Source organism: Lactuca saligna, chromosome 8, assembly GCF_052625555.1.
Source record: "Lactuca saligna cultivar CGN05327 chromosome 8, ASM5262555v1, whole genome shotgun sequence".
Taxonomy (NCBI): Eukaryota; Viridiplantae; Streptophyta; class Magnoliopsida; order Asterales; family Asteraceae; genus Lactuca; species Lactuca saligna.
This window is the reverse complement of record NC_136424.1, coordinates 2,346,162-2,418,250: the sequence shown is the minus strand read 5'-3', so window position 1 is coordinate 2,418,250 and position 72,089 is coordinate 2,346,162. Positions and strand designations below refer to the sequence as shown.

At 37.5% G+C, this 72,089-nt stretch overlaps 2 protein-coding genes, 1 long non-coding RNA gene and 1 other non-coding gene across 19 annotated transcripts; 2 read left to right on the top strand and 2 right to left on the bottom strand.

Moving 5' to 3' along the window:
• Positions 1–31,724: 31,724 nt before the first annotated feature.
• HCF109 (high chlorophyll fluorescent 109) lies at positions 31,725–34,213 on the top strand. Its single transcript, XM_078971171.1, has 7 exons — positions 31,725–32,099; positions 32,360–32,419; positions 32,485–32,705; positions 32,805–33,008; positions 33,235–33,450; positions 33,516–33,702; positions 33,773–34,213. The coding sequence occupies exons 1-7, from the start codon at positions 31,868–31,870 to the stop codon at positions 34,063–34,065; spliced, it is 1,413 nt and encodes a 470-aa protein (XP_078827297.1). The 5' UTR covers positions 31,725–31,867; the 3' UTR covers positions 34,066–34,213.
• A 1,040-nt stretch (positions 34,214–35,253) lies between these two features.
• Positions 35,254–42,955, bottom strand: SDG25 (SET domain protein 25). Of its 5 annotated transcripts, none has more exons than XR_013664275.1 (14): positions 42,776–42,955; positions 41,582–42,068; positions 41,362–41,478; positions 40,868–41,296; positions 40,467–40,784; positions 39,443–40,370; positions 39,228–39,347; positions 38,749–39,158; positions 38,538–38,660; positions 38,383–38,463; positions 38,017–38,070; positions 37,751–37,902; positions 36,842–37,659; positions 35,254–35,592 (listed from the first exon to the last, which is right to left on the bottom strand). XR_013664275.1 is itself a non-coding variant. In XM_078970546.1 (13 exons), the coding sequence occupies exons 2-13, from the start codon at positions 42,059–42,061 to the stop codon at positions 37,638–37,640; spliced, it is 3,234 nt and encodes a 1,077-aa protein (XP_078826672.1). In that variant the 5' UTR covers positions 42,062–42,068; positions 42,776–42,955; the 3' UTR covers positions 35,959–37,637. The 5 variants fall into 5 exon arrangements, 3 of the variants coding, with proteins under 3 accessions (XP_078826672.1, XP_078826673.1, XP_078826674.1); XR_013664276.1 differs by lacking the exon at positions 35,254–35,592 and having other exon boundaries at positions 35,959–36,911; positions 37,530–37,659; XM_078970546.1 differs by lacking the exon at positions 35,254–35,592 and having other exon boundaries at positions 35,959–37,659.
• Positions 42,956–43,281: 326 nt separating this feature from the next.
• Positions 43,282–48,432, top strand: LOC145008241 (uncharacterized). 12 transcript variants are annotated; one of them, XR_013663319.1, is made up of 8 exons: positions 43,282–43,833; positions 43,976–44,203; positions 44,296–44,471; positions 44,559–44,631; positions 44,724–45,168; positions 45,671–45,802; positions 47,190–47,306; positions 48,193–48,432. It is a non-coding gene; the product is annotated as an uncharacterized LOC145008241 (long non-coding RNA). The 12 variants fall into 12 exon arrangements; XR_013663315.1 differs by having other exon boundaries at positions 43,283–43,603; positions 43,682–44,203; XR_013663324.1 differs by having other exon boundaries at positions 43,283–44,203; positions 44,724–44,933; positions 45,059–45,168.
• A 23,543-nt stretch (positions 48,433–71,975) lies between these two features.
• Positions 71,976–72,082, bottom strand: LOC145013576 (small nucleolar RNA R71). Its single transcript, XR_013665126.1, has one exon. It is a non-coding gene; the product is annotated as a small nucleolar RNA R71 (small nucleolar RNA).
• Between the last annotated feature and the right edge of the window lie 7 nt (positions 72,083–72,089).

Sequence of the window (72,089 nt, the reverse complement as noted above, 5' to 3'; positions counted from 1 at the left end):
AATAAACTTTAAATTTGCAAGATGCGGGGGAACATTCAAGCGTATGAAAATTATTAATCGGGCGAGTTCACGAGCTTTGGAGGATTTGGAGAGGTCAAATTGGGATTTAAATGAAGAAAAACTTGAAGAAAATGGGCTAGGAGGTGATTGGATTCGATCTGGGCTAGTGGGATATGCTTTAGAGGCCCAAAATCTCAAAGAAGCCCATGTCAGGCACCACCCGCGCAACCCACCCGCGCAGCAGCACGCGGGTCGCGCAAGGCCCTGCAGGGGTAGTTTCGGAAATTCTTCTTTTGAGCTATTTGAGGAAGGTTGGTGCCCATCTTTTGCATACTCTTGAACATCCGATTTTTGGAGATTCTCTCTGGAGTTTTGAAGACTTTTGAAGGCCAAGAACCCTTGAAGAACATCATATTTTTACCTCTTGATTCTTGCTTAATGTTTGGTACAATTTTCTCTAACTTTGTTTCTTTGTGTTTAGCCATGCTTGGCTAAACTAATCTTGGTTGACTTTTGGTTAATCCTTCGAACTTTTGTTGAATGTTGAAGAATCCATGAACATGTTCTTGAATCTTTATGGAAATGTTTTGTGTTTTAACATCTTATCATTATTTGTATGTTTTAGTTCATGAGTTTAAATGTGTTTGTGGTGATTAGTTGGCTAATTTCTTGATTAAGTAAAGGATCCTCAAATTAGCAAGCAACAAATGATTTTTGTGTTGTTTTTGCTTCACACAATCATAAAAACATTTCCTCCAACATGGTGGTGAAAGCATTTGACCCCTCTTGGATTTGGTGACTTTTTGGTTCTTAATGCTAGTTGACTTTCACTAATTACACGCTATTTGGAATTAGTGACTTTGACTAAGGAAATTGTTATGAGCTTCTCTAGCCATTTCAACAATTAAGAAAAGTCTAGGTAATCTCAAGCTCATTGGATTACTATAGCCAAATTGAGGATTTAAAACAAGTATTGCACCATTGAATTCTAATGATATGTTCATCAAAAGTCAAAGTGAGAAAACTTTAAGTCAACCATCTTTCCCTTATTGATTTTACATCAAATTCTTGTTTTTGTTGCAATTGTCTATTTAAATCATAGTTAATTCTAGTTTGTTTCAAGTATTTCAAAACATCAAAAACCCCCATTTTTAATTTATTGTCATATTCCAAGTATTTTACAAAGAGATTTTTCATAGAGTTATCAAATTGAACCAGTCTCCGTGGATTCGATCCCTTTACCACTATACACTATTTTAGTGTGTAATATTTAGGGTTATTATTTGTGTTGGCCTCGACAACCACCAAATTTTTGGTGCCGTTGCCGGGGATTGGTTTATTTTTAATCAATTTGTTTCTCTATGCCCAGATCTCAGCGTACAGGTGACTTGATTTACAATCCAGAAATCGAAAAAGAAGCAAGGCGTTTGGCGAAGGAGAAGCGAATTGAACGTGGTCAAACTTCTAATCCTCACGGGGATCCGGAGGTCGAAACCGCTTCATTAAGCGACATAGAACCCGATTCTAGTCCCGACCTTCGCCAAGAAATTCTCGAAACACCACCCCTACAACAAAATCCACCCATTATTGAACCAATTGAAATGGCGGACGGAGGAGAAGTTCCCGAAAGAACTTTGAGGCAAATGATGGAGACCGATGTTACACAAACTCCAACCGGTATCAATTACCCGGTTTTGGAAAGAGGCTCGGAGTTGAAGTCAAGTTTAGTCCATCACCTACCGACTTTCCATGGATTGGAGAATGAAGATCCTCATAAGCATTTGAAGATGTTCCACATTATTTGCACTAGCATGAAACCACAAGGGTCAATCGATGACCAAATCAAGCTAAGGGCATTCCCCTTTTCATTGGACGATAGAGCAAAAGATTGGTTATTCTATCTTCCACCGGGGTCGATCAACTCATGGACCGACATGGCAAGAGCTTTCCTCGACAAGTTTTATCCCGCCTCAAGAGTCTCAAGTCTTCAAAATGAGATTTGTGGAATCTGCCAAGGTCAAAATGAGACTTTCCATGATTATTGGGAGAGGTTCAACAACTTGTGCTATAGTTGCCCACAACACCAAATTCCGGAACAACTCCTCATTCAACACTTCTATGAGGGATTGTTGCCAATGGAGAGAAGACTAGTTGATGCCTCAAGTGGTGGAGATGTCTTTAGTAAAACCCCACAACAAACAAGACAACTTTTCAACACCATAGCCGCAAATTCACAACATTTTGGCCCTTGCCAAGACATGAAGAGAGACACACAACATAAAGTTAATGAAGTGGGAACATCGAATCTTGAGTCTCAAATAAAAGATCTAACATCCGTCGTCCAAAAGCTAGCCATGGGACAAACTCCACAAGTGATGGTTTGTGGAATATGCGCAACCATGGGACATCCTACGGATATGTGTCCCATCCTTCAAGAAGATGCGGAGCATGTGAATGCCACGGGAGAATTCCAAAACTACCACAACAAACCATCCGGGTACCAAAATGCATATAATTCAAGTTGGAAGCCAAATCCCAACGGAAGCTACAACCCAAGACCATTGCCTCACAATGCATTGGTTAGACCGTCTTATCCACCACCACAACCTCAATACCAACATCAACAACCACACTATCAATCCAGACCCCACCCTCCACATCATCATCAACAATCTCCTCAATCTCAACCAAGTAGCTCCGGAATGTCTCTTGAAGACATTGTCAAATCTCTAGCCACTAGTACCCAACAATTCCAAAAAGAGACAAGGACTAGTATCTCCAACCTTGAAGCACAAATGGGAGATATAGTTACATCTATAAGCAAGTTGGAATCTCGTGGTAAACTCCCTTCTCAAACCGAAAAGAACCCAAATGTCAATGTGGTGACCTTGAGAAGTGGCAAGCAAGCCGGAGAAAGTAGTTCAAAGAAGAAGTCAAGGGAAGAAGAAGAAGAAATAGAGATCATTCCCATTGAAGAACCTACAGTCAAGAACGATGCACCAACCGGAGTTCCAAAGAAGTCCATCCCTCTAGTAACACCAATAGCCACTCGACCACCGTTCCCCTCTCGACTTGCAACTTCAAAGAAGAATATGGAGGAGAAAGAGATTTTGGACACCTTCCGAAAGGTGGAAGTAAACATCCCTCTACTTGATGCAATCAAGCAAATCCCGAGATATGCAAAGTTCTTGAAAGAACTTTGTACCAATAAGAGGAAGTTGAAGGGAAATGAGAAAATTTTGATGAATGAAAACGCATCCGCGGTTTTAAAAAGGAAACTTCCACCCAAATGCAAAGATCCCGGAATGTTCACGGTTCCTTGCAAGATTGGAGATGTCACTTTTAGTAGTGCTATGCTTGATCTTGGTGCTTCTATCAATGTCATGCCCTATTCAGTGTATGAATCATTAAATGTCGGACCCTTAAGTGAAACCGGTGTCATAATCTCTCTTGCGGATAAATCAAGTGTCTTTCCTAGAGGTGTTTTAGAAGATGTCCTAGTGCAAGTGAACCAATTAGTCTTCCCGGCGGATTTCTATGTGATTGATCTAGATGAGCAAGTGTCTTCCAAATCGTCTCTAATCTTGCTTGGGAGACCGTTTTTGAAGACGGCTAGGACAAAAATCGATGTGTATGCGGGAAGCTTGACAATGGAGTTTGATGGTGAAACAATAAGTTTTAATATTTATGATGCCATGAGATATGCTAGTGATGTTTCATCTTTGTACTTTGTTGATGTTGTTGAGCCAATTACTCAAGAATTGTTTGAGTTATCTAACGGTGATATGTTGGAGATGATCTTAAGCAAAGGATTCGATTGTGGGAAGCTAGCCGAGCAATTAAAGCTTTATTCTTTGGATCCGGAAGTTGAGAAGTTGGTAAATAAAATGGAAATGAAAAAAATCCACAAGATTAGATGTCAAGCAAATTGAATTGTCCCCAACTCATACAAAATTGTCTCCATCCCTTGTTCAACCACCCGAATTGGAATTAAAGGTCTTACCTCAACACTTGAAGTATGCCTACTTGGGAAAGAATGAAACTCTTCCGGTTATCATCTCAACTCATTTAACCGAATTTGAAGAAGAGCAACTCCTCAAAGTGTTGAAGGAGCATAAAGAAGCCATGGGTTGGACGATTGCGGATATCAAGGGTTTGAGCCCCTCCACTTGTATGCACAAGATCTTAATGGAGGATGAATGCAAGCCAAGTAGAGACGCGCAAAGAAGGCTAAATCCACCAATGATGGAAGTCGTGAAGAAAGAGATATTAAAGCTTCTTGATGCGGGGATGATCTATCCAATCTCGGATAGCAAGTGGGTGAGGCCAGTGCAAGTCGTTCCAAAGAAGACGGGAATCACGGTGGTCGAGAACAACAAAGGTATGATGGTCCCCACCCGTGTGCAAAACGGGTGGAGAGTATGTATTGACTACCGCAAACTCAATGCGAGCACACGAAAAGATCATTTCCCATTGCCTTTCATTGACCAAATGTTAGAAAGGTTGGCCGGGAAATCCCATTATTGTTGTCTAGACGGGTACTCTGGTTTTCACCAAATCCCGGTGGCACCGGAAGACCAAGAAATGACAACATTTACATGCCCATTTGGTACTTTTGCATACCGGAGAATGCCATTTGGATTGTGTAACGCCCCGGCCACTTTCCAACGTTGTATGGTTAATATCTTTTCGGATTATGTTGAAAACATAATTGAGGTTTTTATGGATGATTTCACGGTACATGGCAACTCTTTTCAAGAATGTTTGACTAATCTCACAAAATTTTTAAAAAGATGCATTGAAACAAACTTGGTTTTGAATTTTGAGAAATGTCATTTCATGGTGAGTCAAGGTCTCATTTTGGGTCACATTGTGTCTAAAAAAGGAATTGAGGTAGATAAGGCCAAAATTGATGTTATTCAAAGCTTACCTTACCCGACCTGTGTTCGGGAAGTTCGTTCTTTGTTGGGCCATGCAGGTTTCTACCGAAGGTTCATCAAGGATTTTTCAAAGATAACAAGACCAATGTGCCAACTCTTGCAAAAGGAGGTCGATTTCGAGTTCAATGAGGCGTGCAAAGAAGCTTTTGACAAGCTCAAAGAGTTGCTTACATCCGCTCCCATCATGCAAGCACCAAATTGGGATCTCCCTTTTGAGATCATGTGTGATGCAAGCAACTATGCGATTGGCGCCGTTTTGGGTCAAAAGAATGGGAGGGCCTCCCATGTGATTTGTTATGCATCAAGGACACTAGACAATGCCCAAAGCAACTACTCTACCACGGAAAAGGAGCTATTGGCCATAGTGTTCGCCTTGGAGAAATTTAGACAATACCTACTTGGTACCAAGGTCATAGTGTATTCAGATCACGCAGCTCTTAAGTACTTGATGACGAAGAAAGATGCAAAGCCGAGACTCATCCGGTGGATCCTACTGTTACAAGAATTTGACTTGGAAATCCGGGACAAGAGCGGATGCGAGAACCTCGTTGCCGATCATCTAAGTCGGATCACTTCAAATGAAACTCCTCTCCCATTGCGGGACGAGTTTCCGGATGAGCATCTCTTTTCCCTTACCCAATCTATTCCTTGGTATGCCGATATCGTTAAATTTTTGGTCACAAAAAGGTATCCCGACACATTCACGCGTGCTCAGAAAGACAAGTTGAAAAGTGATGCAAAATACTATGTGTGGGATGAACCTTATTTGTGGAAACATTGTCCCGATCAAATCATTAGGCGATGTGTGCCCCAACAAGAGCACCAATCCATTTTGCAATTCTGTCATGAATTTGCTTGTGGGGGACACTTCGGACCTAGCCGGACTTTGAGAAAAGTCCTTGAATGTGGATTATTTTGGCCAACCATGTCACGCGATTGTTATATGTTTTGCAAAAGTTGTGAGCGGTGCCAAAGGACGGGAAACATTTCGCAAAAGAACCAAATGCCCCAAAATCCAATCCTTGTTTGTGAAATTTTTGACGTATGGGGGATTGATTTTATGGGCCCATTTCCCGTGTCATTTGGCAACGTTTATATTTTACTCGCGGTTGACTATGTTTCTAAATGGGTTAAAGCCAAAGCCACAAGATCGGACGATGCCAAAACGGTTATCGAGTTTTTAAAGTCTAATGTTTTTGCGAGATTTGGTGTGCCTAGGGCTTTGATTAGTGATAGAGGGACGCACTTTTGCAACAAAATGATGGAGGCTCTATTGAAGAAGTATCACGTGACTCATCGTGTCTCCACTGCCTATCACCCTCAAACGAATGGGCAAGCGGAGGTCTCAAATCGTGAAGTGAAGTCTATTCTAGAGAAAACGGTGAATCCGACAAAGAAGGATTGGAGTTTGAGACTTGACGATGCCTTATGGGCATATCGGACCGCTAATAAGACCCCGATTGGAATGTCGCCCTTCAGATTAGTTTTCGGAAAATCTTGTCATCTTCCCGTCGAGTTAGAGCACCGAGCATTTTGGGCGGTCAAGAAATGCAACTTCGACATTGACGAGGCTGGAAGGCATAGGAAACTTCAACTCCAAGAGCTAGAAGAATTGAGAAACGAATCCTATGAAAACGCAAGGATTTATAAGGAGAAAACGAAGCTCTTCCATGACAAGTCCATCACCCGGAAGAATTTTGAACCGGGACATAGGGTCTTACTTTACCATTCACGGTTGAAGTTATTCCCGGGCAAATTAAGATCAAGGTGGATTGGCCCATTTGTTGTAATAAAGACTTTTGACCATGGAGCGGTGGAATTCCAAAGTGAAGAAACGGGACATATTTTCAAAGTTAACGGGCACCGATTAAAGCCGTTCTATGAAAGTTTTAATGCAAGTGTTATTGAAGTCATCCACTTGGATGTCCCGGAGTGTTGAACCAAGCTAGAAGGACGTCTCGCCTAAGACGTTAAAGAGAGGCATTTTTGGAAAAGCTTTATGCTTTCGTGTTTCTACATCCGAATAAAGAAGTTTTGAAAATGTTTTGATGTGTCTTTTGAAGTCATTTTTGAAGAAACCAAGAGTTCCTAGGTGTTTGGGGCATTTGGGATCAAGAACTAGTGAAGAAACAGAAGAAAACAGAGAAAAATCGATTTCCGGGAGCAGAGATCTGCGCGACCCGCGCACGGGTGCGCGGCTGGTATGCGCGGCCGGTCTTCAACTTGCAACAAAAACCAGGGACCAAACTGCATGATCTGCGCGACCCGCGCGCCCCCTCTGCGCGACCCGCGTGCTGCCTTGACGATCATCCCATAATTTGTTGACCAGCTTTGACTTTTGTTGACCAGGTGGTTTAATGAGTTGACCAACATTGACCGGGTGTTGACCACACTTGAATATGGATTGAAAACCTCCAGCAACTCTCCTTCTTCATTTCATTCTCTCAAAACCCTCTCATTCTCTCTCAAACTCTTAAGAACACATACACCCACTTTTCACAAAAAATTGATTTCCCGGAGTTCCACCGGTCGGAATACGACGAGACCACCACCATTCTTCACCATTTTCCGTGCTCTACAAACCCCACCTGAAGTTTACTCTGATCCATCGCCGGGTCTAGGGGCGCCACCACCACCCAACTCGCCGCTTTCCGGCCATTTTCCGGCCAACTCCTACCACCTCTCGCAATTCCGACACCACCAAAGTGTTTCTTTTTCAGGGATCTTTACATCTAACCAAACAAAACCTCAAAATCTCACCAAAAAATTTCCCATAATTTTTGAGCCACCACGAGCCGCCGCCGGATTTTTCACACAAATCAAGTTGAAAATACCCCTTCAATGAACAAGTCTTGCGTTTAGGCACCCACGAATAACCAAAGATTAGGGTGCACGGTAGCGGATTCCGGGCTCAAGTTCAATTTTGGGATAATACGGGTATTCTCTTTCCTTGGTTTTTATTACATTGCATTGTTTCAATTCGATAATTGCATCCAATTATGCTTTGGAAATTGCCTAAGATCGTTAGTTGTTGCCCGGTTTATTTGGAAACATTGATTTGAGAAAGGTTGAGATTGGTTAATTTGCTTGGGAATTTGTTCAAAAATTGTTTAAACTTTGGTTGGGATTTTCTCATTTTGTCTCGTATTGCTGCCGAATTTTTGTTGGGATTATCAAATTAACCGAGTGGTGTTGTTGAAATCATTTTACATTGTCAAAAGTTGGGTGTCATTATTTCTTGGATTTTTTTTGTGTTCAGTCTAAAGATAGTTGCATTAATTTGAGAGTGGTGAGGTGAGGGATTACGTTGGTGAAGTTGTTTTTGATATTGTAGATTTCGAAAATGGGCAAAACCACGGCTCGGACACGCACCCATGGATCATCGATCGATCCTAACCCGCAAAAGGATGTCGCCGGTCCATCACGCAAAGCAGCCGGTAAACGAAAAAAAAAGAGGAGAAGAGGGAAGTGATCCTTCCCTTACAAATGCTGAGATCAAAACCTATCGCTCCAATCTTCGGGGTCGCGCAATCCGGCCGACAAAATTCTACCATAAAAAGTCCATGAAAAAGCTTGGGGTGCATGATGGTGTATACCATTTGTTCATAAAACTCGGTTGGCGTGGTTTTCTTCGACTTTATGACAGAACTTACGAGGAACCCACAATGTAATTTCTTAGCACATATGCACGAGATGATGACACGGAAGTCCTCACATTCCAGTTGAAAGGGGAGCATCATAGACTCACATACGAAGAGCTTGATTCTATCATGGGTATAGACGATCCATTCCGCATCAGCCCCCAAAATCAAGAGTACCAAGATTTTCTGCGTTGCCCTGATGCAAACTTTTGGATGCAAATTTCCGGTCTCCCAACCTTCAACCCAAGCCGACAGCGAGCCAAGCACGTCGTTCACCCCTGTTGGCGAATTGCTCACCGAGTCCTTACGGCGAGTATCTTCGAGCGTCTCGAGCCCGGTCAAATCAACAGATGTGAGCTATTTTTCCTCCGAAGCATGAGGCTTGCACTCTCCCTTAGTTTTTCAGGCTTCTTTTTAGACAAATGTGACTCCATACGCCAACGTTCCTCAGGGGAAATTTTCATCGGGGGACTTATCACGATCATAGGTCGAGCCGTCGGTCTAGACTTCCCGGATCCCGAGTACATACCTGTCGACACCCCACCGAACTTCCTGCTAGATTGTGACACTCTCATCCGGATGGAGATGTTGCTCGATCGGGGAACCCGCACGTACAGTTGGTTAGACTCGGACAAAGCCCCGGTTTACATCCTACCAAGTTGGATCGGTTCTTCATTCGATGCAGGCGACCCCGACACTTGGCTTCCTCCAGACCAGTTAACCCAAACAGGTGTATTCCCAGAATTCGGTGATGATGAGGGTGACGACGCAGAGGAACAAGAGGAAGAAGATGACGAAGAGGACGACGAGATGCCCGAAGCTGAGGACCATTTTGACGAGCCCTCGATGCAGCAGCCGATGTTTCAGCATGATCAGTTCCAAGCCCCTCCACAACATTTTGACCAGCCGCATTAGCAGAAGGGACACGAAGTCCCACCATATTTCCCCCCCCCCCCCCACGTTCTTTGACCAATTTGCCACAATGTTCTCCACGGTGCAGCGTATCGACGCCCAAACGCAAGAGAATTCGAGAGCCATCCTAGATGTGGCAAGCCGTGTTGATCGATTGGAGCAGTCCTCCTCTCACACTTCCCGCCAGCTCCAGGATATGTGGGACTACCACCATCGCCACGGGCATTTCCCGCCGCCCGACCCCCCGATTTAGGTCCTTTCTGCCCTTTCCTTAAGCATTGAGGACAATGCTTGTTCTTAAGCTTGGGGTGGGGCATTTCCTTTTTTTTTCTTACTCTTTTTCATGCATTTTTAGTTAGGTTGCATAACATATTAGTTTAAGTTAATTTGCATTCATTTTTTTTATTTTATTAAATTTTAAAAAGATTTTATTTTCTTCTTTTCTACTTTTTATTTTTGCATAACATTTAGCTTAAGACATTAGCATTCATGCATTTTTGTTGTCTGTTTATTCTCACCTCTCTTGGATGCCATGGAACAGGTTCATAGTTATTGTATCATTATTGGTCCAGGATCTTGTTGCTATCTCACCCATCGAACCGGGACCACTAGCTGCAGTTTGGGATTTCATACTTGGGATCAGATGCTGGTAGCTTAAAGGGGTAAGTGATCATGGACAGGTAGTTTTCATGAAGAATTATGCATACAATACTAACAACTGTAGGATATACTATAGCAATGGGTGTTCTTAGCCTTGCGGTCACTACCGCGGAGAGGATCACACTTGATCATGTTTGAACTGTTAGGATGAAGCATTGGTGCTTGTCCCCGAGTAGAATCCATATCCGGTCTCTTTACATCACCATATCTTTTTGCGATTTTCTTAGAATTTAGAGAGTCTTTTAGTCCACATTTGGACATTTTCATTATCTTTGAAAAATCACAAGTTTGAAAAGGAGCTTACATTACATCTTTATGCTCCACACATGGTCATTTTCACACTTAGGCCATTCGGATTATATCATTACCCTTTCGGTTCCACCTACACACCTCTGGGAACCAAATTTTGAGTCAAAGGGTTTTCTCATAAAAAAAAATAATAAAAAAAAAAAAAACAAAAACAAAATGAAGCATGCAAATTTTCAGTTGCAACTATCTTAGATAGGTGGCCGGTTCAATTATTGAACAAATTTCCCAACATCTTGGTCACCCGGCGTTTGATATTCATTTATTTAGGTATGTTTTATTGTATATAGATCGAGTTGTTTTTCGCAAATTGGTGATGTTAGGGAGACTGTCGAGTCGGATACTACAGGAGGTTTGGGCCAACACTAAGTGAACTGATTCCTACAACGGTGCCCGAGCGATTAAACCTAGTTACACATGAGAGAAACCGGCAGATGTGAGATCAGAGTGTGCACTTAAAGAAGAGCTCCACCCGAGCCCATCCAGTTGCTTTCTCCCTACTACAGATGTTCTTCATTGTATACATGTTCCATTGAGGCTGCGACTGCTCATCCCTCCTTACTCACCTAAAGGAGTTGTCCTGGCTGTGGTTTATGGTTCCATTGTCATCGGATGAAAAAGTTGTGAGATAGCAGCGAAATCAATTCTGACCATGTTGACTAACGTCGGACAGGTTCCATGGTTCTATCCATTCTTTTTATTTCTAGGGTAGTTCATCCCAAGTTCATTTAGTCTTGTCTTACTTGAGGACAAGTAAGGTTTAAGCTTGGGGTGATTTGATAGCTTCATTTTATTTACTTCTTTTTATAGTTTATTTTAGCATATTTCATTCATAATTTAGATAATTTCCATGCATATTTCCCTTTTTGTTATTTTATGACTATTTCGGGTACTCTCGAATCTTGTGAGCATAATTGCAGGTTTTCGAGTCTAGCGGAGCGGGAGTGTTCGGGACGTATAGGAGGCGATGAGATTTGGTAGACAAAAATGACGTTGGGCTTGATGGGTAGTGGAGATGATGCATGGAGTGATCTTGATGATTATTTGAAGACTTGGAGAGAAATAAACTTTAAATTTGCAAGATGCGGGGGAACATTCAAGCGTATGAAAATTATTAATCGGGCGAGTTCACGAGCTTTGGAGGATTTGGAGAGGTCAAATTGGGCTTTAAATGAAGAAAAACTTGAAGAAAATGGGCTAGGAGGTGATTGGATTCGATCTGGGCTAGTGGGATATGCTTTAGAGGCCCAAAATCTCAAAGAAGCCCATGTCAGGCACCACCCGCGCAACCCACCCGCGCAGCAGCACGCGGGTCGCGCAAGGCCCTGCAGGGGTAGTTTCGGAAATTCTTCTTTTGAGCTATTTGAGGAAGGTTGGTGCCCATCTTTTGCATACTCTTGAACATCCGATTTTTGGAGATTCTCTCTGGAGTTTTGAAGACTTTTGAAGGCCAAGAACCCTTGAAGAACATCATATTTTTACCTCTTGATTCTTGCTTAATGTTTGGTACAATTTTCTCTAACTTTGTTTCTTTGTGTTTAGCCATGCTTGGCTAAACTAATCTTGGTTGACTTTTGGTTAATCCTTCGAACTTTTGTTGAATGTTGAAGAATCCATGAACATGTTCTTGAATCTTTATGGAAATGTTTTGTGTTTTAACATCTTATCATTATTTGTATGTTTTAGTTCATGAGTTTAAATGTGTTTGTGGTGATTAGTTGGCTAATTTCTTGATTAAGTAAAGGATCCTCAAATTAGCAAGCAACAAATGATTTTTGTGTTGTTTTTGCTTCACACAATCATAAAAACATTTCCTCCAACATGGTGGTGAAAGCATTTGACCCCTCTTGGATTTGGTGACTTTTTGGTTCTTAATGCTAGTTGACTTTCACTAATTACACGCTATTTGGAATTAGTGACTTTGACTAAGGAAATTGTTATGAGCTTCTCTAGCCATTTCAACAATTAAGAAAAGTCTAGGTAATCTCAAGCTCCTTGGATTACTATAGCCAAATTGAGGATTTAAAACAAGTATTGCACCATTGAATTCTAATGATATGTTCATCAAAAGTCAAAGTGAGAAAACTTTAAGTCAACCATCTTTCCCTTATTGATTTTACATCAAATTCTTGTTTTTGTTGCAATTGTCTATTTAAATCATAGTTAATTCTAGTTTGTTTCAAGTATTTCAAAACATCAAAAACCCCCATTTTTAATTTATTGTCATATTCCAAGTATTTTACAAAGAGATTTTTCATAGAGTTATCAAATTGAACCAGTCTCCGTGGATTCGATCCCTTTACCACTATACACTATTTTAGTGTGTAATATTTAGGGTTATTATTTGTGTTGGCCTCGACAACCACCAAGAACCAAGTTCGATGTAGCACCGACTTAAGCCGGAAGAATTAATCAAAGCGATCAGTAAAAGTATCTCGACGGTTGCTAAAAATTGTACCTTTCTAGATGTGACTAGAACATGAAGGAAGGTATAGACTGTTCTGGAATTTGACTCTAAGAGACCTGAGTCTGAGCATTGCAACATACGATGAGAGGTCATTAGAATATGACACATCGGTCCATTGTATTAATAAAAGAACTTATCTTAAGTTTGTATCTAGTGAGGATCGAGATTGTGACTTGAAGGTCATAATTTGGAGTCTAACGTGAAATAGAGAGCGTATGCAAGATCGAGCACCGCCTGCAGTCAAGGAGTCTAAGAGTTAGATACTCGTTCGAAGAAACATCGAAGTTATGACTTAGGATGAATAGATAACAAATGGAGTCATCATGTGAGCCCTTTTTCGTTAATGATTACGGGACGTAATCATCCTAAGGGGGAGATAATTGTAACGCCCGTAGATCCGGGCTAGTCAATTTAGAGGCAATAGGGGTCAAAAATGACTTTTCGACAAAAGATTATTTAGAATAAATAGTCTTAAACAAGTTTTAGAATATGTCACAAGGTTTCCGTACATATAAAGAACGCCGAAATCCGAGTTATAACGAAGAAGTTATGGCCCGTCGAAGTTTCGCGACGGAGCCGGCACGGCACCGGGAAGCGTAAATAGTGAATTTACGATAGAGCGAGATTTATCCTTAGCAATCTAAACGAAAGTCGTTTAATATGTTAAACTAAGAGCGTCGATAAAAAGAACGCCCAAATCTGACTTCGTATGAGGAAGTTATGATTTTTCTAAGATTCGGCTTAGTAGTGTACAGCCCGAAACTCGAATTTTAGTTCGAGCGGTCTTTGGCTTATGCAACCTAAATGAGAGTTGAAGATCTAATTAATAGGAACTCAACGGTAAAAATACAGACGAAAACGGAGTCTGTATGAAGGAGTTATGAACTCTTCGCAGTCATTTAACAGTCTAAACGCCTCCTACTGTTAAATTTGAGATCGGTTGAGAATTAGCCGACGGAGTCTAAACAAAAGTTGTAGATCTTGATTTTACCTACGCGTGGATATAAAGAACGTCGAAAATGGAGCTCGTATGCGAAAGTTATGATTTTTCTAAGTTTGAGGACTGATACGCGATAGGGGTGACGTGGCACCACCAGAATTGGACACGTGGCACCACCAGAAGGCCACCACATGGACCAACTCGACGAGTCATGACTCAGACTCGATGAGTCCATCAGATTCCTCCCCTATAAATAGAGGTGTCGAGTTCCCTCATTCTTCACACCTTCCTAAACTATTCTTTCTCTCTCTAGACTCTCTCTCTAGCCCCCTAACCCCCCCTAAAAGCCTAGGTAAACCCCCTAGCACCCGAAGGAAGCCCCGAGGCTCCCGGAGTCCCGAGAAAAAAGGGTCTTTCAGCTCGGAAACGCTGCTCCAGCGAAGCCCGGTTTTGCGAAAAACCCGCTGTAAGTGAGCTATGCCTACGCTATCTTTAGTATAGCTTATGTTTTAATATAGTAACATTATTAGGAACTTATAATGAGTATTTGGGCTATTATTATGAGTTATATTGCGTGTTATTTAACGCTTATATAATAATAATAGTCATACTATTAATTAGTCACGGTTATCGTTAGACTAAACCCTAGTGGTATTGGTACTAGGTTTTATCGAAGAAATATCGTTTTGAGAGTATCGAAGCGTTGTCTGAGTGCTGAGTCACCACCTATTCAAGTGAGTGCATAGTCCCTTTCATCTTACACATAGATATGAAGTATTTTAATATAAATTACGTGTTGTGTATGCATATTGTCTGAATACTTGTTGTCTATGTTGGGTGAAAGATTTTTATACATGTTTTAAATGATTTAAACTGTATATGTATTTTATATCTACAAAATGTGTTGGGTAAAACATGGGTAGATGAAATAGTTGTTTTGTGATAACACGATGTTGTCAGTGATCCAGTCATCTAGTGGAGTATAGATGGAGACCATGGGCGATACTAGATGGTTCGATGGAACGCTAGTAAGCTCGTAACCTGTAGGTGTTTTTGAACTAGGTGCTCATTAGGTATTTTGAACTGAGTGTGTTCACTACGTATCTTTGAACTGAGTGTGTTCACTAGGTATTTTGAACTAAGTGTGTTCACTAGTTACTTTTGAACTAAGTGTTTACCAGATGTTTCGGACTACGTGTTCACCAGATATATTCTATAAGCCTTGGTAATGATGGACTTCGTGTCGATTCCTTAGGATGATCCTTAGGAATAAATAAACGGGGAATAGCTGATTCTTAGGGTAGATGCTTAAGACTAAAGAAGATAATGGGGATGGGTAATTGGGTTGATTGTTTGATTGTTTAAACATAATAATTATATTATTGTGGGTTGAAAACCCTATGTACTCACCAGGTTTCCCAACCTGACCCACTCAGTTTATTTATATCACAGGTGTTGATATGAAGTCACTTTACACTGAGAGATTTAAAGGGATGTAGATCACTAGTGTAAATAAATGTAAGTTCTGTTTATGCTTATGTTTCTGTATTAACAATGACATCCCAAACATTTTGAAATGAATAAAATACGTTTCTTCGAAAATGTTATAATAATGTATTTATCGTATTTTTCTGGGAACAAATTCCGCAACATTTTTATTAAAAGAAGTACTCTGATTTTTATAAAGCATAAACAAAATCGGTCTTTTCTGGCTGTAAAAATGGGGATGTCACAAAGGCCCTCATTGTTGACCAAACCCTAAAAGTCAACGGTCAAACTTTGACCCGACTCGTCGAGTGCACATAGGCAACTCGGCGAGTCTACACGTGTCCACTAACTCCCTAGTCTCGTTTGGCATGTCGAGTCCCTCCCCTTGCTCGACAAGTCACACCTGGCATGAATCGCGGGGCTACCCCGACTCAACTCGCCGAGTCCCAAGATCAACTCAGCGAGTTCCGCCTTGAACTCCAGTCCTCTAATCCCTCTCTGACTCACTGAGTTATTCCCCCAACTCGGTGGGTCTACTCACTGAGTGATTTACGGGAAACCCTAACCCTACTCGCCGAGTCTGCCCTTGGACTCGGCGAGTTCATGCCATGCACAAACTCAATTGACCTCCTGAGGTCAGATCTGTTCCTTTGGTCCATAGATCTGACCTTCCCAAGCCTGATAAACACGTAAAGCTCGAATCTTGACACTCATGGGACGTCTAGAAGGTTTCACTTGGTGATTTAGCCCCAAAAATAACATCCTAAGCTCAACACCTCTATAGCTCAACATAAAGCAAGTTGAGATAAGTTCTTTAGACCACTATGGGTCCAGATCCGAAATCTCAAAGTGAATAAAGGCCATGTTCTCACAATTTCCTCCATTAAAGGACATGAAAACTCTACATGTATGGATTCCTTCAACACAACAGATAAAGGGGCGATATATTACCTCAAAGATGATGTCTTTAGCTCGAAATCCACAGATGCACCACCTCCTTTGTCTCCTCTAAGCTGGAAACACCTCCTTCTTGCAAGAATCAACCACAAAGATCAAGAAATGGCTCCTTTCCTCTCACAATCACTCTAGCTCTTTTAGGGTTTCTCTCTAGGGTTTGGTAGCCGCAAATGACGACCCTAAGGGCCTTTAAATAGGTCCCAAACCCTGGAAATTAGGGTTTCATTAAACAGCGTGGACTCGCCGAGTCCAGTCATGAACCTGGATGAGAATCTGCGACCCTACTCGGCGAGTCTAAGCACCAACTCGCCGCATCCCTCCACAAACTCCAAAATAAACGAATAAAATAATATACCTGGGAATCCGGATGTTACATAGAAAGGCCAAAACAACATCCTATAAGCTTGCATTAGGTCTCCTATGGCATAAATCTTGCACCTTTATTCCATAACAACCCTCAATGGTTCTAGATCTGAAGACATAATCCTTTGGGACGTCCATTCCTCACATGCTAGGGTTCTTGGACCAAAAACCCCAAAAAATGACAAAGAAGAGATCTATCAAAGTAAAGGTCAAGATAAGAACTTGATTAGCTGGAAAATGATGAGGATGAGATGAGATTTCTGGATCTACAACACCCCCTTGAATCCTCCAACTCCTTCTTCTTCTTCAAAGCTTCAAGAACACTTAAGAACAAGAAGAAGGAGTTGTTGAAACTTGTATAATGTAACGCCTGTGTTTCCAGGCTTGCCATTTTTAGCAATGTAATGGTCTAGGTTAACCTTTGTAACCCGTTTTGAAATAATAAGATTGTATTATTTGAGTATTATGTGTTTTGTGCTTAATTGCTTAATTATGTGGTTTGGTTAATTAAGAATTAAAATAAGCGTCAAAACTTAGGTGTAAAATAAACTTGATATCTTTAGATAATGTTGTAGTAGTTGAAACAAGGTTTCCGAAGATATAAAGAATGCCGAAATCCGAGTTATAACGAGGAAGTTATGACCTGTCGAAGTTTCGCGACAGAACCGGCAACGCTGAATAACGTAAAAAGTGAAATTTACGTTAAAGCGATATTTAGCCTTAGTGATCTAAACGAGAATCGAAGATCTCGTTGTTAGTATCAAAGCGATAAAAAGTTAGGCGAGAACAGACGTCAAACGAAGAAGTTATGAATTTATAACGAAAATTTCTGTCCCGGCCTATTAAAAATAAATAATAAAAATAAAGTCAAAATTAGCCGACGGAGTCTAAACGAAAGTTGTAGAGCGTAGTCTCACCTTTCCGTGGATATAAAGAACGTCGAAAACGGAGTTCGTATGAAGAAGATATGAATTTCCGAAGTTTATTAATTAATTTGTATTTATTTTTAATTGAAAATTCGGAAGCATTATCCGAAGACGAGTCACAGCTCTGATCCGAGGTACGCGCTGCGTACTCGAGTACGCCCCGCGTACAGCCAAAGTGTCGACACTTCGGATGACGCATGCAGTGACGCATTTCGGAGCCTATACGCCCCGCGTACAGGCGTACGCCCCGCGTACGAGAGGCTTCCAGCCTCCTATAAATAGGATGCGAGGGTTCCGGGTTTATTTGCTAATTTCCTCTCGTTTTTGTGCCGAAGCTCTGCGGTTTTACCCCCGAAGCCATCCCGAAGCCCCGGTAATATTCCCGAGTCCCGAAGCGAGTCCCGAGATCCCGAAGATCCCGAGAAGTGCGGTTTCCGAGCCGAAGCTCTGCCCGCGAGAAGTTCGATTTTCGTAGAGATCTTCCAGATCTGCGGAGGATTATTACTTTTGCGAGTCGTAGTGCTGTCCGATCATCTTCTGATCAAGTGAGTGTATACTACCTTTCATAAACGCAATAATAATACAAGTATGGTTCGAGGGTATTAAGTTTATTGTCGTTTATACGTGTGAATGCGTTGTTACTTTCTCATAACGTATAACTATGAAGTATTTTATACGAGATACGTGTTATGTGTATATTTTGTTGTTATGTGTGTGAATGTATATTCACTTTCTTCTATCTTACAGATATGATTATTTCTATATGAAATACGTGTTATGTGCGTGTGCCTCATCTGTTATATGGAAAATGTTTTGATCAAGCATGCTATACAGGTTTTGAAAATATGTATAAAATGTACGTTTTTATCTACTAATATGTTGGGTAGAACATGGGTAGATAGTTGGTGTGTAATAAACAGATGAGAGGCCTCGTTGTTGTTTGATCCAATCATCTAGCGGAATTTAGATGACGACCACGGACTTTTCTAGATAGTCATGTGGAACGCTAGCAGGTTCATAACCTGTAGGTGTTAATGAACTTGGGTGTTCATTCGCTGTATTCCATCCCCCTCATGGTTGCCTTATTTGACTTATATTGCTGAGGAAACCCGCAGCATGTGTTGTCACCCCGATGAAAATATTCTTAGATTAGGTCCCTTGTGTTAGTTATTTTAGGGACGTAAAGTGAGAATAACGGGAATGGGTAACTGGGTTATTGTTGGTTGATAATAATTAATTTAATTATTTATTGTGGGTTGAAAACCCTATATGCTCACCAGGCTCCCAAGCCTGACCCACTCATTGTATTTGTATTACAGGAAGTGGCGCAAGGGCGTAAGATGGATGAACCATCAAGTTGTTTTGTTTACAAGTCTGCATATTTTATATTTGTTATATGACTTGTAATGTATTCGTTTATGCTTATTGGTCTGTATCGGAACATGACACCCCGAGTTTTGATTATAATGAAAATACATTTCTTTTATGAAATGCTTCGGTAAACATTGTTTTATCATGTTTTGTTTTTGGGAACAAATTCCGCAACTCTTTCAAGTCAAAAGGATTTACTCTGAAAATATTTAAAAGCATAAATGAAAATCGGTCTTTTCTGGCCGAGATTTTGGGGATGTCACAGTTGGTATCAGAGCATTAGTTTAAGCGAACTAGGAATTTGTAGGATTTCTAGACTTAAACTTAGAATGCTAAGTGGAATTTTGAGATGTGTGTCTGTTATGTTTTAGACACAAGCACTAGTTTATTTTAGGAAAGTTGCCTAAAATGCTTTACGTGCTAAATGTTGTATGTTGCCATATATGATATTATTTGTTCGGAACTATGGTCTGTTGCCGACCGGATCTAGAAACTTTATGTGTGTAGGATTCTAAGTGTACGTCTACGATATTAGAACTAGCATGTAAACGTTTTGGAGTGATAAGGATGATTTGAATATCTATCTTGAATAAGGATCTAATTTCACCTTATTCAGTGTGTAGATCAAAATGGTGAGAACAAGAAGTGGAGTTGGAAATGCTGATGAAAACAGGAATCAACCACCAGTGATTGAACAAAGACCTGTTGTAGCAGCAGCACCTGAGCCAATAACCATGGCTGGTGTGCAATTGATGATTCAGACGATGTTGGATCGTCAGATGGAGGAAACTAGACGGTTGCTTCAACAAAATCGTGAAGAACTGTCGATTCGTGTGGAAGAGCCTAAATTAAATTAAGGGCACTCGGAAGGTGGAAACTTCAGTGGATCAGTTGGTCAAGCCAACCCACCGATAGTTAGACAAGACAATCGTGATGGAAAGAATGATGGAATGGGATGCAAGTACAAGGACTTTCTAACTTGTAAACCATCGACCTTCAATGGAAAGGAGGATCCGATTGGGGTTATGGATTGGATCTCCGAAATGGAGCTAGCCTTCATGACGTGTGGCTGCAGAGATAAGTTGCAAACTATCTATGCCGTGAGTCAATTCCGAGGTGGAGCCGTTCGTTGGTGGAACACTCTAGGGAAAACTTTGAGCCCAAATGAGCCACTGCAATTGTCATGGGCAGAGTTATTGGTGCAGTTTAAGCGCAAGTTCTGCTCGGCTCAAAATCTGTTGGAGTTGGAGAACAAGTTCCTAACATTGACTAAAGGCAGTATGTCAGTTGATGAATACACCAATAACTTCACCGATAAGATGGAGTTTGCCTTGCGTATCATTCCAGACGAGCTGACGAAGGTGGATCGGTATGCGAAGGGACTTCCATGGGAGTACGAGGTGCCAGTACGTCAGGCACTTACTCTAGAGGCAGCTATCTGGGCTGCCAAGTCTGTTGAGAACATGATCAAGGGGAGAACCACCAACAAGGTTGAGGTTGGTGAGAAGAGGAAGTTTGAGGGAACATCTGGTTCCGGTAAGAAAAGTAAATTTTCGAAATCTGATTCGAAAAGGTTTGGTGGGGGAAAAGGAGGAGAAGCGAAGTGGTGTGAAAAGTGTAAGAAAAAGCACTTTGGGAAATGTAGCGAGGATGTAACTTGCTACAAGTGTGGAAAGGTTGGACATTTTTCCAATGAATGTCCGAACAACAAAAGGATGTGTTTTGGCTGTAATGAAGAGGGGCACATTTTGAAAGACTGTCCGAAGAAAAAGGAGGCAGCTAAGCCCAACATTCTACCAAAGCCGAAGGCGAGAGCATTCCAGATGACACTGGAAGCTGCTAAGGATGAAGCTGATGTCGCTTCAGGTACCTTTCTCGTTAACAATTTGTCTGCCCAAATTTTATTTGATTCTGGAGCCAACTACTCCTTTATATCGCATGAATTTGGTAGAAAACTAGCTTTGCCTGTTGATAGAATAGATAATGCTTTATTAGTCGAAGTTGCTAGTGGCAAGTTTGTACCTGTTAGCCATCGTATGAAAAACATCTTAATCGACTTGAATGGGAATAAGTTCCGCGAAGAATTATTGCCCATTGAACTTAATGGTTTCGACATCGTCTTGGGAATGGATTGGCTCAGCGCCAATGATGCCGAAATTTTATGCAAGAAGAAGATAGTTAAAGTAAACCCGCCTGGAAAAGATTCATTTATGGTGTATGGGGACAAACGCCGAGTGAATTCTGGAATCATTTCTCTAATGAAAGCCAGAAAGTGTTTGACCAAGGGATGTACATCATATTTAGCATTCGTGATTGATGCTAAGAAGGAAAAGAAGGTGATGCAGAGTATTCCTGTGGTGTGTGATTATCCGGAAGTATTTCCCGAAGATCTTCCTGGATTACCACCTGATAGACAAGTAGAGTTCAGAATAGACTTGTTACCAGGAACCACGCCAATAGCAAAAGCACCTTATCGATTAGCACCGACGGAGATGAAGGAGCTAATGATGCAACTTCAGGAATTGTTGGACAAAGGTTTCATTAGACCTAGTTCATCGCCCTGGGGAGCTCCGGTGTTATTCGTGAAGAAGAAAGATGGAAGTATGAGAATGTTCATTGATTACAGAGAGCTGAACAAGGCAACAATAAAGAATAGATATCCGTTGCCAAGGATTGATGACCTATTTGATCAGTTGCAAGGTTCGAGCTATTTCTCGAAGATCGATCTTAGGTCAGGATATCATCAGCTGAAAGTAAGAGAGCAGGATATAGAGAGGACCGCATTCAGAACTAGATATGGACACTACGAGTTCTTGGTTATGTCGTTTGGACTAACCAATGCTCCGGCAGCATTCATGGATTTAATGAATAAGGTTTGTAATCCGTTCCTTGATAAATCCGTGATAGTGTTCATAGACGACATTCTGATTTACTCAAAAAGCCAGGAGGAGCATGGCAGACACTTGCGAGAAGTGTTAGAAGTTTTGAAGAAGGAGAAGTTGTATGCTAAGTTCTCCAAATGTGATTTTTGGATTCGTGAAGTCCAATTCTTGGGTCACGTGGTCAACCAAGAAGGGATAATGGTTGATCCAGCAAAGATTGAAGCTGTAATGAAGTGGGAACAACCGAAAAGTCCCACGGAGATCCGAAGCTTTTTAGGATTAGCCGAATATTACCGAAGGTTTATCCAAGGTTTTTCTTCGATCGCTAGTCCGTTGACAGCTTTGACCCACAAAGGAGCTATTTATGCTTGGAGTGAGAAGCATAAAGAAGCATTCGAGAAGCTAAAGAAGAAGTTATGCGAGGCACCGATACTTTCTCTACCCGATGGAGTCGAAGACTTCGCCGTTTATAGCGATGCGTCTGGGGTTGGATTGGGTTGTGTTTTGACCCAAAGAGAAAAGGTGATAGCATATGCATCTCGACAACTGAAGGAGCATGAAAAGAATTACCCGACTCATGATTTGGAGTTGGCAGCGGTAGTTTTCGCTCTGAAGATATGGAGGCATTACCTCTATGGCACTAAGTGCAAACTTTTCACTGATCATAAGAGTCTCCAATATCTCTTTAATCAGAAGGAATTGAATATGAGGCAACGACGCTGGCTGGAATTACTTAAGGACTACGACTGTGAGATACTTTACCATCCCGGTAAAGCTAATGTTGTTGCTGATGCTCTCAGTCGGAAAGTCAATCTTGAAAGGAAAAGGCCAAGAGCGTTGAGAATTGAAGTTGTCTCGACCATTGTGGAAAGTATAAAGAAAGCTCAAGAGGAAGCTTCTGAGAAAAATGACCGAAAGGAGGAACGTTTGGGTAAAACGTTGGTGTTTGGTACTAACGGTCATGGACTGAAGGTATTCCAAGATCGTATTTGGGTACCTAAGTTAGGAGGAATTAGAGATCTTCTGATGGAAGAAGCTCACAAGACCATGTATTCGATTCATCCCGGTAGCACTAAAATGTATAGGGACCTGAAACCCTTCTACTGGTGGCCGACGATGAAGCTTGATGTTGCAAAGTATGTGGCCGAGTGTGTGACTTGTGCGAGAGTCAAGACACAACATCAGAAACCGTATGGGAGTTTAGAACCTTTACCTGTGCCTATGGGTAAGTGGGAATACATTGCTATGGATTTTGTCACTAAACTACCCAGAACAAAAAATGGTCACGACATGATTTGGGTGGTCGTTGATCGATTCACTAAGAGTGCGCATTTCATAGCAGCCAGGGAGAAATGGTCTATGGAAAAGCTTGCGAATTCTTATGTGAAGGAAATTGTGAGGCTTCACGGCGTTCCGTTAACAATTGTGTCGGATCGTGATAGTCGTTTCACCTCAAGGTTTTGGAAAAGTCTACAAGAGGAAATGGGTACCAAGTTATGTTTAAGTACAGCTTACCATCCGCAGACTGATGGTCAGAGTGAAAGAACAATACAAACACTTGAATATATGCTGAGAGCATGTACCTTGGAATTCCTAGGTAATTGGGATGAACATTTACCTTTGGTAGAATTTTCCTATAATAATAGTTTTCACTCGAGCATTAAGATGGCACCTTACCAAGCCTTGTATGGACAAAAGTGTCGTACGCCGTCTTGTTGGCTTGAGGTTGGGGAAAAGCAGTTTATGGGACCGGAGATGGTTCATCAAACTGCTGAAAAGTTGAAAATAATTAGGGAAAGAATGTTAGCAGCTCAAGATCGTCAAAGGAGCTATGCCGACAAAAAGCGAAGACCGATGACTTTTGAAGTTGGGGATTCGGTTTTGCTTAAAGTCTCGCCGTGGAAGGGACTTATAAGATTTGGAAAAAGGGGAAAGTTGAGTCCAAGGTTTATTGGACCGTTTAAAGTTCTTCAGAGGATTGGGAACCAAGCTTACAAGCTCGAATTACCCGAAGAACTGAATGGAATTCACAACACTTTTCATGTGTGTTATTTGAGGAAGTTCACGGCAGAAGTTCCCGATATAATTCCAATTTCCGAATTGAGAATTGATGAGAACAAAAGGTTGATTGAAGAACCAGAGGCAATCGTTGACCGAAAGACTAAGAAGTTGCGACACAAGATGGTCGAGTTAGTGCTTGTCCGATGGAAACACACGAATGGGCTGAATCTCACCTGGGAGACGGAGAGTGACATGAGGAGTCGCTATCCGCATTTGTTTGTTGATGTGTGATTCCGAGGACGTAATCATTCTAAGGTGGAGAGAATTGTAACGCCTGTGTTTCCAGGCTTGCCATTTTTAGCAATATAATGGTCTAGGTTAACCTTTGTAACCCGTTTTGAAATAATAAGATTGTATTATTTGAGTATTATGTGTTTTGTGCTTAATTGCTTAATTATGTGGTTTCGTTAATTAAGAATTAAAATAAGCGTCAAAACTTAAGTGTAAAATAAACTTGATATCTTTAGATAATGTTGTAGTAGTTGAAACAAGGTTTCCGAAGATATAAAGAATGCCGAAATCCGAGTTATAACGAGGAAGTTATGACCTGTCGAAGTTTCGCGACAGAACCGGCAACGCTGAATAACGTAAAAAGTAAAATTTACGTTAAAGCGATATTTAGCCTTAGTGATCTAAACTAGAATCGAAGATCTCGTTGTTAGTATCAAAGCGATAAAAAGTTAGGCGAGAACGGACGTCAAACGAAGAAGTTATGAATTTATAACGAAAATTTCTGTCCCGGCCTATTAAAAATAAATAATAAAAATAAAGTCAAAATTAGCCGACGGAGTCTAAACGAAAGTTGTAGAGCGTAGTCTCACCTTTCCGTGGATATAAAGAACGTCGAAAACGGAGTTCGTATGAAGAAGATATGAATTTCCGAAGTTTATTAATTAATTTGTATTTATTTTTAATTGAAAATTCGGAAGCATTATCCGAAGACGAGTCACAGCTCTGATCCGAGGTACGCGCTGCGTACTCGAGTACGCCCCGCGTACAGCCAAAGTGTCGACACTTCGGATGACGCATGCAGTGACGCATTTCGGAGCCTATACGCCCCGCGTACAGGCGTACGCCCCGCGTACGAGAGGCTTCCAGCCTCCTATAAATAGGATGCGAGGGTTCCGGGTTTATTTGCTAATTTCCTCTCGTTTTTGTGCCAAAGCTCTGCGGTTTTACCCCCGAAGCCCCGGTAATATTCCCGAGTCCCGAAGCGAGTCCCGAGATCCCGAAGATCCCGAGAAGTGCGGTTTCCGAGCCGAAGCTCTGCCCGCGAGAAGTTCGATTTTCGTAGAGATCTTCCAGATCTGCGGAGGATTATTACTTTTGCGAGTCGTAGTGCTGTCCGATCATCTTCTGATCAAGTGAGTGTATACTACCTTTCATAAACGCAATAATAATACAAGTATGGTTCGAGGGTATTAAGTTTATTGTCGTTTATACGTGTGAATGCGTTGTTACTTTCTCATAACGTATAACTATGAAGTATTTTATACGAGATACGTGTTATGTGTATATTTTGTTGTTATGTGTGTGAATGTATATTCACTTTCTTCTATCTTACAGATATGATTATTTCTATATGAAATACGTGTTATGTGCGTGTGCCTCATCTGTTATATGGAAAATGTTTTGATCAAGCATGCTATACAGGTTTTGAAAATATGTATAAAATGTACGTTTTTATCTACTAATATGTTGGGTAGAACATGGGTAGATAGTTGGTGTGTAATAAACAGATGAGAGGCCTCGTTGTTGTTTGATCCAATCATCTAGCGGAATTTAGATGACGACCACGGACTTTTCTAGATAGTCATGTGGAACGCTAGCAGGTTCATAACCTGTAGGTGTTAATGAACTTGGGTGTTCATTCGCTGTATTCCATCCCCCTCATGGTTGCCTTATTTGACTTATATTGCTGAGGAAACCCGCAGCATGTGTTGTCACCCCGATGAAAATATTCTTAGATTAGGTCCCTTGTGTTAGTTATTTTAGGGACGTAAAGTGAGAATAACGGGAATGGGTAACTGGGTTATTGTTGGTTGATAATAATTAATTTAATTATTTATTGTGGGTTGAAAACCCTATATGCTCACCAGGCTCCCAAGTCTGACCCACTCAGTTTTATTTGTATTACAGGAAGTGGCGCAAGGGCGTAAGATGGATGAACCATCAAGTTGTTTTGTTTACAAGTCTGCATATGTTTATATTTGTTATATGACTTGTAATGTATTCGTTTATGCTTATTGGTCTGTATCGGAACATGACACCCCGAGTTTTGATTATAATGAAAATACATTTCTTTTATGAAATGCTTCGGTAAACATTGTTTTATCATGTTTTGTTTTTGGGAACAAATTCCGCAACTCTTTCAAATCAAAAGGATTTACTCTGAAAATATTTAAAAGCATAAATGAAAATCGGTCTTTTCTGGCCGAGATTTTGGGGATGTCACATATAAAATCGTTCATCCAACATAAATAGAAAGTATACAGATAATATGCACACATAACGCGTAGTTTATATAAAATACTTCATATCTATGTGTAAGATGAAAGGGACCATGCACTCACTTGAAAAGGTGGTAATTCCGAACTCAAACAGCTCTTCGCTTCTTAAAAATAATTTCCTTCGACGAAACCTAGTATTATTACCACTAGAGTTTAGTCTATTATTCTTCGAGACTAATTAATAGTCTAGCTATTATTACTATTATATAAGCGTTAAACAATACTTATATAACCCATAATAATAACTCAAGTACTTATTATTAGTTCCTAATAACGTTATTATAATTAAATAAAAGCTATGTTAAAAATAACGTAGGCGTAGGTCACTTACAACGGGTTTTATAAAAAAACGGGCTTTGCTTGGAGCAGTGTTGCCGAGCCAAAAAGCTCTTCTTCTCGGAGCCGTCGAGCACTCCGGGGATTCCGCCTCGTGCTAGGGAGGTTCCCTAGGCTTTTCGGGGGGTTTCGGGGCTAGAGAGAGATTCTAGAGAGAGAGTAAAGAGAAGAAAGAATAGGAAATGTGTGAAGAAAATGAGGGTGGGAGAGGTTCTATTTATAGGGTGAAATGTGGCAGAACTTGGTGCCACATGTCACCATCTGGTGGCAAGACTTCGAGAGAAAGCAATGGTCAAGATTGTGCCACATCACCCATTTCCGCACAACACACTTTCGACTTCTAAAATCCGTAACTTTCATATACGAGCTCCGTTTTTGACGTTCCTTATATCCACGCGTAGGTAAAAATAAGATCTACAACTTTCATTTTGACTCCATCGGCTAAATCTCGACCAATCTTAAATTTAACACTACGAAAAGATTATACTGTTAAATGTCCGCGTAAAATTCATAACTTCTACATACAGACTCTATTTCCGTCTGTCTTTTTACCGTTGAGTTCCTATTAATGAGATCTTCAATTCACATTTAGGTCATGTAGGCCAAAAACCACTCGATCTAAAATTCGAGTTTCGTGATGTGTTCTAGTAAGCCAAATCTTAGAAAATTCATAACTTCCTCATACGAAGTTAGATTTGGGCGTTCTTTTTTTGTATGTTCTTGGTTTAACATATACTAAAACTTTTGTTAATATTTCTAAGGCTAAAAAGTCTTCCATCATAAATTCACTCTTTACGTCTCCCGGTATCGTGTCGGTTTTGCCGTAAAACTTCGACGGACCGTAACTTCGTTGTTATAACTCGGATTTCGGCGTTCTTTATGTGTACGGAACCCTTGAAACGTATTCTACAACTTTGTGAAGATTATTTATTCCAAATAATCTCTTGTCGAAAACTCGTTTTCGACCCCTATTATCTCTAAATTGACTAGTCCGGATCTACGGATGTTACAATTATCTCCCCCTTAGGATGATGACGTCCCGGAATCATCAACGAAACAGGGCTCACATGATGACTCCATACGTTATCTCTTCATCCTAAGTAATAACCATAATTTTGATGTTTCTTAGAACGAGTATCTAACTCTAAGACTTTTTGATGGCACGCAGTGCTCGATCTTGCACTTGCTCCCTATCTCACGTTAGACTCCAAATTATAGCCTTCAAGTCACAATCTCAATCCTTATTGGAGACTGTTTCTTCTTCTTAACAAACTTAAGATAATTTATTTTATTACTACAATGGACTGATGTGTGATATTCTGATGACTTATCATCGTATGTTCCCACGCTTAGACTCAGGTCTCATAGAGTCTTCCAGAACAGACTATACATTTCTTCATGTTCTAATCACATCTTAAAAGGTAGCATTCCTAGCTACAAGTAACTATCGCGATACCTCTACCGATCGCTTTGATTATCTTTTATTTCAATCTTCTGGCTTAAGTCAGACGCTACATCAAACTTGGTTCTCTGAACCACATAACATACTTATCGTAGTCGGACTCAATTCGATATGACCACTAGGGTCGGAATAACAATCATCCTCTTAGTCATTACCGAAACGATGGTAACAACATATTTGAATAAAACGGTACCAATTACTAGCTTATTGGTAACCTTGTGACTTTCCCTGATCCAAGCATGAGTCCTGTGCTTCCGGTAGTATAGGTCTCTACTACCTTTGACACCTACTCATACTCGTCCCAAGTATTGTCTCGCAGTTTTCCAAGTCATCATACAAGAAAATCACATAACAACTTAACACCCCAGATAACAAAACAAAGGTTTTATATTATTCCTTGAAATGATTACATAGGTTTTCAAGTTCACCCTAAACTATGCCTCTAATAGGCTACACCATATGATACTATCCACACGGCTACTATGTAACTCGATCTTTGGATATGAAGTCCTCATCCTTGATTCCTCAAATTGTTTGCAGGTACTTCAGCTAGCAAGGGGAAGGGCTCATGTTGATGGCATGGCACACACCACAGTTTTAGCTTGGGAGTTAGACTTTGATATTTTGACACGATCATGACATCAGATTTGATTTGATACATATATTATGACATTTTGAGATACACGACTTATGGTTTTGTTATATGACATTTGGATATTATGGTTTTAGTAATGTTTTCAAATGAAATTTTTGGCTTGTATTTTTGGGTTGTTACAACTGCAATGTCCCTAGAAGAGTGACCGTTCTAATGTTCTTACATAATTCAAAAAAGAAGGTTAAAAGTGAAAAAACAAATCTTTGTTATGGAAATGAAGGCTAAATGTCTTTTTTGTTAACTAAAGGGGCTTATCGGTAGATAACATGCTATGTGGCTCAAAGAATGCCTGAATGGTCTCTTGATTCTTGTCTATTGTGCAGAATTCACGGTTTGATATAACCCATTAACATGTCCACCTTGTTTAGCTTGAGCGTAACTTTGTTTATAAGTTGAATTGTTTCGAGCTTTTGCGATGTTCCTTGAATGTACCGTTCCTCGAATGTACCCCTTGATGTGTATCTATTCCTTGAATGTACCCCTTGATGTGTATCTATTCAGTCATTGTTATTGTATTTAATATAGTGGCAAGTGATATACTTTATATTACAGGTAGTGGACTCAGAGCATAGTTGGATGATGATGAGGGATTTTTGGATTATAGGCCAGTAGTTGTAAATAACTGTTGTAAGGCTTATAATGTAATTTTTATGCTTTTGGTCTGTATCGGAACATGACAACCCGAGGTTTTGTTATATAATGAAAATACATTTCTTTAAGAAATGCATTGATAAATTTTTATTATATTTTGTTTTAGGAACAAATTCCGCAACACCTTTTGGAAGATTACTCTGATTTTATTTTAAAAGAATAAACTAAATCGGTCTTTTCTGGCTGAGAAATTTGGGGATGTCACAGTAATGGAGTTTTACACTTAAGGAGAGGTTCATACTTGTTAAAGATGAAAGCTTTATGGACGTAGAGACCAAGGAGAGTTTAGATCTGTAGTTACAACTTCAGATCTTAACTCATACCCAAGAATAGCTTCTTAATATGCTAGAAAAGCCCTAATCTTTAACCAAATGAGATCTAGAGGGAAATGAGGTCAAGGTAACGACTTGATACCTTCCAAAAGATGCTAACTGAGATAGATATCAGAACTTGCTCTCCAAGCTCTTCTCACTAAGATCCACCTTCCAAAGCTTAAAACACACAAGGATGGAGCACACACATGGATTAGTGTTTGATGGACTCTCAAGAGGTTGTAAGGGGGCTAGAGGAGGCTAATGATCCTTTAAATAGGGTGCAAAACCCCGGAAATTAGGGTTTCATCCTCCAGCTCCTACTTGCCGAGTCCTATCTTGGACTCGGCAAGTAGGTTACTTAAACACGTGGCCCAATTTGCTTCTACTCAACGAGTTAGGGCATCTAACTTATCGAGTAGACCTTGCAATTATGAAAGTTAAAACCATAAAATTATCACCTGAGAGTCGGGGCGTTGCAATGCAATAGAAATATAAGATATAAACATAAATATTTTATTTAAAACTGGTAACCTTTTTTATGAAATATTAACTAATAATACAATCAAATAATTATGTTCCTATAAGAAAATTATTCGCCAAAAGAGTTATTCATCGTCGTCGTTTTGCGCGGACACACATCTAATATATATATATATATATATATATATATATATATATATATATATATATATATATATATATATATTCATTTGAGATAATGCTAGACCGTGAGACGCAATCTAAAAATAATTTTAAAATTGAAAATAAAAGGAAAATTCTAAAAATTCTTTTTTAATTATTATTTTCGTCATTTTATTTAACTAATAATAATAATAAATAATAAATAAATAAAAATTACCGTTTTTGATATATGAAATACTCTAATACAATATTACACTGTAAATATTCTAATGCGATTTTTAAAATGTTAAAATATTTTAGTATTCTATTAGATTTGTTAGATATGTAAAATATTTTAATATTCTAATAGAATATTCTAATATTCTACTAGATTTTCATAGATATTTCAAATAATTTGTTTTTTATTATTTATTATTATTTTTTTTATTTTGTGGATAAAAAATGACGAAAATATTTTTTTAAATCGAATTTTTTTTAATTATTTTGTATTTTAAAAACTTTTTTTATCTAAAAAATGAATGGCTAGAATTGCGTCTACCCGTCTCATAAAATATAATGGTCTTATATGAAACTAACATATTATATATATATATATATATATATATATATATATATATATATATATATATATATATATATATATATATATATATATATATATAATATGTTAGGTTCATATAAAACCGTTATATATAATTTTCCATGACATTTAAGTAAATTTGAATGGCTTGTGCAACATTTAGGGAGTATGTTGTTAAGTCATAAACACTTTTCAACTTATAGCTTATAACTTATTAGATAATAAGTTTGGGGTGATTTACTTATAGATTTCGACTTATTTTTGATATGACATTTTGATAAACTATTTCTATCCCATCATACTTTTTAGGTTATTAATGGTTTGAAAGAGTTAATAAACTAAAAAGAAGTTTAAATAATCCTAACCAAATACCACATATAATATTGCCTTCCATGACCTTTAAAAAAATTGAAATGACTCATGCAACTCAAACCATAGAAACAACACTAATACTAAAATCCGAAAACTTATGTTCAAAATTTTTACTCATAACGTCGAAATCGAAGATTATGTAGAAAAAATGTATTTGTTGTTAGAAAAGCATGTTTGAACCTCCGAAATGAGTTCGAAACTGACAAATTTCAAAGATAATGGTTGTTTTTGTATTTTTCTCATTACGATGATTATTGTTATATACAAAAATTGTTATTTCTGTGATTATCCCATACTTTTATGTGTTATGACGATTTGCCAAGGTTTTAATCGATACTTGAAGGTTGTTTCTTGATCCGCCCAAAACTAAACCTCTGCGTTGCATTATCCCGTTCATCTCTCTCTCTCTCTCTCTCTCTCTCTCTCTCTCCATGGAAAGTGTTGTTCATAGCTTCGTATCACCTCCTGACCACAGGCTACAATCACAAAACTTCTCAGCGATGAGAAGTTCATCGATGTCACCATCACCCATTGCACATAGAAGCATACCGTCCTCTCGTTGCCGCGCAGAGAAGCCCATCGTAGCTGCTGTTTTCCCTTATTCACATTCAGTCTTCCCTTTGTCTACACCCCTCTCACTACCTTCTTCTTGTCATCCGAAAGGTAACATAATTATGTTTTTGTACTGAAACGTCTCATAGGGAATTGTATTTTTGCAAATTGCAATTACAATCTGGTAATGGCTTCCACACGAAGATTCTTCTTCTATGAGATTGAACCTTTAATTTTAATTTGGGGATCATTTAGTTCGTTATTGGAACTCCCTCATTTCTTCAAATTCACGTCTATCTGGTTTAGTCGTCCCTAAGTTTTCATGATTGCTAATTGTGTTTCTATTTGTTTGGCATTTGGAATTAGTTCAGTTTTATTCGCAACACCAGATGCAGGAGTGAGCAGTGAAACAGGTGTATGGGCGATGCAAGGTAATGATACAGTGTATTATTATTCCTACTTGCATTAGCCATTGGTTTATAATATTTTGCGACAGATTTCTATAGTTTGAGGAAGGATGTCGAGGCAACCTCCAAACGTGTTGAAGAAATTAGGGCTTCTGCTGGTTTAGAGCAACTGGGAGAAGAAGTTGCTAAATTGGAAAAAGCAACAGGAAGTGATTCTTTTTGGGATGATCGTAGCTCAGCTCAACAAACACTTATGGCACTCACGGATATCAAAGACAAGATGAATCTCCTCAAGGAGTTCCAAGACCAGGTTCGATCTTTTTATTTCCGAATTCCAATCAAGCATCATGTTGAAAAGAAAAAAAAAAAATTTAAAACTGACATGGTACATTCTACATTGATATGTTAGATTGATGATGCAGAAACTATAGTTAACCTTACAGAAGAGATGGAGTCGACTGATACTGCACTTCTTGAAGAGGCTGCTTTGATCGTGAAAGAACTGAATAAAGCATTAGATAAATTTGAGCTGAGTCAGCTTCTTTCTGGGCCCTACGATAAGGAAGGTGCTGTTATCAATATAACAGCTGGTGCTGGTGGTACGGATGCACAGGTAATGCAACACTAACACACCTCTGGATCTAGATCAACTTAAAACCATAGTGAAAGTTGTCTTAGAATCTTATGGCTTAGGTTATGAGGCCATTGGTACTTTGAATTGTTTTTTGTTTATAGTTTGAAGGATTTACTGAAAATTGGTTTGTATAGGAATGAGATTGTTATAGATAGGTACGGTAAGAGTCTTTTAAAGTAGAATAAGATGATTGAGTTGAGTGCAGGATTGGGCGGATATGCTTCTAAGGATGTATGTAAGGTGGGGAGAGAGGCAAGGATACAAAACAAGAGTGGTGGAGAAGTCAATGGGGGAAGAAGCCGGGATCAAATCAGCGACAATAGAGGTGGAAGGTCGATATGCGTTTGGATATCTTTCAGGAGAAAAAGGAACACATCGAATCGTTAGGCAGTCTCCTTTTAATTCAAAAGGTCTTCGTCAGGTACTTTAAGGTTCATTACTTGTATCCATGACACTATTACTAAAATAGCCTTTGTCTGGATCCAGACAAGTTTTTCTGGTGTAGAAGTGATGCCACTTCTTCCGGAAGATTCTTTAAACGTGGAAATCCCGGAAGAAGATCTGCAGATTGGGTTCTCAAGAGCAGGGGGGAGTGGCGGTCAGAATGTCAATAAAGTTGAAACCGCGGTCAGGATCACGCATATTCCCACGGGGGTAACCGTCCGCTGCACGGGTGGGTATACTGATTGATTGATTGATATCTATTTATAAATAAATTAATAAATAAATAAATTTGTTTTTAGAGGAGAGGTCACAGCTTGCGAACAAGATCAAAGCATTGAGCCGTTTGAAGGCAAAGCTGCTGGTGATTGCGGTGGAGCAACGGGCAAGTGAGATAAAGCAGATAAGGGGAGACGCGGTGAAGGCGGATTGGGGGCAGCAGATAAGGAACTATGTGTTCCACCCGTACAAGCTGGTCAAAGATGTGAGGACTGGGTATGAGACCACTGATATTGTCTCTGTAATGGATGGTGAGCTGGATCCTTTTATTAAAGCCTACCTTAGATACAAATACACCGAGTCCATGTCCAATTAGTTAATTACCAAAGGAAATATGTTTTGTTTCCTTCTTCTTCTTCTTTATGTATATGAGTATATGTTGTACTTCTTCAGCGGCCATGCTACTGCTACTTTAACTGTAAGGTACCGACATTCATTAACTCTTGTAATCAACTCATTTTAGATAGGATGGCTTCATCAACTAACAAAATGGCTGCTCGCTTCTTGGTTTTCCAATCCAATGCTCAATAAAATCATCAAAAAGTTTCAATTTATTTATGAAAGAGCTTATTTTGGTTATGTAGATTTGGAAATAGATAAATCTACTAGAACAAAAAAAAAAAACAACGGGGTTCAATTTGTTTCAAAAGTTATATAATAATGTACCGTTTTATTAATGCATGCAGAATGCACTGCATTAATAACTCGTACTCGTTTTATTAAATAATGGCTACTGATTATTGTTATGGTTTTGGTTATCATATTGGATGCATTAGACATCAGAGGTGGCAACTCTTGACTAGATATAAACAAGTTTAACTCGTACTCGTTTTGGATGATAATGTATGTAGTATGTACCATGCCATGCATGAGTAGGGAGGGTGTTTCTAGTTTTATTCCGATAAAAAACAAGATGTTTCATGGAACATAGCTACTACTATTTATATAGTTTAATCCAAATGCTACTAAGGCTGCTTGGTATGGAACCTTTTTTTATGCATGATAAATGGATGGGGTTCAACGGTGAACCCAAAACCTAGTGATTGTATTGTGGAGTGGAGCTTTGCACTAGCCCTTCATAATATATATATATATATATATATATATATATATATATATATATATATATATATATATATATATATATATATATATATATATATATATTTCCACTAGTGAACATTACCCCCAAGGCTAGTAAAATTGGTGTGGAGTGAATATCTTGATGTGGTATGCTCTTCACCACCTTTTCACGAATGCAACTGGTGCAAATATCGGATAGCCAAATCCTAAGTTGTATATACCTTCCCACCCCACCCACCCAGAAAAAGTCAACATCCACAATAAATGCAATCCATATTGGAACTTAAACTTACATATTATTATCAAAAAAAAAAAAAGTTTTATGTAGGAACTAGGAAGGGATACAAGAAGCAACTAATACTATAGTACACACATTACTCATCCCTCTTTGAGTTGAGATAATTTCATATAACCATCCATCTTAGTCGATTTGTTTGAGATGGTTAAATCTTCTTTACCATCACGCACAATCAATCCATAAATAGGTTTTGAAGGTAAAGTGGAACAACATAATAATATACTAGTTATGAAAATTCACTTTTACAAAACAGAGTACATCTCTTTTCTATCACCTCATGCTATTGCTAGTTTTTGTGTTTAAACTTGGGCATTACCTTCAAACAGCTTGTTTTGTTTCCCCCTTCCCCATGTTTGTCGTGTGGGACACGGGCACCCTTTTCTCAACCACAACTCCACAAGACAAGTAATCGTTCATGTTTTTCAACAATCAGCCATATGGCCCAACACTCACAATTTTAAACTGTTTATATATTAATATTATTATGATTCATTCATTCATTCATTCATAAATAGTTAAATACTAGTCTACCAACCAGACAGAAAGACACCCTTGTGCTCACATCACATCACAACATTCAAATATCAGATAGCAAGACATAATTTGACCATCAACCCAATACCACCATACCCGTCATGTCTAAAGATGGACTCGAAGGTTAGGTAGCCTTGACTTTTCCTTCAAGCTTGCAACCATTTATATTTATTTATGTGCAAACTCTCACCTCCTTTCTTTAGAAGCTATCGCCCACATAACTTTTAAGTTTAAAATGATCTTCATTTCGGATTCGAATATTTTCCATAATTCATAGGTCAAAAAACGGATAGATGGATCTTATCAGTTTGTTGTTCCATTTGCTAAAAACAAACTACAACATTGATATAAATAATTTGCTATATATGCAAAAAAAAAAAAAAACAACCGACCTGTCGGACTTGAACCGACAGCCAAAAGGATTACAAGAATGAGAACATATTCAGATTTTACTCATCAAAGTTATCCTTCTACTCTTCCATTTGAGCTAAGGTCGGATCGGATCCATTAGGTTTGGTTACTTTTAAGCATATATACAAATACAAAATTTTCAAAATCAGTCTCTAATAATACCAAGGCAAGGAAGCTTATTCACTCCACTAATTCTTCCCATTTGTTTTGTTTTGTTTTTGTATTGCCATTCCGTAAGTAATCATCGTTTTGTTTTGTTTTGTTGTTTGGATGAGAAAATAAATACACAAATTAATAACCATTCCTTATCTTCTTGTAAGGACCGAGTTAGTAGAGTCATAGATTCCACTCACGTTTCTTTAGCCAATTCAAATTCAAAAGAAATAATATATACTTGGGCCCATCCCATCCCACACGTGGCTTGAACTTGTATTGATCAATGTCGTTAGTTAGTTAGTTAGTTGACATGCTCAACAATATGCACCCATCGTCTACTCTATAGCATGTCATATGGGACAAATATTTGTCGTCCTCATCATATAAAATTTCCCAAAAAAGCTCATCACGTCTCATTAAGCCATGTCTTGTAAGCATAACAAAATCAAAATTGATCCTTCGTGTGGTTGCGTTTTAATCTTTACACTCACATGGTTGTTTTTATCATTTTTTTTTTTTTTTGTGAAGAAGAGATGGGTAACCCTCGGGAAGCATAATATACTAGGAGAGGATGGAAAAAAAATGTTGCAAGAGAAATGAGTAATCATACCAGACGGTTGGTTGGTTGGTTGGTTACTTTGCCCCCGAAGGTTGAAATGAAACCAATTTTACGTGTCCGCCTAAAAAAATTCAAGCAAACAAAAAGAAAAAACTAGGAATTACAATCACATCAAACAACAACTTGCTCACGCTGGTAAATAAAAAACATCACTACTTTATTTGCACTTCTGCTTTCACCAAAAACTATTCAAGAAAAGAACGTTCTCAGATTTATTTGGGATACACTAATTTTTTAGTAAAGACAAAAAGATGGTGAAATAACGAAGGAATTTTATATTGTTTTCTTTAATAATCATTTTGGGGCTTTGATAAGCTGGCATGTGATGGAAATGAACTTAATCATGAACAACATATGAAAGCCCACTTGAATGAAAAAGGTTGTCCGATTAGAAATAAACTCAATGGTAGCTTTTTAGTTTGAGAATATTATAGCGATTTCTTTGTTTTATTCTCATCCTACCACAAAATTTATCTAGTTATATACATGTCATCCACTCCCAAAAAAACAAGCATACAAAAAACAAAGAGTTGAATCATCTAAAGAGATTATATTTCGTATCAACTGTGATGTGATGAGTCATTTTTTGAGGCATGTCTGTACAAAATGGTATTAGAGTGTAAATATATAAACACAAAATTAATTGACCAAAGAATTTGACTTGACTGACTATATTTACAGAAATTAAGAAGAGAAACTCATCTGCAACCGAGACATATATGCACATGAATCGGTTGTCCATCTTCTACTTCTAACAAAAAAAGAATTATCACCGGCTTGTAAATTGTCAGTTCATTGATCCACGGCATCTACATTCACAGATAAATAAATGAAATTTTTTTTATACATAAATTATAAGGTAGGTACATTATAATTCACTTTAAAAACTTAATTGATTACCTTCTAGAGCCACAGTTGCAGGGGATCTTTTTCTCTTCCAATGGGAACTTATAATTGTATGTAATTTCTTCTCCTGTCACTATGGCCCTTTTTGCATAAATAAATATCTTTTTCTGACCATCCACACTTATAACTTTAGTATAACAATTAGGCTGCAGCAATTCAAAAAAGAAAAAACATATATATATATATATATATCTTAAACGTGCATGCAATTATATAGTACATATGTAGTAGATTAATAATACAAAAACCATGTTACTTACCTCACATGAATGGTTTATAAACCTAGCAATTCCCCCACGCTTTGTTGCATCAACCTATACACAAATTGTAAATTAACTACTAAGGTATACATACAATAAGATTAAACTAGATAAACAGAGTGGAGCAAACTTTTGGTCCCCAAGTATAGCTGATTTTTGCAATTTTGGTCCTTATGCTAGAGGTTTTTGCAACGTTTTTGGTTTGGTACCAGTTCCAAGTCAACTGACTATGGTTTTGGGAACAAAATTGCATAAATCAGCAGTCATTTTACTTGGAACGAGGACAATAACAATACAAGAACCTCAAATAAGGACCAAAATTGCAAATATCAGCTATGCTCATGGACCAAAAATGTAATATCTTACCACATAACCATCATCCAATCTGAAAAGATAACTACTACCAATTCCCATCCTCTCATAATGTTGTTCCCGGATATCAGAAATCTGAAAAAAGAAGAAATGGAATTATAAGGTAAGGTAAGAACCGAATTGAAAAAGATATTTAATGGCAAGCTTACTCGAGAACGAATTAATTCTCCGACATATTCAATAACAAAATCTTCTGCTTCAATTGGCTCAAGTGCAACAAGACCCCAATCATGTATCTTACTTCTTTGAAAACGTAACCGCTTTTTCCTTGCCTGAAAAAAAAAATCAAAAAATCACAACATAAACTTTTTATGGTGATATAAGCTTGAAAAGGAATTGTGATTTGTATCCTCTAATTACATTTAGCTGATTAGCTTTTATCAGGTCAGCACCATCTGCAGCAGCAAGAAGGCTTCTCATTTTCACCCTGTTTGTTCTGGCAGATAAACCTTTCACATTTGATAAATGTGCCTCTGAAGGGGTATTTTTGTAAATTCCTCGAACACACGCCCTTTCAGAAGCAGTTGCATGTAATGACCATTTATGCCATTGCCAGCCGTCGATTGAAGTACGTGCACATCCAAAAGATAAGGGATACGTTTTGGATTTTTTCAACTTTTTATTTTGAATCTTCTGTATAGCAATTGGATCAGCATCTGCTGCTGCTTTCTTGGAAGCGGTACCACTGATGGATAATTTGGGAACTTTCACAGAGCATTGTTCTGCCACGTCATCCAAGCTCTTCCTCTTTAGTTTACGGAGTTTAAGTGCTGTAAAACACAACACAGGATCAACAAAACAATGTAGCCAGATTAAAACAAGCATACACTTACACTTACATTTTGCAACATTTTTGGACAAACTACCAGCCTTTTGAGCATTATAAGCATTCGCAGTGAAATATGGAACATTCTGTTTCTGTGTGTTGAATTTTACACCATGGACACTTGTGCCATTATCTAGGGAAATAGAATAGAATAATTGATCTTAGTGTATATAATAACAATAGTGATCCTAAACACTGCAAATGACCAGATCAAATCAAACCAAGTACCTTGACTTACAGTAGAAACCTTCAAAGACTTATGAAATGACATACTGCTATTATATGGTGATTGAACTCCATGAAAGTTGGGATCGTGATATTGTTTAGTAGCAGCAGATAGATCCTCGACCAATCGTTCGGCTCTCAATTGCCCGGATAAAGATGCAAACTTTCTTTTCGTTGACTTTCTTGACCGGGAATAAGTATAATTTGCATTGGCAATAGATGGTTCAGAAGGTCTTGAGCTTTGACCATTCCTTGACTGCTCTATGTATTTGTCATATGCAGAAACAGACTCCTTCCTTCTATTGTTTGTCAATTGCACCGGCTTATTATGTTTATTAATACCATAATTCACCGAATTATTATGTTTATTAGTAGCATAATGATAATCCACCGACACCGGTTTTTTATGTTTATTAATAGCATAATTCACCGACACCGATTTATTATGTTTATTAATAGCATAACTCAAAGATATGGATAACCATTCCCTGAGAACAATATCATGCAGCTTCTGTCTACATGCTGCCATGATAACATAAACCTCCATCTTAGGTATAGATTCCATTGCCCTTGAAGGGCGAAATGTGCATGCTTCCGGAACAATGCTTCTAGAATTCTCCTCAACAATATCTTCATGTGAATATAATTTCTTGAAAGCATTTGCAAACCAACTGGATGAAGGCATTCCAGATGCTAACTTAACCTCCTTCATTTGAGCTTTTCTTTTTTTCCTCACTTCCTTATCCACAATCTTTTCAATATACTGATGCAAAGACATCCTTGCAGATAAATGGAGATCATTTTCTAAACCTTCCGTCATATGTTCCAAGTCATAACAACTTTCATCTTCCTTTATACAATCAGCTTTAGAAACAACTTCTTCAAAACCAGGGGGATATTCATTCCTAGAAGATGAAGACTCTTGTTCTTCCTGCAATTTTATACATATTTTAATACATGACTTGAATGGAACAAAACAGAAAAGAAACACTTTTTTTAAGAAAAGAGTGAGAGGGAGAGAACTTACATCTTCTACAGGTAAAATCTCAGTCAACTCGTGACATTCATCAAGTGAAATCTGATGTTCAACAAGTTCATTGGACCCCAGTTTTTCCTTCCTCCAGACAGATACTCGATCTTCTACTGTATCATACAGAACTGCATCCCAGATGGCTCTCATGCAGGAATCAAAGAGCTTTTTGCAAAAATCAGAGTGCACCCCACAAAAATCTTCTAAAATTCTAGAGTTCTTGCATCCAAGAGGCTCATCATGATTTGAAGGGGATGTTTGTGTGTTAACACTAAGAGATGCTGCCCCCTCACTCTCAGAGTAGTCCCCCACTTCCTGTTTTGTATCATATTGTTCAGATAAAACTTAGAACCAAACATATCATGCAACACTAAAACAAGGTTGATAGCAAAAATTACCATTATGCCATCGCGTAAGCAGGTTTTGACTGTCTGCCTGGACTCTTCATCCTTATGATGAACAGTAAGTCCTTCACCACCACAATAGCCCTCCAACTCCTGGTTTTCAGCAGATACTTGTTTACTGGGAGCAAAATCCATAGTTTTGACTATCTGACTGGACACTTCATGCTTAAGAGGCCTCTCAGATTTCTTTGCAGTCACATACTCCACAATTATGTTGCTTATTATTTCATCCAAAACAATCTTTCTTGTTGCTTTCATTATTCCAGAATGTAACTGGGAGCAGACCTCCTCAGAGATATCAGAAACAAAATCCGTTAAAGAGCCCTTGTATTTAGAATGATCCATTTCACGTCCAGCAGTTACCCATGAGCTGACAATAGATTGCAAACTACAGGGCTTAACTTTACTCTCAGAATGATGTACCTACAGAATGTCAACATCAAAATTAGATTACAACAAGCTTTGCAATCTAGTTATGCATATCTTACCATCACTGAACCACGGAGATATCCATAATGATGCCAAGAATAAAGCTCCATAAGAGAATGGGGACCATGTTTCTTTCCCTGATCATCTTCAAAAACCCAGCATGATTCTTCACCTGTCTGAAGTCTCACAACACCACATAACAGATGAGTTAGTTAATTCATTAGAATCAATAAGAGATGTTTGGAGAATCAAAGCTTTAGAATCATTTTTTAGTAATACCAGTGATGGATGCGATAAAGTCAAGTTAGCTGCTTCAGATATCTGCATCTGCTGGGTGGATGTGGAATTAACTGCATCTTTATGGGCCTCTTCTCTCTTACCATCTGTGCTGATGTTCCCATGATACTTATCAGAATTCTGATTGATACTTGATGCAGAAGCATTTAAATAAACAAAGCCTGTGGCAACATGATCAGGAAATTGCCGAAAGTACTTCAAGGGCACAGGATTGGCTAAATTCCCATGCAAGATGGGATACACAGGAAGATCCTCTGGCAAGAAGCTAGTGGATAGACCATCATAGAGCTGTTCTTGTATATAGGGACCACAATATTGTCCTTGTTCATTGATGTACATCCATCCACTCACATATGCAGGCTGGGCATACCCAACATGACTTTTGTCGGTGGCATCGTGAAGGTGGAGAGCATTTTCTTTAGTGCCACTTGCCTGGCAGTTTGTGTCCATTGAAGACAGCATATATCACCTTGTGTCACAGATGGAAGAATATCATAACTGTTAGAATTCAAGAGCTCATACAGACGTGCATAATACTATGAAGCAATAGTGTCTTGAGACGTTTAACTCTTTCTAGAAGAGTATTTACACCCAGCAAATTGCATTACATCTGGGGTGGGTGATACTGAGAGTATGTTATAGTTAAGTTAAAACACAGTCAATAAGTTACATTGACAACCACAAACAAAATACAGGAAACGCTTCCCTCCAGAAATTAAATATTACACTGCAACATTTTTATCACTAAGGAAGCAAAGGCTATTAATCTCCGACATCAGTGATATGGTTCAAATGAATTTTCTTACCCTCCAACGACTCGGATAAGTACAGAGCTTTACTTGAAAACCGACGCAAGATACCAACAAAAATGAAGCAAGGCTTACTTTTAATTTCTCTGTAATAAATAAAAGACTGGAGGAACTTTCAACTCATTCATAGCTACAAATTTTTGAATCACGTATGATAAAGTTACACGTCTCCAAGAAAACCAACCTAACCCTAATTTAGTTCTACAATAAAATCCAAAGAACTGACATTGCAAACATCTAGCTGTTATTGTCAATACTTGAAACCGTAAGAAAACCTTTTCGATTACAAAAACCTGCCATTCGATTACGAAACTTCTGTGCAATCATAAAAGAAGCTACGATTAGTTAATTGACTACAAACAGCTACCTCCTTCAATAGATCAGCCTCGTCCAAAAGATTCTATTGCTAGAATCGGCAAAAGCTTTCACAATCTTCACGGATCCAGCGAGGATGTCGATTGGGGTTAAGGCCGAAGAGACACGGAATAGATGAGAGAAGCATGTAATGTATTGTGGATTTTAGAATTTGCGATGATTGCGAAAAAAAAAAAGTATTGGGTTTTTTATTCAAGCCCAGTAAACAAAACCTACCGCCCAAGTATTTGATGAATTTAACTATTTAAGAGTATGTTACATAAATGGTCCTTATACTATAGTGAAAATTACAATTCAATTCCATTTTATTTTTTTAAATAATTAGGGTTGCTTATTTCACAAACGTTATGTTATTTATTAAATTGTTTATTAATTTATCTAGTGTTAAAATATATTATACTATATATTAAAGTTCTCCATCCTTAGCTACAGTACCTGACCAGGGTACTGTAGCTTGGGTTACTTACTTCCACCCTGGTTAGTATTCGGCCCTTGTATGTTAAAGGTATCCCGATCCTTCCACCGTCTTCCTTTTATCTCCCACCGCTTCTTCATCTCCATCCTTCCACAAGGTTTCTCTTAGCAAATCCTCTATTCCCACACCGATGAGGAGCACGAACGCAACAGATCAGGGAGGTGGGGAGGATGGTTCGATGGTGCCAAATTTGTTGAGTAGCTCTGGAAAGCTCCTCCACCGTCATCATCTACTGGCCTTCGTACTGTTATTTCCGTTTTCCCTTTAATTGATCTTCTTGCCCTAAGTAAACCCTCACCATCTTCATTGGTGGTTGTCGCTTACAGTGATGGTTAACCGACATCTGTATCCTCCACCAATTTTTGTCTTCCCGATTATTCCACTCTTTTTCTACTTCATCTCCCTTCACTCTTACTGATCCAGACAAACCTACAATTGGTGTCTCACACCCCTTTTTTTCCAATCGGAGCTATTCGTGAGAAAAATCCAAGCTGAAGGTAAACCGAAATTGTCCCGGCGATTACACCTTCATCGACTTCGTTGCTATCGACGCCTCACTCATTCTACATCTACAGGTGATATCTCTCTGCATTCCTGCTCTCTCCCACGTAATCTACTTCTTTCCTTCTTACTTTGATTTTCATATTTTTGCTGCTGTCGGTGGTGTTGGCTACCACCGTCGACTACTTCTCTCTCTCATACCACAACAACACACAGAGACCATAAATCGAACCTACAGGGGTTTTTCTATTCGATTAGGGTTCATTCGGAATAAGAAAGAGGAATCGAGACATTGAGGGTGAGGCGTTCATTGTTTTCTTCCTTTGCTTCGCAACACCCATACGATCTTGGTGCTGATAACCGTTGAAGCCATCACCACTGTTTGCTCGGTAAGATTTCCCATCCCTCCTGCAGCATGGATTCATTGAAGCTTAATTTTGATAGGTATGTCTCAAATTTTTGCAAATTCAGTTGTTTGGGCGAGTGATTTCAACCTCAAATCGAAGCTATAAGATTAGGGATTTTTTTTGTTGCAGCTTCATCTAAACTCATAATCCTACCATAAAGGTTTGAGTTTTTTGGAACTGACATTTGTGATTCCTGTCATATGGTTGGTCACAGTAATAGCATAAATCGAAGCTATAAATTTGGGTTAATCCTCACACAAAGTTCGATCTGTTGTGTGTGTTTTTAGCACCTCTCTCTCGCAAAGGTACTTCTTTCTGTCCCTGTTAAAATCAGTGCACCTCACATTTTTTTTTAATTAGTTAGGGATTTGGTTGTCATTTACATTAAGCAGGATAGACAAAAATTTGATCCTAATATTCAGATGTAGACACCTCACGCCTTCTTCAAAGCCGATATATGGTCAAGTAAGTATTTCTTGAAATAAATTTATGTTTAATTTAATTTACTATATCATTTTCTTAATTTCAAGATTTTTTCTTTTTTCCATCAAAGATAGCTATGTTTTGGTGAAGTTCATTAAGCTAATTAAGCAAGCTGGAGTCTATGCTTATCTGAGAATTGGTTTGTCATTCTAAAACTTCAACTATGATTCTAATGCACCCAAAGGTCGCTTTTCGTTACATTCTTTGACTCTGTCTTCCCTACCACCGCCATTGATTGGTCGACGTTTGGGAGCAACACAAGTGATGAACTGAACCTTTATGTTGTAGGTGTTTCCTTCTACCCATCATGCTTTATGTTGTTCTTCCTTCACTAATTTCTATTTACCTGATATTGAGCGACTTTTGAAAGACTCATCACAGCTTCAGGTTTAATATTATCCACTCTCAGTTCCTCTTCTGTTGTTGGTGGCCCCATTTCCATTACTCCTGAGTTGGGTTTTGCCATGTAACACTGTACCGTCCTGTGCCCACCAACCGTTTGATGAAATTCATGTTATTGTACGTCTTCCCTTTTCACCTTATCTTAGTTTTGTTATAACGAGTCTTCAATTAAATCTTTGTTAGATGTTTCAATTTCATCATATTCCAACTGTTAGACGCATATTTGTGATGGATTAGTTTAAAAGTTTAATTTATCTGAACAAAGAACTAAACTTTTGCTTCATCATGCCGGAATTTATATATACATGATGCTTTAATGGTGTTTGTGGTGTGTGAAAAATTGCATAATTTTATAATTTCCTCATTTTAACCATGGTAGACAGACAGGTTAGATCACACCTTAAAGGGGATCCATTCTTTGTACATATAAGTGATTTTTTGGGGCTCATATATTGGGAATAGATGTGCTAGAAGCAAACACAGTAACTCTGATTCTGGATTCTTGGGTTAATCAACAGATGACTCACATTTAACAGAAGTTTTTTTTTTCCAGTATCATCATTATCATATATAATTTTGTTTGAATATATTCTAACGGAAGGCCTATTTTATGGTTTAGATGGTCAGAAATATATGGCAAGAGGAACCAATGAGACCAATTTTGCAAGCAGCCACAATTGCAAATGGGAAGCCTCATTCCATTCCTTCCAATTCCAAATAGGAAAGAGCAATCACAATGAGACCTCAAATTGTATGGGTTTTCTGTTAATATGTTTTTATTAGGAAAATTACATATTCTCTTACTTTAATTTGTTTGTATTGGCTTTAAGCATGCTAAAAGTTTAGCCAAGACATAATCTAATAATGGTGTGACTTAATTGCAAAGAATTTTACACATTTTTGGATTTAAAAAGATTGGAAAGTGTTCATATATTTGGCCATGGCTGGAGCAGAGCTATCTGAAGTATGAACATGGTGATCTCCATTCATTCTCAAGTTCCTTTTTCTTATTTTATGATTCTTTTCTCCATGATGTTTACTTCAAATATCAAAATGAAGGTTGAATTATGGAATCTCAATGCTACAGAATTGTTTGCAACATTACTACATTCATAAAATGTGTTTGTTTTTTGGAATAGCTGTTCCCTGTTAACCAGAAAAAAAACCACCACAAATTGTGAAATTGTTGTTTGCAAACAAAAGCAAACTCATCAGTTTTTTCGGTTATTTTACTTTTGAAAAGGGTAAAAAAGTAATTTATTATTCCTGTTTATATTACTTTTTAACAAAATGAATGCTTAAAACAAAATTCATTATTTATACTAAAGAGTGTTATAGCCAATGCCCAATTTGAATCAGACATCAAGTGGTGAAGGAAATTGAGGAGTCTTACAGCCATTTAGTATTTTGTTTCGTTCCCTCCATGACATAGATACATATACGATTGGTTCCCTCATGGGAATAGTGATGGTCTTTTAGGCATTTTCAGAGCTGTGACACAGTGTTTACCTGGACCTATAAGTATGTTTTTGCTTTCTTCTCTTATTGTTAAAAGTTGCACATAACTTGATCTAAATAAAGTGTTGTATGGATAAATAGTATTTGAAATGGAAAGAGGAAAGAAACGAAGTCAAATTTGTAAAAAAAGTCAATCTTTTCTTGACTTTCTCAATTCAGTCGTTAGTTCAACATGCTAAATCAAAATTTTATTTTTTCAAATAGTATATTATAATTATATTAGTACAACCTTAATCATTTTTTATTTCTCTTCCTTTCTGATTTTTTTCATACATAAGAACTTAGGCTTCTACTTTTTCAATTCGAAGGGCGTATATGTCTACATATTTTACAATTTTCTCATTGTATCCGAAATATAAGATTTGATGAGCAAAAACACTAGATAATGATTAACCTTTTGGTAATTAATCCAATCTTTATCGTTTTCTTATTAATTTGGAGGTTGAAATTTGAAGAATTACATGGTCTACAGGCATTTGCAAATGCCTGTTACTTTTTTATTCTTTTTTGTTTTTTACTTTAGGGATCTGTATTATAATTAAATAAAAATACCCTTTTTATTACCAACAAATGGAAATGAAGTCATTTTATATCAATTATGGAAATGAAGTTGTATGTAGGTGTAATGCGGTAAGGAGGATAAAATTGGCATTGCTAAGGTGTCTTCAATTACCGGTGGAATGGACTTTCACTTTGTCACCTTTGGAGGATTCAAGGTGCAAGAGTTATATATAGGGGTAAGATGGTCATTTTAAGTGGATTTAATATTTTTTTGTTAATGGTGGCAGTGAGATGGACCTAAAACATTAAAAAAGTTGAAATGATGACCAAATTTGCAAAAAAGTTTTTAATAGACTTAATCCAAAAATACATGATATGGACATAAACTGTAACTTATTTATTTATTTATTTTAATTTGTTTCTCATTAAGCATCATTGTACTTTGAAAGCATGTTTCTACATTTAAACACAGGGACCAAATTTGTATTCTACTTGTATTATTTTTTTTTTTATTAATACCAATTGGTTTTTAACTTATGCAACTTCTGTAGAGGGATTTTGAAGTTATTGGCAAGGAAAATGTTATACTATTGTAGGGACTGAAGAGGAAATGTTGAAATGGTACAAAATAATGAAATTAAAATTTTAAAAAAGTGTTTTTAGAACTCATAGAGTACTTTGAAAAGGTAATCCCATTAAACCATTGTACTTTATTTGTAATTATAGCATTGTACTTTGAAAATATACTTCAATCATGGTTTTAAGGCCACACACAACCACTTACGCACAGCCACACACATCACACAACGTGTGTGCTGTTTTATGTATATGGTTGTGTGTGTATGATTGAAGAAAATGCCTTGAATATTTTTTTTTTTGTCTATTTCTACTTATTTTAAACAAGCATCTACGAAGACGCGGAAGATTTGTGTAAGGCGTCTATTGGTTAAAAAAATTATTGTAGATAACTCCACCCTATTTTAATATATATATATATATATATATATATATATATATATATATAATGTTTTTTCTTGAAAATATTTCTCTTTTAATCACAAATGATATGCATGTGTTGTGTTACCAAAAAACAAGATTAATATTTCTCGAGGTTAAATGCAGGGTGAAGGAAATTCCAACATACAAAAAAACTCAAAGCTCCTTGGGCCAAATGGTCAATCACTGGAAAAACCTCAAAACCCGAGTGATATTTTGATGAACCAATTAGAGGTTCTTTTATTGGGAATTCATGTTAAGGTGAATGATATGTCACCACAGATCCATATATTGTTTTTATCATTATGTGTTTCAACTCAATGCTTATTGCCTCCTCTATTGGTTTACTTATTTTGAATGTATCACCCCTTTATTTGTACAATAACAAACATTTATATTTTGATGATTATGTTGAATTTTATGTGAAATTTGTTGTTTTTTGCTGGTTGCAATGATGGATCAGTAGACATTTAGTTGTTTTTCTTTTGCTTATATTAGTTTGGATATCGGTAGAAGAATAACATGTGTTTCATGGTTTTAATGTTTGGCCCCGAAGTGACTTAACAAACAATCAATTACAACGATGCACTAAATGCCAAATATAAACATGTTTTGCAATTTTCCCCGACCCGTAGCGAAGCGAGGGCATTCCTTCTAGTTTATAATAAAACTGTTTGGATTGGTTTATCTGCTATTATAATTTAATAAGATGATAAATTAGTTTTTAGTGTTTGCAAACACTTTTTATACAACTAAAATGATCAAAAATGACATCTTAAATATATTAATTTATTTTTTATATAATGTGTATCCTTCATCATTTATAAAAAGAAATTATGTAGGGGACCAAAATGTAATTTTAATGTGTGTAAATTCCCAAAAATTCATAACTAAAGTTTTCATTTTTAGATTAGATAAAAACCACCCATCATTCATTGTTTATAGAAAACCATAATGTGAAAATCAAAGTATAACAACAATCATCCAGAGATACATCAGAGTCAACATGCAAAAATCATGGGTTCATGCGATACGATCAACCCTAGCTCTTCCCTTTGGAACCGGAAGTAACTGGAACATATTAAACAAAAATCGTAAGCACAAAGCTTAGTGAGTTTCTCAAAATACATCATATCATACATATCATGCATACATATATATATTAGGCCCCGCTTGGTACATTCATCAGGCTCCGCTCGGCATACATACATACATAGACAACACATGTAAGAGTCATAAAGACAACTAGCATACTATAACATAATCTAATGGGTCGACATTGGTGCTTTCGACCCGTGAGTACTGTGAAAAGACTCACATCAATCTGCTAAAAATATAACAAAACATATCACAAGTCCAACTGTTGACTCTATAAGTCACCTTACATTAACCAAGGACCTAATCTTAAACTACTTATCAAAATACCCAAAATACCCCTATGTCACACTTGGTCCAAGTCAACGGTCCACATCAGCTGGACAGGTCACCACGTCGTGGCCTCATATTGCCACGTCGTGGGCACTTCACGACAAAATAGTCAGGTTTTACCCAGTCGCCACGTTGTTGCATCCAAACATCACGTCGTGGTAACTGGGTTCCAACAGCTTAACATATCTAGCCCTTAATTTGTTAAGCCCTTTCCTTCCAACCTTCCAGAATCATTACTAAGGTTTAAAATATTCCAAAGATCATTGCTTTTTCAAACATGCATGTCCAAAACAAGTGTAGCTCCCAACTTAGGTCAAAATGAAGCAATACTACTAAAAATCTCAAGCATGGAACTCAAAATGGCATTAAACTCCATATCGGAAACATATGATAGCAATGGGACCTTAATAGTCCATAAATTTGACAACTTTATGGACTCCATGCATTCCACTCAGTCCAATATGAAGAGATAAGAGCAAAAAACTAGATCTAGCATGCTTGAAAGAGAAATGTAGAAGCTTGACAACTTACAAAGGTCCAACAACAACATAAGATTATGGAAAGAATCTTGTTTGCTCCAAACAATCCACCAATGGAATCTTCTTCTTCGAGAATGAGCTAAAAACCACCCACAAAGGCCCAAATGAGCTCAAAATCTTCAAAGGAGATTAGGGTTACGAACTCAAAGGTTTAAGGGTGATGGAGGTTTAGGGTGGGCAACCCTAAACTCCCTATTTCCTTTAAATACCTGAGAAACTAGGGTTTAACATTCAGCCACTTGCCACGTCATGGCGGCTCTTTAAAGTCCCACGGCGTGGTCAACCATACACAAGAATTATTTATAATTCGTAAGTAGAATGTGATTTACAAATATCAACAATTCATATATACCATGGTGACGATTATACATTATTAAATGGACCATAAAAGTATTAAAATAAAATTTTGATCGAAACAGTTATATATGAAGAGTCGAACGAAAATAAGATTTGAAAGTGTATCTTAAAAAAATAATAAAACAAAAACTATATATATATATATATATATATATATATATATATATATATATATATATATATATATATATATATATATATAAGAGGCAAAAATGTAACTTTAATGTGCGAAGTAACTCATTGTAATTTGTATATAATATGTGATTTATAAATGCATATAATCCAATAGTATAATTGCAATTATATCAATCGACCGCTAGATTATCAAAATAAAGTTTTAGTCGAAACAATTATGTATGGAGAAGACACACGAAAATAAGACTTTAAAATGTATATTAAGAAAGCTAATAAAAACTAAACTTATAAAAATAAATTATATGAAGGACAAAAACATAACTTTAAAATTCATTAAATGACCAAAATCACAACTTATAAAATACTAATAATTTAACTTTAATATTACCAATGATAAAAAAAATGTTACACCAAAAATTCTTGAAGGGAAATGTAACGTAAAATTTTGTTTAGGTCATAAACAAAATCTATATTCCCAAAAAAAATACATATTTGAAATCTTATAATATATGTTGTAATAGTTGTAATTTGATTGGGTTTAGTAATTTGTGTTTTGGAAATAACCAACCCAAATGCACTAAATGTTCCTCGTAAACCTTATTTGCTAATTATTAAATAAAACAAGGTTTTAAAAAGTTCAACATTGCTTCGTCATGGTATGTCATGACACCAAGGCTTGTACTTGCCGTTAAGTTTTTACAAATGTCGCCCTAAGTCATATATGTATATAAATATGAATAATAGTAGAAAATATATAAAAGTTAGTAATTATTTACAAAAATGTCGCCTTAAGTCATGCCTTACAAATCGACTCGAAAAAGCTTGAGTCTTGACATTACCGCTAAGTTACGCCCAACATTATTTAGAACCTTGATATAAAACTATGTCGATTAAAAATTATGACAAATATAGTATGTTGATTACAATAATATAGCTAAATTATTGATACATATATGGTATTAGAATTAACTACGTCATTATATATACATATTAATTTTGGAAATGCTTATGAATAGTAACTTGGAGCCGACCGGTTGCTCTTCATCGGTTGGTCAAAGTTGGTCAAATATGGTGGTGATGGCTGATATTTATGGCTCCTTTTGGTTGGTTAATGGCTGGTCATAACGCCATTTTGCATTGTCATCGTCTCTTCTAATATGTGTCCTCCCAACATAATGCCTTAACGATTTCTCTTCTTCACCGTCATCATCTACCAATTGAATCGTCTTATGCACCTGTTACGTTATTATTTGAAGTTCCACTTTTAGGGATTCATGCTTTTCATTGAGGATTCAACGATTTTACTCCCTCTACCGCTTCTATCTTCTAATTAACTATCAACATATGCCATTCCGTGTCACAACTCAAAATTTTAGACCTATTAAAGCCTAAACCCTAACCTAGTACAAATGAAATTTCATTGCAATCATCGTTGCATTGTATTCTCTATAGTGTGTAGGGTTTGTTTATAAATTAGTAACTATGTTTGTATTGAAGCCTATGCTATTTTAGGGTATAATTGAACATAAGTAAAAGCTTAAGGGTTTAAAACCATAAATAACACACACACACATACACACACACACACACACACATATATATATATATGGGAAGTGATTCGTACACAACAGTTTTTATCAGTACACAACATTTCATGCTTAATAGGGTTGTACAATACAACATTTTAAAATATAAATTGTTGTGTATAGAGAAATTTTGTTGTGTACAAATCAGCTCTTTATATATATATATATATATATATATATATATATATATATATATATATTCGGCCAGATTAATCAAAGGGAAAAGGGTTTACGGATTGGAATTAAATCAATAAGGTGTTAACAGATTTGGAATAAAGATCAAAGGGAGTTTACAGCCCAACAAATAAGTGTAAAGGTGTTCACGGTTGGAATTTTAATTCACAAAGGTGTTTACGGTTTGCCAAATCCGAAAACACACACTATTTGGCCGAAAACTCATTAAAGGCCCATTATAGAACCGTAAACACTAAGGCGTTGGCCCATCTTGAACCATAAACACCCCTTATACATAAGTGTGCATCCGAAAACAACTTCATTTCTCACATTTGCATCCGAAAACACTCCCACTTTTTGCTCTCAAGTATCATCCGTGAACACCATAAATTCATATAATATTTACCCAGAATCTTCAATTCTTCATAAGTCCCTCAAGAACATCCATATTATCCTTCATATCTTCAATTTTCCCCCAAAAACACCAAACACATCTTCAAATATTAATATTTCATCCAAGAACACCAATAACAACTCCAAATAATTTCTAATAAATTTTGTAAGTATTTCTTACATAATTTAGTGTTGTCAAACACTTTAAATTATTATTAATATAAATACGACATCGGGTATAATTGTTTTTAGGATACGACTTATGTCACGTATTCTAACCCCGATGAGCAATTGCGATCACTTCGAGTCCGATCAAGCACACGCACTAGAGGTGAGTTCATACACATACATTTTCACTATTTTCACTATTTTTAGGGGGGATACAAGTAAAAGAAAAGTACTCTTGTGTCTAAACGATTTTAAAACCGTTTTTAAACATTTGAAATTATTTCAAATGGATTTAGTAATTATGTTTTATCAAATTGTATTTATATATATAAATAAGGTTCAACGGACTTAGAATTGACAATTTCATCTTGGATCCTGTTCCTTGTCTAGTTGTGGGTTCAGGATATAATTATTAATTCGACTATCTTTTCATTCTTATTTATATATGTTGTGAAAATAAAATATTATTCATTAAATTTACAACCTTTTTGTAATACGTCGAGCAAAATGGTATTTTTCACAAGTCTATTACCATTGTCTTATACATTGTTAAATTGCAAAGTTTTCCGGTTCATTACAAAGCTTATATCTAAAACTATAATAGGTATAGTTTGTGTGTCACTAAACTATTTTACAAGATTCAAGAAACGATACGGAAACACTACTATATTTTACTACGATCATGGTTACATAACTAAATAATTATGTAAGTATGATTATTCTAAATTACAAAGTACACCACTACATGATAATACAAAACGGTTACAAATACAAGAGAACACTATAACACTACACGTAAGCTAGTTAATACAGGGTTGTGAGTCACTACTTCATTGTACCCACCAGAGTACAGGTTCAAACCCTAAACCAGAATCTCCTGGAGGGAGAGCGTGAGTTTGTGTATCGATCTATACGTGACTGACAATCCCGCACCTGAGCTGCTTGCAATAGCTATGCCGGCAGACATTGGGTGACAAACGTCATAACATTCTGCCCGCCTGAAGAACATCATAGAGGTCACTAGTCATTTAGTATGGTTATATGAAACTCACAATAGTATCAATTAAACGATGTTTACGGGATTAACACTACTTCATAGGTTTTATTCTAATAATAAGAGCACACAGTTTTTACAAGTAACACGAACATACAAATCAAAAAGGACCTATAATGTTAACACTATGATTCCTTAGTTTATGCATCGAAGGTTATTTATATTTTTAGGGTCCGATAGGTAGTAGGATGGGTGATTTCCGCTTCATTTCCTATTACTTTTTTGGTTGCGGTCTTAGAGCAGATTCACACAGTTTACTACCTATTCTATATTGGTTATATATGACCTGTATAAACTAAGTAATCATAGGGGGAAACAGGTATGGATTAGATCACTAAATACAAGTACAGTGCGTAATTTTCTACTACGAAACATACTTTGTGAAAGAACGTATACCAAAATACAGGCACATAAAATGGGTTGCATTACAAACACAACCGTATTACATTACTTTTCTAAGAACGAGACAACAGAACTTACATTTTGTTACATCATAAAATATAAGATTTTCTAGAAGGTTATACTTACATTTCAAAAAGAAACATTACAATTAACTCTATAAGCACTTAGTGAATGCGTACGGTTATAGACAATGAAGATTTGACAGACGGTGGAATGTGTGATTTTCGCCTCATTTTCTGTTACTTGTTTGGTTGTGGGCTTAGGGCAGAACCACACACTCGACTATCTGCTCGATCTTAGTTATATATAGCTCGTATTCACTAAGTACTCGTAGAAGGAACTAACATGGGCCACATTTCTTACTTTACATCACATCAGAAAAATATAGGATTTTCTTGAATAGCATACTAAGGTTTTCAAGAAACAAAGAGCATGCTTTCTAAAAAAATGCTTATGAATGTCACAACTAGAAATTTTGTGTCTTGTAATCACTATACTCAAGTAAATGTTAAATTCAAAAACTCAAGAGCATGTATGATGCTTACTCAATGGAAAACTAAACCCCAATTCACTACATCAAGCAATTGGAAACCCTAGAAGTTCTTGATTAGGTCCATTTTGGACTAGGACTTCCTTATTGGACCTAAATGGACCAATAAGCTTCCAATTTGACTATCATGAGCTTAGGACCCTAAAATGGGCTCTAATTGGAACCACATTTACTTATTTCAATATTTTGGGCCATATTGGGCCTAGAATGAAAGGAATTAAAAGCTTAGATCCATGAATAACCTAAACTAGTCCAACAAAAATGCAAAAATCCTACCACATTCTTTTAGGCTTAAAACATACCCAAACAAACTCTAATATTGGGCTTAGGGGCAAAAAGCCCAAATTTTTCCTTTTCCCTTCCAAACTCTCGGTGTAACGCCCGTGTTTCTAGGCTTGCCATTTTTAGCAATGTAATAGTCTAGGTTAACCTTGTAACTCAACTTGAAATAATAAGAATGTATTATTTGTGAATTATTTGAATTATGTGATTTATGTGTGTATTTTCTTAATTTTTATAATTTAATAAATTAAGAATAAAATAAGCGTCAAAATTTAAGTGTGAGATAAGCCCGACATCTTTGCATAAAGTTGTAGTGGTCGAAACAAGGATTCCGGAGATATAAGGAATGCCAAAATCCGAGTTATAACGAAGAAGTTATGACCTGTCGAAGTTTCGCGACAGAACCGACACGACGCCGAGTGATGTAAAATATGAATTTAAGATAGAGCGATATTTAGCCTTAGCGATCTAAACGAAAGTCGTAGATTTCGTTAAACCGAGAGCATGCATAAAAGGAACGCCCAAATCTGACTTCGTATGAGGAAGTTATGATTTTATGAAGTTTCAAGAGGAAGCTTCGGAGAAGAATGACCGAAAGGAGGAACGTTTGGGCAAAACGTTGGTGTTCGGTGTAAACAGTCACGGACTGAAGGTGTTCCAAGATCGGATTTGGATACCTAAGACAGGAGGAGTCAGAGATCTTCTGATGGAAGAAGCTCACAAGACCATGTACTCAATTCATCCCGGTAGCACTAAAATGTATAGGGACCTGAAACCCTATTATTGGTGGCCGACGATGAAGCTCGACATTGCGAAGTATGTGGCCGAGTGTGTGACTTATGCAAGAGTCAAGGCACAACATCAGAAACCGTACGGGAGTTTAGAACCATTGCCTGTGCCTATGGGTAAGTGGGAAGACATTACTATGGATTTTGTCACTAAACTGCCCAGAACAAAGAATGGTCACGACATGATTTGGGTGGTCTTCGATCGATTCACTAAGAGTGCGCATTTCATAGCAGCCAATGAGAAATGGTCTATGGAAAAGCTTGCGAATTCTTATGTGAAGGAAATTGTGAGACTTCACGGTGTTCCGCTAACAATTGTGTCGGATCGTGATAGTCGTTTCACCTCAAGATTTTGGAAAAGTCTACAAGAGGAATTGGGTACCAAGTTGTGTTTAAGTACAGCTTACCATCCGCAGACTGATGGTCAGAGCGAACGGACGATACAAACACTTGAAGATATGTTAAGAGCATATACCTTGGAATTCCTAGGTAATTGGGATGAACATTTACCTTTGGTAGAATTTTCCTATAATAATAGTTTTCACTCGAGCATAAAGATGGCACCTTATCAAGCTTTGTATGGACAGAAGTGTCGTACGCCGTCTTGTTGGCTTGAGGCTGGGGAAAAGCAGTTTATGGGGCCGGAGATAGTCCATCAAACTGCTGAAAAGTTGAAAATAATTAGGGAGAGAATGTTAGCAGCTCAGGATCGTCAAAAGAGTTATGCTGACAAAAAGCGAAGACCGATGAATTTTGAAGTTGGAGATTCGGTTTTGCTTAAAGTCTCGCCGTGGAAGGGACTTATAAGATTTGGAAAAAGGGGAAAGTTAAGTCCAAGGTTTATTGGACCGTTTAAAGTTCTTCAGAGGATTGGGAACCAAGCTTACAAGCTCGAACTACCAGAAGAACTGAATGGAATTCATAACACTTTCCATGTGTGTTATTTGAGGAAGTTCATGGGAGAAGTTCCCGACATAATTCTACTTTCAGAGTTGAGGATCGATGAGAACAAAAGGTTGATTGAGGAACCGGAGGCAATTGTTGACCGAAAGACTAAGAAATTGCGACGTAAGATGGTGGAGTTAGTTCTTGTCCGATGGAAACACACGAATGGGCCAAATCTCACCTGGGAGATGGAGAGTGACATGATGAGTCGCTATCCGCATTTGTTTGCTGGTGTGTGATTCCGGGGACGGAATCATTCTAAGGTGGAGAGAATTGTAACGCCCGTGTTTCTAGGCTTGCCATTTTTAGCAATGTAATAGTCTAGGTTAACCTTGTAACTCAACTTGAAATAATAAGAATGTATTATTTGTGAATTATTTGAATTATGTGATTTATGTGTGTATTTTCTTAATTTTTATAATTTAATAAATTAAGAATAAAATAAGCGTCCAAATTTAAGTGTGAGATAAGCCCGACATCTTTGCATAAAGTTGTAGTGGTCGAAACAAGGATTCCGGAGATATAAGGAATGCCAAAATCCGAGTTATAACGAAGAAGTTATGACCTGTCGAAGTTTCGCAACAGAACCGACACGATGCCGAGTGACGTAAAATATGAATTTAAGATAGATCGATATTTAGCCTTAGCGATCTAAATGAAAGTCGTAGATTTCGTTAAACCGAGAGCATGCATAAAAGGAACGCCCAAATCTGACTTCGTATGAGGAAGTTATGATTTTATGAAGTTTCGAGTTAGCAGTATACAACCCGAATACTCGATTTGAGATCGAGCGGTTTTTAGCCGAAACAATCTAAATGAGAATCGAAGATCTTGTTGTTAGTAGCGAAGCAATGAAAAGTTAGGCGAGAACGGACGTCAGACGAAGAAGTTATGAATTTATAACGAAGTTTTTCTGTCCCGACCTTCTAAAAATAAATAATAAAAATAAAAGTCAAAATTTGCCGACGGAGTCTAAATGAAAGTTGTAGAGTATGGTCTGACCTTCGCGTGGATATAAAGAACGTCGAAAACGGAGCTCGTATGCGAAAGTTACGCAATTTAGAAGTTTGACAAGTCAATTACGCCCCGCGTAATTTGAGTACGCCCCGCGTACTCAGTCGGATGCAACTTGTCTGACCAATACTCGAGTGCCACCAGTCGACGCACGCAGTGACGTCAAAGTACGCCCCGCGTACTGAGTACGCCCCGCGTAATTTGAGTACGCCCCGCGTAATCCCAGACCCAGCAGCCTATAAATAGAACTCGAATTCAGCCATTTTCTCTTGTTCAAACTCTTCCCTCTCTCTAAGTTTTGCCTCGATTTGCGTGCCGTTTGTACCCCAAAGCCCCGGTAATATTCCCGAGCCCCGAAGTAAGATCCGAAGCCCCGAGGATCCCGAAGAGCGTTATTCCCGAGCCGAAACGCTGCCCGCGAGGAGCCCGGTTTTGTGAAGATCTTCCAGATCTACGGAGAAACACCTCTTCTGCAAGCCGTAGTGCTGCCCGATCATCTTTTGATTAGGTGAGTGTGTAGTTATTTTCATTCCAACGCAATATTATGAAGTATTTTCTATAAAATACGTGTTATGTGTATATATTTGGTTGTTATACGTGTGAGTGTATATTCACTCTCTTCTATCTTACAAATCTGATGTATTCTCTATGAAATACGTGTTATGTGTGTATGCCTCATCTGTTATGTAGAATATGTATTGCTTAAAGCATGTTATACAGGTTTTTAAACTATGTATAAAAATGTATATTTTTATCTACTAATATGTTGGGTAGAACATGGGTAGATAATTGGTGTGTAATAAACAGATGAGAGGCCTCGGTGTTATTGGTGTTATTCTAGTCATTCAGCAGAGTATGGATGACGACCACGGACTATTCTAGACTGTCCTGTGGAACACTAGCAGGCTCATTACCTGTAGGTGTTGTGAACGACGTGTTCACCGGTGTACTCTATCCCCCACATGGTTGCCTTTAGGACACTTAATGTTGAGGAAGCCCCTCTGCAGTAATGTCCATCCCGATGAAAAATCCTGAAATAGGTTCCTTATAATAGACGTTATTTTTAGGAACGTAAGGTGAGGATAACGGGAATGGGTAATCGGGTTTATTGTTGATTGTTGAAATTAAATATAATTATTGTGGGTTGAAAACCCTATATGCTCACCAGGCTCCCAAGCCTGACCCACTCAGTTGATTTATTTTACAGGAAGTGGCGCAAGAGCTTAAGATGGGCGAACATCAAGTTGTTTTGTTTACAAGTCTGTATATGTATATATTTGTTGAATGACTTGTAATGCTATTGTTTATGCTTTATGATCTGTATCGGAACATGACATCCCGACTTTTGATTGTGAAATGAAATCATATTTCTTTATGAAATGTTTTGATAAATATCTATTTTATCATGTTTTGTTTTTGGGAACAAATTCCGCATCTCTTTTAAAATTAAAAGGATTTGCTTTGAAAATTATTTTAAAAAGCATAAATGAAATCGGTCTTTTCTGGCCGAGATTTTGGGGATGTCACACTCGGCCCAAGGCCCAAGTCCAAGAAGAAATGGAAGAGTTGACTATTTGCTTGCCACCTCACTAGTAACCAAAGGACTTCCATGCAAGAGACCCATACTTCCATGCACCATCCTTTCATGCATCTCTCTTCTTCTCTCTCTCTCTCTTGCTCTCAGCCATATTCAAACACACACACAAAATTCACTCATTCTTCTCTCAAAGATACTCTCTCATTCCTTCTCCATAATTTCGAGATTTAAGGAGCTTTCAAGGAGAATCCATCACCAAAATCATCATCTAAGGTAAGTTGATGACTAATCCATGATCTAGCTACTTCATTTCATCAAAAATCTCTTCTAAATCTATTCCAACTTGTGATCATGCACCTTAGAAGTCACCAAACTCGAGATCTTCAAGAAAAGGGTGCTAAGGCCAAAAATCACTTCATTTCTTCCATCCTTTCTTCAAAAACCGAATCAACACCCAAGGTGAGCTTCATACCCCCTTATTTTCGGTTTTTATAAGTTTTTGTGGGGGAGAATACAAGCAAAGGTGTAGATCCATCATTATGTGTATGTTTTGGTTGATTTCTATGCTTATATGTATGTTTTGTATAATTTTGATGCTAGATCTAGTTATGAATTGCTAAAAACCGAGATATATTTTATACTAGCATAAAATATACTACTACATGCAAAGTATACCAAGAAAAATAGCCAAATGGCTTGACAACACTTATTTTGGGCTAAAAACTCATTTTTTGACACAAAATGTTAAAAATACAAAGTTGAAGGGCCTAAAATGAAATATTTCGAAATCTGATGGGTGAGATGAGTCAAAACAGTTTCCATAATGTATTTTCTGAAAATATACTATTTGGAGGATTAAAAGCATAAATTTCAAGCTTAATGGGCTAAAAATGACAATTTCGGCCCAATAGAGCCCATTATGCGAAATTTTATGTTTTGGATGGCCAAAACTATGTTTTTCTGTAAAACAATGGACCACTAGTGTCACAAGTACTTTTCAAAGGTTTAAAATGCTTTTCAAATTTAAAAAGGACCAAAGTTGCAAAATTTTTCCAATTTGGGCCAAAAATATAAAGATTGCGAAAAAGAGGGGTTACAACCGAGAAAACTGCAATTTCAGGGACTTAAACTGTTTTCAATGAAAAATATGTTGAAAAATATTAATTTCAATAATTTTTTGGTGTTAAATGTCAAGAAAAATGGTTTAAGGACTAAACCGGAAATTATTTTACCTAAAGGGGTGAAAAAGTAAATTTACAAAATAAAGAGGGGTTGTAAACAGAAAATTTTCAATGATAATTCAATACACTCGTTGTGAACAAAGATTGACACTACGACTCTCGATGGATTACAATACACAATATCACCAACAATCATTACCAAACGAATTGATTCGGTCTCGAATCAATAACAAATCCAAAACTACTAACACTACAACGCTCAATACACATATGGAACTCTTGGAACTCTTTACTCTCGTGGAATTACTCAATACGTCGACGTACACTCCTTAGGCCCAAAAGTTGCAAATCATGCTTGTCGAGCCTAGCTAGCCCAATGACATGATCTTTAGGCCCAAAGGACACTTGCTTACATGTAGTTGGGTGTAATACGACTCGACCGCGTGTAAAAGGACTTTCAATGGCAAACATGCTGCTGGTCCCCAAGGGTCCTTCAGTGCTGCTAGTAAAGTCGGGAACTCACGATTGCGGGTTGGACTTCGGGCCCTTCGCAATTGCAATGGTCTTGAACGACGTAGGGAAATACCGAGGGTTTCGCACCTTCACTTTTTCTCCTCGGTCGTGGGACTACACAAGTCCGGGAGGATTGAGTTGCGTGAATAACTGCGAGTGACGCCTAAGGGATCGCTAGCACGGTTGTCAACTGGACGTTTTCATTAACGTACGTTACAACAATTCACCACCCTCTGTATACTCAATGCCTCCGGAGCTCAACGAACACCTCTAACGTAACGAAATAACAATACACAAACTAAGTAAAGCAAAGTGATAGGAAAACGTCGGGTTTTCCTAGGGTTTTCAACAAGTACACTTATGAACTACATGTCGAATTTCACAACTCTTACGCTTACATCTATAGAATTCAAACAAGCATACTCACGGATCTTCACATATTTTTACGCTATTCTATTTTCAGAAAATATCGGATTTTCTGGTGTTTTTTTTTTCAAAACATTACAAACATTGGATTTCAAACATTACTTATGAACTCACCAACATTTCACATGTTGATGTTTTTCAAAATACTTGTATTCTCAGGTAACAGATAAGTGAAGAAAGGACTGTACTCTATGATTGTTTTGTGGTTGTTTAAGTAACAATGAACCATGTATTTTGGAATGTAATATTTTGAAACAATGTAATGGATGTAAACGCTACCAGTTGTATCATTCCAATGCTTGGTGATGTATAATGTTATGTTTCATGTATATTCATTGTGATGGTATTCAATTGAGTCACAACAGCCCCCGGACGTTTCCGCCATCTGGTTCGGGGGTGTGACAATGAACTCACCAACTTTAATGTTGACACTTTCAAAACCACCTGTATTCTTAGGGCACTAGTAGACATGTACTCACGCAGGTTCTAGAAGACAGAGCATAGTAGCTTCAAGTCTTTACTTTGCTAATTAAATTTGGAGTCAAACCTATATGATTCGAATACAACGTAAACACTATATTATTAATACAATGGTTATTGCTTTGATTACTATTATTCAATTATTGTGATACTATACATGACATCCTCCGCCCTCGAACGTTTACGCCGTTCCGGTTTAGGGGTGTGACATTTCGCCTCTGTTACATGGATTTGGAATGACTGTCCTCCTCATATGCCCGGTTGTCCATCCACTAATATCGTATTCCAACAATCGAATTTGAAGAGTAACAGAAAGAGAACGAAAATCCTCACTTCTCCGACTTCTAACTATGACGCCTCTTGACATGTGTTGCCGCCGTCGTGTATTCCAATAAGGATCCGTCCTTCATTATCCTATTTCCTTTTATAATTTTTTTTTTCAGTTGGCTTCCAAAATCAACCCTCAGTTTACCTAAAGACAGAAAAGAAAAATCACCATTATCGGCGTCACAATCACCATTCACCGTTCTACTCTATAAACAGGTGTAGTTCATCCCAAAATCATCATTGATTATGTTCGACGGTGTCTCGGGTTATGCTTCAAAGTATTCATTATTTAGTATTTTGTGATTTTGATTCTATTTAAGCTTTCTCCCAAAACCCAAATCAAAATCTGATTTTTTACCCCACATTTGATTTCATAAGGACCTAACATCTAATGTTTTACATCTTGACTGCATTTTTTTGTGATTGGTGGTTCTGTAGCTTTTTTTTGGAACGGCAAATCTAATCTACTTCTACACTACTCCTAATTCTCCACCTATGTCCCTCACGGGACTTGAACCCTCGACCTCAAAGAGGGAGGGCAACACCAGATACTGCTGGGCTAAAAGCCCTTTGGTGGTGGTTCTGTAGCTAACCCGCATGATTTGTTGGGGGCGTGTTTGTGTATTCTTTTGTTTGATTTCATAAGGACCTAACATTGACTTTGGAGTCTTGCATGATGTTGTTTCAAAATCTTTACACTCGTCACCTTCACCTTTTCTCCATCGGTCATTGTTATCAGTATCCATTCGAGAGCTTGATTTTTGGAATGGATTTTGGCTTTTAGACATTTCCAGTCGATGGTTCCAAATTCGTTACTTTCTCCTTCTATTGCACTTTCTTTATGTATCATATGAGTTACATATTTTCTTTAAATTGTTTTCTCTGTTTTTTTTTATTCCTGTTCATGGTAAATGTTTTCACTTTTTTACGTTTTCCAATCTCTTTTGTACAAAGAATATGATCCATACATGAAGAACAAGTTATCTCATAATCATATTTTTTGGCCAAGGTAATATGACATTTTATAGGATTTGTTTGGTTTCTTGCACATAAGGTGTTTAATATATTGTCTTTATGTGTAATTTTGATTTTGTTGCTACTTCTTTATGTTTTTTTTAGAGTGTAATCCGGGCAGGGTAGAAATGAAGCATTGAGACTTCTCTGGTAACGCATAAAACAAAATTTAGTTGAAAACATGCACACAAGCAAAAGAAATTAACAAAACAATTTAAAAAGGCAAACATGAAGCATCTCATTCACATAAAATTAGTGACATATTTACATTGCTACCAAAATGAACAAATTACTTAAATTGTTAAGAATTGTTATAACTCTTCATTAAAAACATGCATTATCCCCATCATCTAAACAAAAAAAGAAATTGGAAACATGGATTACCTTAAGAAATGGGTTCCAAGGGTCTTGATTGGTTGAATTTAACTAGGGATGAGCAAATGGACCGGGGAACCGGCCGAAACCGGTACCGGAACCGGAACCGGAACCCAATGGAACTGGTCGGGCCGGGACCGGGACGTTATTTTTGTAGATTTTTGGAACCGGGAACCGGTAGGAACCGGAACCGATATAACCGGAACCGGTAGAACCGATAAAAACCGAGACCGTATGATGCTATTTTTCAAGGACCGGTTCCAACATTTGAAGACACGACAAGAACCGGTAGGAACCGGGAACCGGTAGAACCGTCGGGCCAGTTTGGTTCTTGATTTTGGCCGAAGCCGGTTCCTGGTTCCGGTCCGGTTCGGGCCGGTTCAGTCCTTTTGCTCATCCCTAAATTTGACTGTCAAAAGATGTTTTGCCACTATTCTCAATGATTCGCTTTATCCTAAGGAAGTTCTTGATGTCATTGCTTTTTTCATGTACATTGCTATATTGAGTTTGTTGTTGTTCATGTGGAGGTTGGTGGCTAATTAAATTATTTGGTTTTATTTTCTCCCCCAAAAGTTACAGCATTGATAATATCTATTTTGATTGATAAGTTTCCCAAGTTATTTTTTATAGAGATGTTAGTATTATCATTAGAGATTGTGGTTACATACGATGTTTGACCAACAGTTGACATTTTTATAGTCAAACATTGATTGTATAAAATCAAATAGGTAAAAAAAATATTTTTTTGACTTCTATGTTTTAGTGGTACTATTATGATTTTTGATGAAAAGGTATAGATAGTGTGAGATGAAAATATTGGTTAAAAACAACAAATGTTATTATTTCTTTCACTAAAACTATCCGGTGTATATGACAGTTCAGAACGTGTGTGTATATATGTATATGCAGGTTTATATGTGTGTATATGGCAAGTGGACAATGGAAAAAATGTAAGTTGATATTTCTATCTAAAAAATGAAAGTAAGTGGCTATTTTTTGCATTTAGTTTTAGTTAAATGCAAGAAATAACAACTTACTTTCATTACACTACTTATTATATTATCCTCCTTTATTTTTTATGGTTACAACATTATACTTAAAAAAGTATAATGTTAAAATTGAAAGAAATGAAAGTAAGATGCTTTAATACAACAATAAATGAAAGTAAGAAATAGATTTTGTTACTTACATCTTTTGTGGTAAATCATAATTGTTTCTTCAAATTAAGAAATATGTTTCGTTAATTAGATGAGGTTTAGTAATATTTTGGAATATTTAAGGTGAAACTTATATTGTTTAAATAATACGAGTTTATTAATTTCCTTTCAAATCTCACTTTTTGTATGCATTTAATGTGAATTGATATGTTTATATTGTTCTTTTCACATGGGGATTTTAATTTTGCTTATTTTATTACATTTGCTTTCCTGTTGAGTTTTATGGTATGTTAAGTGATAAACATACATAAATGTAACATCCGGATTCCTAGGTATCTCATTTTAAGTATTTATATTGAATATTAGAGAGGGACTCGGCGAGTAGGCGCTCAGACTCGCTGAGTGGGATCGCGCATGTGAAAGACCTCAACTTTCGTATTTTTGAAAGACCCAAACTTTCATATTGCACATTATCATTACTCCAAAACATGCTATTTGCATATTCGTAAAAGCAATATTTTACATTGATATAAAGGATTTACAAATTATTGGATACAAACCTTCTATTACAAAGTCTTATATATATTACATAACTACCCAGGATATTGTAATTTATACAGACATACAAAGTAGTACAAAAGTACTATTACAAACTATTCTACATCTTTCAATAGTATGTAAACATACTAATTATTTATCACCTGCAATTGTTAAACATTGATAGGGTAAGCGGTGACGCTTAGTGAGTTCAAAAATAGTTACAATATAATGTTATGCCATATATATACTTCAATGTGGCAAAAGCAAAGAGGAACAACAAGAAGTATGTGAGATCATGTGACAAGCATTCATATCAATCAAAGACATTATTCAAAGATATTCTTTTCAATTCTTGATATACATCAATAAAGCTTTGGCCCAAATGACATAGATGACATGCAATTTCTGATTAACATCTTGTTAGAATTCAGGCTTATAGTCCTGTCTAACCATTTGCCAATGCCATAGAATAGAAGTCATTCTCTTATGGAGACATGCTCTACATGGCCAGATGCTACGTGCCAGTACCAATGTGAATCTAAGTCCTTTTACTGGTCACATGGTCAAAGGTATTACAATCGCTATAAACATAGCGAATAACACGAGAAAATAACTCAGAATGATGATACTGAAAAGCACATAGCACATATAACATATAACATACAATTGTTCCTATATATTAAACTCACCTTAAGTTAACCGGGGGTTAAAATAGTAATTTGGACAACACTTCGGCTTTAAATATGCCTTTCTATGTTGAAAATCGGGAGCTTGATTGAAAATCGGGCTCTACTAAGGTAGGGCTTCAAAACCGAAAAGATAAAATTTCCGGGCTTCTCGGGGGTCTCGGGATGTGTTTCGGGCTTTAAAAATGATACCGGGGCTTCGGGAAAAGTCAAAATAGTGAATATATGGATTTAGGGGTGAAAAATGGAAATTTTCTCATTTTAGCCGGGAGGGTTCGCACCCTCTTATTTATAGGCGAGGGTTCGGCCGAGAAGGTGACTCAGCGAGGACACGCGACAGATGCGCAGGGCTCCAACAAGGCTCGTACGGAAGGGTGACGGAGCTGCTTGCGAAGCAGCTCGGTGGCATCAGCAGCGAGGGGCAGGTGGCGCAACAGCGAAGGCGGTGCGAAGCGCGCGTCGGAAGACTACCGGTCGCGACATCGGCCGAATCCAGAAGCGGCACGCATCGGACATGCGAGGCACCGACGCTCTGGGCGAACCGAACCGTGATGCGTGTCGGACACGAGGCGAGATCTCGCGAGGCTAGTACTATTCATGCGAATTTCTCGGAAAATGTGCCCCAAACTTCTAAAATCCGTATCTTTCGCATACGAACTCCGTTTTTGATGTTCTTTATATGCACGTGTAGCTAGAATTATGCTCTACAACTTTCATTTAGACTTCGTCGGCTAATTTTGATTTTAATTTTAATATTATTATTTTTAACAGACCGGGACAGGAAAATCCGTTAAAAATTCATAACTTCTTCATCCGACATCCGTTTTCGTCAGACTTTTTACCGTTGTACTACATATGACGAGACCTTCGATTCTCGTTTAGGATGTATCGGTAAAATATCGCTCGATCTAAAATTCGAGTTTTTAGCTGTTTACTGCTAAGTTGAAACTTCGAAAAATCATAACTTCCTCATACGAAGTCAGATTTTGGCGTTCTTTTTATCGAATTTCTCGGTTTAACGAATACTACGACTTTATTTCGATTACTAAGGCTAAAAAGTAGTTTATCAAAAACTCACTTTTTACGTCATTTGGCGTCGTGCCGCTTTTGTCGCGGATCTTCGGTTGGTCATAACTTCTTCGTTATAACTCGAATTTTGACGAGGTTTTCACCTACAAATTTCTAACGAGATTCTCTACAACATTAAATAATAAAATTTTACTTATTTAAAATTTCATATTTTCGCTAAATTTCACTATTTGGCTTTTAATTAGAATCTCATAAGACTTCCAGTATTTTATGGGTGATTCTAAACATAGTTTTACTTCATTTCTAGTAAAAACCATCTGTTAGAACTCAACACTCAATTTTACATAATATTTTACAGTTTTATTCATTACAAAACACGATTTTAAAACATGTATGTTACAAATACCTCCTCCTTTTGAGGATTTCATCCCCGAAATTACATCGATTAAAATAAATTGGGATATTTTGCTTTTATCTCATTCTTATTCTCGCAAGTATAGTTTGGGCCACGATGGTGTTTCCACTTGACAAGCACCAATTCTACTTCTTTATTGCGTAGCTTAGTTGTTCTTTCATTCACGATTTCATCAGGCTCTTCTACATATCTTAACTTATTATCCAATTTCACTTTGGATAATGGAACTGTCTCATCGTAGATGCTCAAGCATTTACGCAGATAAATTACATGAAATACATCATGAATACCCGCCAAATCTTCAGGCAATTCTAAGCGGTAAACTTGCTTTCCAATTCTCTAGATGATTTTGAAAGGGCCAACAAATCTAGGACTCAACTTTCCTTTCTTCCCAAATCGTATAAGGCCTTTCCGTGGGGATACCTTCAGCATCACGAAATCACCCACTTGAAATTCTATAAGTCGTCTTCTCTTTTCCGTATAGGACTTCTGTCGATCCTGGGCCGCTTTCATTCTTTCTCGTACGATTTGAATCTTGTCGGTGGTGTCTTGAATCATTTCAGGGCCTCCAAGGATCTTCTGTCCTACATCACGCCAACATAATGGCGTACAGCATTTGCGACCATATAATGCTTCATATGGTGGCATTTTGATTAAAGTGTGGTAACTATTATTATACGAAAATTCGACAAGCGGTAAGTATTTATCCCAGTTACCACCAAACTCCAAAACACATGCACGAAGCATATCTTCTACTGTCTGGATTGTTCTCTCTGTCTGATCATCTGTCTGAGGATGATAAGCGGTACTGAGAGCAACTTGAGATCCCAATTCGCATTGCATACTCGCCCAAAAGTGAGAAGTGAAGCGAGTATCGCGATCGGAAATGATCTTTAGTGGCACACCATGTCTTGCAATAATTTCATCCAAGTATACCTGTGCGTATTTCTCCATTGGAGCCGTTTCACGCATAGCGAGAAAATGTGCACTCTTAGTTAGACGGTCGACGATTACCCAAATGCTATCATTATGTCTAGCAGTCTTTGGCAATTTGGTAGTAAAATCCATGGACAGCTCTTCCCACTTCCATACAGGAGCACTAAGGCTTTTGGTGTTCTGTTTTGACTTGTAAGCATACTAAGCATTCCTGTACATATCTTCCAATGTCTCTCTTTAATCGAGGCCACCAATAATCAGCTCTTATATCATAGTACATTTTACTTGTGCCATGATGTATTGATAACTTAGATTTATGAGCTTCATCTAAAATATTATGTCTTAATCCACCAATCTTTGGAATCCATAGTCGATTCTTAAATACTTTTAATCCTCGTGGATCATCAAGTAAAACATTGGCATAATGTACCATTCCTTCATTCTTTACATTTTATGGATTTAAGGCTTCAACTTGCCACTTCTCTAGTTCATCAAGAATGGTGAACTTCACCGTAGTGTGAGTAATAGTATAACACATACTATTACGATAAACTTTCTTGCTAAGTGCATCTGCAACCACATTAGCCTTTCCAGGATGGTACAGGATTTCACAATCATAGTCCTTGATCAGCTCCATGGCTCTTTGTTATCTCATATTCAAAGTTTGCTGGCTGAATATATACTTGAGACTCTTGTGGTCGGTAAATAATTGGCATTTTGTACCAAAAAAGTAATGTCTCCAAAGTTTTAGGGCAAATACTACTGCAGCAAGTTCAAGATCATGGGTGGGATAATTTTTTTCATAGTCTTTCAGTTGTCTTGAGGCATAGGCTATCACTTTACCACGCTGCATCAACACACAACCGAGTACCAATCTTGAAGCATCGCTATATACGGAGAAATCATCATCACCTTCTGGGAGTGATAAGATGGGAGCATGAGTTAAAAGGTCTTTTAGAGTTGAGAAAGCTTTTTCTTGATCTTCACCCCATTCGAACTTCACTTCCTTCCGCGTAAGGCTTGTGAGGGGTACGACTATACGAGAAAAGTCTTTAATGAATCTCCGGTAATATCCCGCGAGACCTAAGAAACTTCGAATTTCGGAAGCATTACGGGGCACTTCCCAATTTTGAATGGCTTCGATTTTGATGGGTGATATGTGCATAATTAGTTAATTATTTAGCATATATTCTTAGTATTTTTATTTAATTATGTGAATAATGTGGACAAAAGGTACTTAAAATGTTGTGAATTTTGTTTTCAGTCCAGAAGATATGCTTGGAAGTAAAAGGGAGCAAGGGGAAGCAATTGAATATCAAAGAGTGAAAAAGGCCATCTACTCGGCGAGTAGATCGACTTTACTCGGCGAGTACACGAGGATGTTCCAGAAGATAGCTACGACTGATGATTCAAGACGGATAACTATGGACCTACTCGACGGGTTGGTTCTGCTACTCGCCGAGTACACCCTGTTTTGGGATATCTATAAAAGACGAATCCTTATCTGATGGGACTACACTCCTGGCGATTTTTGAAGGTTAAGCTGCGACTAAGAGCCCTAGAAGACGCTAAGGAACTCTAAGCTTCAATCTTTTGAAGAATTCAAGCAATTAGGTTAATTCTACCACTTAGATTTAGGAATTGAATATGTTTGCTTTAATAAACTTTGTTTTTATGTTTGTTTCTACTGCAATTATGAACTAAATTCGTCTGTGTTTCTGTTTGGGGAATACCAAGGAACTCCTATGGTTTAATTATTGATTTTTGCTTAATTGTCTATTGGTGATTTATTAAATTAAGTTTGTTAAAGAACCTTATGTATTAATCACTACTATTTTCTGTTAATTGGAAGGCAATTAGGTTGCATGAACATCTCTTAATTGTTAACCTCATATGTCTATGTGAATACTAAACCATATGCTTAGAAGTAATGATTATGAAACTAAGATTAATAAGAAAATAGGAAGATTAATGTGTGAGCTTGTTTGAGAAACCATCAACAAGAGGTTAATTGAATTAATAACTTAAATGACCATTACAAATCTTATTTAATCCAAATCATTAATCTAGGGAATTAATTAGTTTAAACACTTGATCAACGCTTAAATTAGTTAATTGTCTAAGGGTTAGGAGTAATGAACATGAACCTAACTATTATAATTGGTAACCAATAGCAATTAATCTATCATAAATTTAAATAACCATAGGAGTGAATTGGTTGAACCTAAATGGAAACATCTTTATCAAATTTGGTGAATAGTTGTTGCTTTAGTTAATTAGTTAATTTAGTGTGTCTAAGTTTCTAGTCTTGCAAAACTAGAGAAAAACCTTTTACTTTTATTATTTGTTTTAGTTAAAATTAGTCATTAGTTTAATTTTCCGTTCCCTGAGTTCGACACCTTACTTACGAATCTATACCACTAAAAGACAGGTTCACTGCCTTTGTGTGTTCAATTTTATTAATTAAAAGTAGGGATAAAACAAGTGCATTTAACACACATCAAGTTTTTGGCGTCGTTTCCGGGGAACGGTTCTAAATAATTAAGCTAATTCCTAATTTTTTCGATCCTTTGTGTGAGTTTACTTGCATAAAGTTCATTTATTGCAATTTAGTAATTAGTAATTAGGTTTTAGTATCTGTTTTAGTTTAGTATTAAATTTAGAATTTTTTTTCAAAATACCACTGATACTCGCCGAGTGCAATCGCACCTACTCGGCGAGTAGCAGTTTAGTTAGCAGTAGATTTTTTTTAGTACAATCTTTTTGTTCTTTTTATGCTTTTTATTCTATTGATTTCAGGACTTTCATGACCAGAGGATCAAACACACCACTGGTACCCCCGTTTGAAGATCCCGAATCCACATTGAAAAGAAACAAAGGAAAGGACGTGGAGAGTTGAAGTACACCAAAGAAATCACCATTGTCCAACTTGAAAACCGTTTTTGGGAAAAAGAAGAGCAGTAAATCAGGAGCTTCTAGCGCTTCTTTGATAATTGAGGAGCCAATTCAAGAAGATATTGGGTACGAGACCGAGGAAGAAGAGGATGCAACATACGAGCAAGAAACCGAGTCGGAGGAAGAGTTAGCGTTCACAATGGCTAACATTTATGAAATCCCCATGGGAGAATGGAAGAAAAGGATGCGCGACGACAATGGTCCGGGACTTGTGCAACCCGCAATTCCCGTGACTGCTGCCTTCGACCTAAAAGGTCATATCCTAGCTTCACTCAAGGAAATACCTTTCTATGGGAAAGATCATGAAGATGCCTACAAACATTTGGATGAAGTCAATGATGTAGCTGATTACTTCAATATTCCAAATGTAACCCGCACAACTCAACTACTTCGTATGCTTCCGGTAACCTTCAAGGGTGCTGCTAAAGACTGGCTCAAGTCACTTGCCCCCGGATCAGTCACCACTTGGGCCAAGATGAAGGAAGAATTCATTGATCACTTTTGCCCACCTTCCAAGATAGCCAAACTGAAGAAGGCCATTGCAAACTTTGAACAACAAGCTGGAGAGTCGCTATATGAAGCATAGGAGAGGTACAAAAGTCTGCTAAGAAATTGCCCACACCATGATCTAAACAGC

Excerpts from the sequence above, each read along its gene's own strand:
- HCF109 (XM_078971171.1), top strand. The coding sequence starts at position 31,868 with ATGGAAAGTGTTGTTCATAGCTTCGTATCACCTCCTGACCACAGGCTA. Across the intron at positions 33,451-33,515 it reads ATTCAAAAGGTCTTCGTCAG|ACAAGTTTTTCTGGTGTAGA; the intron begins GTACTTTAAGGT and ends GTCTGGATCCAG. Across the intron at positions 33,703-33,772 it reads GGTAACCGTCCGCTGCACGG|AGGAGAGGTCACAGCTTGCG; the intron begins GTGGGTATACTG and ends ATTTGTTTTTAG.
- SDG25 (XM_078970546.1), bottom strand. The coding sequence starts at position 42,061 with ATGCTGTCTTCAATGGACACAAACTGCCAGGCAAGTGGCACTAAAGAA. Across the intron at positions 41,479-41,581 it reads CTTTATCGCATCCATCACTG|ACAGGTGAAGAATCATGCTG; the intron begins GTATTACTAAAA and ends GTGAGACTTCAG. Across the intron at positions 38,071-38,382 it reads GATTGGATGATGGTTATGTG|GTTGATGCAACAAAGCGTGG; the intron begins GTAAGATATTAC and ends ATTTGTGTATAG.